Source organism: Olea europaea, chromosome 1 (genome assembly GCF_002742605.1).
Source record: "Olea europaea var. sylvestris chromosome 1, O_europaea_v1, whole genome shotgun sequence".
Classification (NCBI taxonomy): Eukaryota; Viridiplantae; Streptophyta; class Magnoliopsida; order Lamiales; family Oleaceae; genus Olea; species Olea europaea.
The window spans coordinates 5137520-5209608 of NC_036237.1; the positions used below are offsets into that span (position 1 = coordinate 5137520).

Below are 72089 nucleotides of genomic sequence, written 5' to 3' on the forward strand. Positions count from 1 at the left end.
GACATAATATAAATTCCCAGTGTAACTTTTTCTAGTCGGTAGGAGAATAACCTTATCATTCTGATAATTGCCTTTTTCCATCCAGATTTTCCAAAGAAATAATATCAAAGATACCCCTATGTTACCATTTCCTAAGAATTTCAATTTACTCATGTAATGTAGACAACCTTCATTCATCGTCTTCCACAGCGTAAGAGAGTAAGATCAAAATAAGTGTCTTATTAATCACAATAAGTTTCGCATAGTCAGTGATATATTATTAATTTAGCCTGGAATGTGTGCAAAATATATGTTCACGTTGCGTAAAAACTACTCTATCAGAGAAATTTCTCAACAATAGGGGAAAAAAATAGCAACCTTTGAGTCACAAAAATTGGCGTTTGAAAGAAACACGGGCAACTTAATTCTGATACATTGGAGAATTAATTCCCTATAATAAATCTCAGAAAATGAGAATGGCTATCAAGAAGATATTGCATCTCTTGAGTGAGACTTGGACTTCTTTCAATCAAGATTTACAGTGTAATCTTTTCTGCATGTGACGTACATCAATAGAAGCAATGTGTCGACGTCCTTCAAATACAAAATTAGAAGAACTAATTTAATCCCGTATTTAATTCGACTGCATTATTAGTGCTTGTACGATAAGAAACACTGTTTCCTGGGTAGAATATTATAATTGAGCATTTTTAAGTACTCTATGCGGCTTGCCTTTGACCATATATGTATGTATGTATATACGGTCATTATTCAAATACAAATTACAACTTAGAGAAGTAATTTAAGTATTAATTCCAAATACGAGTAAAGTATTGGTGTTTATAAAAATAAGAATCGATGTTTCCTGAGTACAGCATTATAATTGGATATTTTTTTAGTAATCATATATGCGACTCGCCTTTGACCATTTCACCAACCATTCGATCTCGTTTTCAAATTTTCGCTTAAATTGAAATGAATAATTCTTTCACAATCAACGAAATGTACTGATCCAAATGCAGGTAGAAAAACAAAGATTTACAAAAACACGCTACAGAAGGAGAGAGAGCACCGATAGAATGATATATGAGTGGAAGAGAAATAGAGAAAACGAGCCCTAATCAACAAAGGGGCTCGAGAGATCACCGGATGTCGAAGCCTCGACAACGCCATGGATCAATCACCCGCTGAATTTCACCTTTAATGCTTTCTTTTCCGATATCAGAAAGGGTGACCTGTGCCTAAGGTTGATGACCAGAATAGGCTAAGGTCAAAATGTGCAATTTTTTCATATTTTGTTCGAAGTTTAGAAGGGGAATAGGATCCTTTTAGAAACTTAGTGCGGGGTCGGTGATCTGAACCGGGGTGGGCGTTAGGGTGGCGGTGGCGGTGGCGGTGGCGGCGGCGGGGCCGTCGCGGGCTTCTCACTAGCAACTAAGCCCCGCCACCGGGCTTCTCACTATGGACTTGATGTGATGCAATAATTTGCGACTCAAAATTGAGGAGTCTGTTTCACTTGGATTTAACGTTTCAATGTATACAAGATATAGTCAATGTCAAATTCGAATAAAGGAAGAAGTATTTTGTTTCCACAATTAAGCATTAATCATTTAATTCGTTTTGAAAATATTGTACATGAAATATTAAATCGTATATAATTTTAACTAAATCTACATATCGCGTAACCTGTCTCAAGCCCAGGGGAGGCTGTAAATTTAATTTATCCGGCACATTAACAAAATTAATTTTTAAAGTTCATTGTTTAAAAATTTGCAACTTTATTACATATTGGAATAAAAATAACTATTTTAACTGGATTACAACAAAATTTAGAAAACGGATCGACAAAGAGCTCGCAAGTGAGCCAAGCCGATTTATTTGAAGCGAGCTGACTTGTGCTTGACTCACATCAAATGAACACAAGGAGCCTGCTTGTGTGATGGACCGAGTCATTCAAAACAAGCTAACTCAAGTCACCTCAAACAAGCATGAGGAGCTTCCTTGTGCAATAGATCGATTCGAACAACTCGATCCTTCAACAACCTTAACCATATCGATCTATTTGTAGTATTAATTATATGATTTTTATTTTTATTTTTTTTAAAGGAGGGAACTATTTGGATATAGAAATATTACTTTTCAAGTTGTCCGTGGCAAATAATAGTATCAGAATTTAGAAATTACCAATTTCCACTCATTGAACGAAAGAAAAAGTAATACGCTTAACGAAAGAATATATGTTGCGATACAACTTGTTAAGAATTTATGAATAGTTTGTCTTAAAATTAAATGTTACAGAAGTAGGTGGTAAGGCGTCGTCTGAACCATCTTTGAGTGACATGTCTTTCTCAACAGAAGTCAACAATCCCTTTTCCTTGATTTTCCATTGTCTACCCAAATCAAGAAACTATTTTAAGCATAAACCATCCCAAACCCGACCTGATCAAAACACAATATTCTGGTACAAAATTACAGAAGTAATAAAAAAATTTCAATGCCGAGTTATACCAATTTCACACTTACAAAATGGTTGTACCAATTAATTTCACCATTGTATTCCAACTTTCCAAATAGGTTGGGGACTTCTGTTGCTGCATATTCCTTTTTCAACATATTGCATTTGGATAAAGCTTAGTGTACATAAGGGTGTCCATACTCTCGCATGGGTATGGGGTCATTCCCCTATTTTTTTATTTTCTTTTTGAAAGATAATCAAATATTTTATTAATCAATGTATAATACACGGAAGGTGTATTATCAATTTAAAGCAGAAAGAAATAAAATAAAATTGGACAGCCCATCTATATGCCTAGTGGATGCAGCACTAAACCACGTATACAATGTGAAATAAAACATTTATCTAATTTGCTCTGTTGTCCGTATTTGATCATCAAAGTAGCGGTTGTTTCTTTCTCTCGACATACACCATACAATGCAACCTCGAATAAGGTCTCATGCAAGCTTGCAATCCTTGTCACGAAATTTTCTCCTCCATACCTTTAACACGTTTTTCATATGCCTTGGCATCACCCAATCCATGTGTTGTGATGCCAAAATATTGAATGCAACTCGTGGAGGCAGTTTACATTTCCTCATCAATTTCCAAGGGAATGAACTCTGCACATGACCCAATAAAGATCTGAAATAAGTGCCAACGGAGAAAACCTCATCCCGTGTCAATCATCAAATGACTAGCATTACTTAAAACACTTCACATACTAATCTAAGCTTTCAACTACAAGCATATACCAAATATATCTCCAAAGACAAAAAAAGTGGTGAAATGCACCACAAAAGACAACAAAAAAGAAGGCTATGGTGATAGCAAGGAAGGATGTCAGAAATCTTATAAAGTTTATTTAGAAATCTGGCCAATATTTCGAGTAGTAACGCAGAGTTGGACGAGTAACATTTCAAAAAGGATATCTAAAGCGTCCGTTAGTTTATTCATAAATCTGTTTAATCTAAACGGCAGTAAACCATAGTTTGCCAACACACGCTTGGTAAAAGGGTATCTACAGTGAGCATACTATAGTAAATTTTCTCTGTTTATTTGCGAAAAGTAAACACATATTGAAACAAGCATATTGGAATTTGTCAAAAACTTGGATGTGTTGCCAGCCTACTGTAGTTGGTTTCTATTCAGCCAGAAGGCAGGAAATACAATAAGCCCTTGTTTGAGCCCCATTCTTTTGTAAAAATTCATTTTTCAACATCATTTCAACCACACATTCTTCAATAAAATAATATTGCACGCAAATTCAAAACTTTTCCTTATTTTTTAACCACACATTTCCTATCAATACACTATTCAAAAATTCATTCTTACCAAAAAAATGGGGCTCAAATAAGGGCTAAATATTATTCCTCATGACAACTATGCTAGGAACCCAAGCAGAATACTTGACATTAAGGAAGTATATAAGCCAGAGGCCCAGAGCTCCAATTCTTCAACTTGACTTCCATTTTTCTTATTAGGCTATCAAACAGAGCATATAAGCCACTCCCGAATAGAAACCAAAAATTGAACTCTCTATTGTGCTTTCTTCTTTGGCATGCATCTTATCATATAGAAGGTAGGAGTTGCCACAACAGTAAGACTGCTCCATTTTGACCTAAAGGTCATGGGAACAAGTCAAGAGAGAGCCTTTCTATAGGAATGTACTTTGACCTCCTGCACTTCGTATGCCCTTTTTTATTCTAATTCTACGAAGACACTTCCATATGTACCATTTTGCATGAGGGTGGCAATTAGTTTCACTTGGTTTAATCCAAATTATTGTGAATAGATTATTGGAGAATATGATTGAACATTAATATTATAGATCATAAACATTGTAAAACATACTGAAAAACAAACATTAGTTAGAACGAGTAACACCAAGATTTACATATAACTCATCCATAGGGACAAGTTTGAATGCAAAAGGCTCAATCATTATCTTCCACCGTCATCTTCAGAATCCACCGTTTCTTTAACATCAATTGTGAAGTTGTACTCCTGGTCACACCCCAAAGAAGAATCACATATAAAATATAGTGTGCATGTCTTCTTTCCAGCTTCTGCAGGAGCAGTAAAATCAAGTTTGACTCTGGACCTCCTCTGCAGTGTAACCCTTTTGATGGCAAGTAACTGATTAGTTTTAGTATCACCAACCACAAGCCACCACCCTTCTTCTTTGGCTTTGGGATATCTAGGAGAATCCACAGGTCCAACCTCTGTCCTTCTTTCAAGATCTCGTTCCAGGGTTACATGCACACTAAATTCTTCTCCAACTCTCACATTATCACTATCCAGCACATCATAATTCAGGTCAATGTTTGGAAAACGGTTACAAAAAAGAGCAATATCCATCAACTGTGTGTCTGGCATTTGTAATAGCTCTCGCCTTTCATCATCCTCCATTTCCACCAAAACAAATACTGTCTCGATTCTCTTACCTGGATTCTCCCGACACTTCTTGGCCAACTCTTTTTTGAAATGAGGAAGCTGAAGAAGCATAGAATCACGGTCCCACATTCCCTGGGTTACCATCTGGCTTACTTCCATAGCAAGAAGGGCCAGGCTAAGCCATCCACTACTAGAACTAACATCAACCATGGCTTGCAGCAGCCGGCTAACAGAAATGAGCACCTCTTGCTGATCAAAAACCAGATTTCCACCAATTAGTTGCCTGGAGAAATGAGCTTGTCATAGAGCATTTGCCTTCACATGTGGATCAATGCACTTCGGATTCTCAAAGGAGAACCGCTGGTGATTGATTAACCTTTCTTATCAGCTCTTCTTCGCCAGGTCGAATAGGAAGAAGTTCATACTCTGAAGCCGAAGCCAAAATTTCCAGAAGACCTTTCAACTTTGTTTTAGATGTCAGAGATGAACTGAAACTTTCAATTGTTGTGCAGCTGATATAATAATAAGATGCTATCATGCCAAGGTTCAATGGTGAAAGCAAATAGTCATCTTCAATGGCAACACATTTACTCGCTTCCAGATCACTCAGTGTGATCTCCACAAGTTCTGAGAGATGATCAGAGAGATGTCTGTGACTAACACCCTGAAGATTATAGTAGTTCGGATTCTAAGTGAGCCTTCGATATAAAAATGTCCAGATAAGGTAGTCCACAGCCTCCTGCTTGCTCTGAATCCCTCCCACAACCACCTCTGCATTTATATTATCATGCAGATAATGATGCAGATGGCTTTCAACTGGAAATGCTTCATCCAAGAACTTCCTATAGTAATCCTTGCTTGGTGCACGGCAAAGGATGACACACTTTCCACAATTATCAACAAGAGGCCAAGTGGCATGACCCATCATTTGCAATAAATCAGTAACTGAGTAGTCAGTGTGAGCATTTTCGCTGCCATCATAGTATTGTGTTCCCATAACCACAACCAAATGTGCAGATAGGGGAACTCCCCAACACATTGAACTGCTCATAGCACACAATTGAATCCATCCAGTTTCAAACAGTGTCTTCACTATAGCTTGATCTGTGCTCGTTAGTCCCTCGTGCAAATAACCTACACCAAATTGAATTGTCTCATTCAACATAGGTTCCTTGATCCTGGAAACAAAAGGCTCCATCTCTTCAAAAGACTGTAATAAGAACATTGGTTTTTCTTCATTGTCCACACTCGAGTAGGACATGAGATCCACGGCAGTGAGGCGCGTATGCTACGTGGTAGGAACAAATACTATTGCAGGTTTCCCATTCTTAGCATGTTGAACAATTGCAGTATTTGTAGGCTTTGTCATGGCCTGCATCCTTTCTTCAAAATTAGCAATATCAACACCCAGAATATGAATTTTGAGAGGCACAGGCCTCACGGTAGGATGAAAATTAAAAAGACCATGTGAAGTGGCCCCAATCCAATCCCCCAAATCCTTGGCATTTGCAAGAGAAGTTGACAACGCCACAATACGAATTTTGTTCTCTTGCTGACTAGCATGTATCTCATCCTAGAGATTATGAACTCCAAGACAGGACCACCTTGACCCTCAATCAGATGGAGCTCATCAACAATGAAGAGACTGGCCTGCTGAACATGCTTTCGCTGTTTCTATCGACGAGATAAAGCATCGCACTTTTCGGGAGTGCTAATAATAATTTGACCTTTCTCAAGAAGTTTCAAATCTGTTGTCGTTTCTCCAGTTAACTCAACCACTCTCATCCCAAGACCCTCTCCAAACTTTCTCTTCCAATCTTTGTACCGTTCCTTTGCAAGAGCTTCAATAGGAGCAATATAGACAGCACGCATGACACTTTCAGGTCCTTTTTGATAGTTCCTTAGAATGGCAAATTCTGCACATATGGTCTTTGATAAGTGTATTTTCTACACTTATTCGGGGCTCTAAACTATATAATTTTATTGTTCTTTTGGCAAAATATAATCTAAATTTTATTGTATTAATTTTCTTAGGTAAAACTCGTGCTTGGATGAAGAAGGAAAGGAAAGAAGCAAAAATTGGCAAAAAGTGACAAAATCCATTTATTTGGCGGCCAATTACGGTGAATTGGGCGATTGTGGGCCATTTTAATTCTTGGGGGTAATTTTAAATGCTTCTCCAAACTTCAGGGACCAAAGCTGAAAATTTTCCTAGGTTTTGCTATTAAAAACCATGCAGATCAGTTTTAAAAGAGGAGAACCAGAACTGCCGGCAGAAAAGAAAAGAAAGAAAAGTGAAGAGAAAAAAAAACCTAGAGAGCCGAGGGAATTAAAAAAACTGCCGACAGGAGAGTCAGAGAAGCTGCGGCTGCTGGAGGAGATTGTGGGGGCTGATTTATATATATTTTACACACCAATTAGAGGGGAAAAAAGGTGAGATATATATACAAGAAGTCGCTGGCCAGAATTCACAAAAAAAAGGCTGCTTGGGAGTAAAAGAAAAGTGGCTGCTAGTCTAAAATATACATATACATACACTGCCAGGTGAGAAAGTGGAGAAGACGAGTGCCAACTTGGGAAATATTTATACACACTTTGGCGGCTGAACTTGGGGAAACTGGTTATATATATATATATACAGAATTTGGTAGAAAAAGTGGAAGAATTCTTGGGGTTTTGCTTTGGAATTCAAACTTAGCAGCTGGAAGATTGAAGGAAAATAAAAGTCAGAAACATTGTGGCTGGAAGTCAAAGAAAAGGCTACAGATTTGGGAGGAAAACAACCGGCCAAAGTGAAAGAAAAATACACTCGCGCGGAAGTCCAGAAAGAAATTGAGGAATTAATCATGTTTCGTCGAGTTTTGGTGATTTCCTTCCACTTTTCTTTGTTTAATTCCAACAGTATGCTAGGCTAATTTTTCTCCTGTATTGGATGGATGACAAAGTTGTTTAATTTTTAGTTCTAATTTGAGACACGTGTTTTTATTTTAAATATCGTGTTGTGATTCCATTAATATGCTTATTTATATTATTCTAATATTAGCGCACCATTAGGATAATAAATTGTTTATTCGTAGTGTTGGAAAACTCACGATAGGTAGAACACTATTATTGGGACACACGCGCAATAAATATTAGGAATAATATTTGTTCAAATAGTGCTCTCATCAGACGTCCAGTACTCTGCAAAAGGAAGACACAAATGTAAACAAAGAGAACATGCATTAGCATGTAAAGGACTATAGAAAGTATCTAAAATTGAATGAATGATGAAGTGGGAAACTCAAATAGATGATCACAATTGCTAGACACACACCTGAGTAATGAATACCATGTCAGATGTTAAAGACAGTCCTTCGAGCTTCAACTGTGAAATATAGGCTTGGAGTAAAACATTAATCTTGGCACTAGGCTTCTCGAGACTTTCTTTGATTGGTATTGGGACGAGGTCTAAAAGTTTTGCTAGCTCCATCTTCTCATATTGTCTCACAGTTACATATTTGAACTCTTTACTGATGGAGAACAGACGACATAGTTCAATATCACCCATCGTTGGCTTCAAATGCTCGTTGTACGTAGATATTGTTCCATGGGTTATATAATAGTAGCTGGCAATGCAACCCAAATCAGTAACTTGGAAATATCCACTTTTCCTGTCATACTTTATCAGATTATTCTTGTCCAATAAAGTAGCGGCTGAATGAATCTGTAAATGGAATTAACAAAGTAGTCACTTAATAATTTTTATGCAACCAGCATTAACATTATTAAATTAATTAAAAACAGAAGTTCACAAAAGCATTTCAAATTGAGAAGATTGAACAGAGCAATGACTGAGAAAGGCAACCATTGAGCTTCTGTTTTCTTCCTCTACTTTTTTTTCTTTTTTCTTTTTTTTTTTATTCTGGGGAAAGAAGGATACGTGGAACAGAAACCACATCATGGTGCTCAGGGGGGTGTTGTTCATGCGAAATGCATCAGCTACCACAAAGGGAAATACATTAAAGGCAAGTTGGAAAAAAGAGCTGCAACAAGGCAACAATGAACAGGGACAACGTAGAAGGAAATAGTGTGCATGATGCTTACTAGATCAGCTCTCCTTTCCTCCAAGGTCGGATCTCTGGTCACAACATCAGATGCCAAACCATAGAGAGCACGATTACATAGCATGCGGACACAAAGATAAGTATATGCGTTCAATAGAAAGCTGCTGATTCATCAAAGAAAGATAATACTGTAGTTCACTATGTCCAGTTATGATAATTCCTTCCCCATAGGTGTCATATTGAGGCCTTCCAGCACGACCAAGCATCTGCATAACATCTAGAGGGCTCAATTCAGTCCATGCTCCTTTCTCAGGATTGTAAATTTGGGTGCCTTTAATAATTACAACATGAGCTGGCAAATTGACACCCAAAGCTAGAGTTGCAGTAGAAACCAACACTTGTATGTGATTATCTGTAAACGGGTCCTCAACAATTCCACGATCAGTTCTAACCATCCCAGCATGATGTATTGCAAAACCATATGGCAATAGATCCTTAAGATCACTGCTCTTCACCAACTCCGTCGGGTTCTGAAGAACTTTGCGGCTGGCACTATCCTCTTTCAAGAATTTAGCAAGAGTGTCATTAGCAAGGGCAGCATCTCTAATTGCACGAGCTGTTTTGGCCGTCTCCTTTCTCGAGTGCACAAATATGAGCACCTGATGCTTTCCGGCAACACTGATCACCTTTTCATAGCATACGTCGTTCATCAGCTGAAATCTCAGTAGTGGCTTCTTAACTGTGATCCCAATATACCGCCAAGCCAGAGGAACAGGTCTGTAGTTATTGTCAAAATGGAAGAGCCCTTTATCTAATTTAACTCGTAAAAATACAACCACGTCTTCATAATTAGGAAGTGTAGCTGATAACCCAACCAGACGAATGTGATCTTTTGTAGTTTCAACTTGTCGAACGGTTCTTGCAACAATACTTTCCAGCACAGGACCTCTATTATCATGCAGAAGATGAATCTCGTCAACGATGAGAAGCTTCACAAGCTGGGTATAGGTGCGATCGCCCGATTTTCTGGTGATAATATCCCACTTCTCAGGGGTTGTCACTATAATCTGAGTTTCTTCAATTTGTTGACGAGTCAGTGATTGGTCTCCACTCAGCTCTTTAACCTGGACACCATATTTTTGTAGGCGATTAGAAAGATTACCCACCACTTCAGCGACCAGTGCCTTCATTGGTGCCACATAGACAATCTTATATTTACTATGGTCTATAGTCCCATCATCATTCATATTTAATGCAAGCTGTTGAAGTATGGTGAGCATGGCAACATTGGTCTTCCCTGACGCAGTAGGTGCACATAATAAGATATTTTCTGCACTGAATAGCGCAGTTTCATAAACTTTACTTTGGACCCTGTTCAACTCTCTCATCCCTTCAAAAGCTGCTTGTGCCCAGTCTGGCATTTCAGATATCTTTACAAGTTTTTCACCCGCAGCCAATGGCTTCGGCTTCAAAGCAGGTACATGAACTTCTTCGTAACCTTTCTTATGATTTCTATAAGATCCTACTGGCAGCTCACACTTTTTATTCGCCATTAACAAACCACCTTGGTGAAATGCAAGGCGGTCAAGATCAAGTATTTGCCCCGGCCCTTTCAACCAAGCACTATCAGAGTATCTATCAGCAAACCCCCTGCGTTCACGGACACCATCTTCACCAGTATCATCTCTCAGTCGTCGAGCCTCTTCCCTAATGCTTTTTTCTAAGTTCTTCTGCCTCTCTTTCGCAGTCGCCCCAGTAGCATGCAACTGCTCTAGAATCACAGCATGATCGGGCCTCAACCCCATCATTTCCTCTTCAATCTTCTTCCTCTCCTCTTGATCTTCTGCCCTAGCCAAGCGGGTACACCAGACAACCTTCAATCGGTTTCGCAACAAATACTTGATGAGACTAAACTTATCGAATTGAAGATGCACCAACAGCTTGGTCTCAACTTCGCGATCATCACCTTCAGCAAGAATTTTAAGAACCTCTTCTGCAAGCTTCTGACTCTGCTGTGGATCAATCTGCTGATCATAAGCCTGTGAAATCTTCCTTTGGAGCCAATAAGCATCAATATCCTGAACATTTAAGGTCATTCCCTCTTTAGCTTCCTGTCCCTCATCATCATTAATCCCACTGCCCATCTGCCTAGCACTAGCACTAGCTGCTTCCATGAAGTCATCCTCCTCCTTCTCATCCTCCGGTACCATATCCAGATCTCTCTCTTCTTCCTACTCTTCATTCTCCTCAAATTCAACAGCAACGCCAACATCATCAAGGGCATCATCACCATTAATAGCAGCATCACCTCCATCACCGTCATCTTGATAATCAGTAATGAGCCTACCAATGGACACTAATTGATCAAATATATTGTTTTGGATGGGGTTCAATAGCTTTTCAATTTCCTTCTTCTTGTCAGAAGTCTTGATGCTCTCATTTTTTAGAACAGCTAAAATCTCATCAGCAGCCCCACTGACAATATTTAGAGGCTGGCCACCCAGCTGCTGCTGAATAACACTGAGCATGGCCTCGTACGCAGCCCTGGTCTCTTTAGTCTTAGGCTGATAAACCCCTTCCTCCGTAGAAGTGAGAACGCTTTCCTCTTGAAGGCGTCTCCTTTTGCTCTTAGGGGCAGCAGCTTCAAAAACTGGTTCACGGTCCTTCTTCTTTTTGGACTTCTTGAGTTTCTCCTCTAATTCAGGAGGTTTATCCCTGTAAGCCCGATCACCAAAGGATTTAGGGTCTATTTTCCCCCAAAGAGACTCTGGCTCCCCGGTGGGCTCGTGGGTGTCCCGGGGGCGGGAATCGGTAGTCAAAACGAGGCTTGAGTTTGCCCGATATTCATATTGTTTGAATCGAGCATGGGCCTCTGCACCACCACCAGACTTCTGATTGCCACCACCCGGATGAGACATCTTCAATCAGAAGTTAGCAAATACCCTGAATCACGACAAGCAAAATAGCCACAATAATCAGTCTAAAGCTAAGAACTCCAGTCCTGAAATCAGTCCTGTAATCCTAACAGTCTAATGCAAGAGAAGCAGGAACAATAAATTTATAAATTTGGCTAGATTGTGAATATGGGGGATGATGAACGAAAAATATAAAGAAAAATAAAACAGCAATGGGTAGCCCTAGATTGGTAGTGCGATTCTAGATTGGATATTTTATCTAACTTAAACGTTTCAATTAGTTTATCCTTCTATCATATTCATAAAGATTTATCACTAAATGAAAAAGTTTTTATTCATATCCAGGCGTACTTAGTGTACTTATACACAAACTAATATCAATAGAACTTCAAAATTACAAAAGATAGAAGAAAAAGCACCAGAAAAACACAAGATAACAGAAAATATTTTCGTGACATTCAGATTAATCGGAAGAAGAAAAAAATATCCTAACAAGTAATAACATTGACCGCACAGAAATTATAGTTCAGTTCCAAAATTTAAAGGGTCAGTGCTTTTAAAATAAAATAAAATAAAAAATCTCCATTAAAAAAGTTAAAGAAAAAAGGTATGGCGTGAAGAACCGAAGAAAAACAAAAAGCTGAAAATCCCAACAAAAAATATATACTTTTATATACTAACGCACGAATACTATGTTTAACTGATTTGAGTACCACTAATGAAAGAAACATAAAGTGTTTTACACATATAGACGGGAGTTACCTAATCTCTATTCTGTTTGCAATTTGGGTTGGCACTCAATCAAAGTTAAGAATTATAGTAGACACTTCTCTAGGGTTCTTAAAATAGAATCGCTAATAAGAACAAGTAGACTATTGAACCTAAATACAACACAAAAAGGAAAATTATGCCAATTAAAAACTTACAGATTCACATGTACTGTGGAATTTGAAGATAAGTATGGCGGCCAAGAAATTCCCTCTCTCTGCAAACCGACTTAAGGAAAAGGAAAACAGAGTCTCCAGTGTTCCAATGTCGTGCAATGTTGGAAGGGCTCTCAAGAATGTGGAATTAGGCCTCTTGCCTCTGTCTTCTAATGGGGCAGAGCCCAAGTTACTGGGCCATGTTTTGGACTAAACTCTTGTTAGAACTGGGCCGCCAGAAATTTTTAGATGGGTTGGATCCCATGTTGCTGGGTGGCATACGAAAATTGGATATCCACGTAAATTTTTTCCCAATAAATTATTTGAAAATTAAAATTTGAGATTAAAAAGTTAAAAAAATTTATGAATTCACGTATAAAATTATTTTATTTGAAAAATGTATATTTAAAAATGAGCTTCAGAGGCTGTTTCGGAGTGATTTTGAGAAATGATTTTTTGACCGTTAGAAGAAAAGCGGGGTCCACTTGTGAGAGAAGAAGTCAAATATGACGGCTGAAATAGTGAAATAACGGTCAAAAAATCAATTTTTTGGGTGAAAAAATCAGGCCCAAACAGGCCGTCAGAGAATAAAAATGAAAGTGATAGGACATTTTCTTAGGTTATTACCATTTCTTCATCGAAAAACGTTGAAAATGACAAATTTAAATCTAACTAGTTAATTTCGGTAAGAAAAAAATGAGACTAAATTAGTTTAATACCAAAAGATTCTCCATTGATTTTTGCGGTCCAAGGGATCTCTTGCAAATTTATTACAAAATTGGGACTGCCATGTACTTGGTCTATGAGTCAGCTTGGACAACGAAAATCTCTCATACATTTATTGAGATAACACAACTTATGTTACACCCCAGTGGATATTAGGATATGTTTGATTACATTTATTTTTCATGAAAAAATATCAATTTTTCACCCGAATTACTATTTTGAAGTGTTCGATTGCTATTTTTTCATTGAAAATATTTTTCAACTTCTGAAAATACACCTAATTTTCCTTATTTTTATGCAAATTATTTTCTTTGAAGAAGTAAGTTTTTGTTTTTCTCAAACCAAGGAAAATATTTTCAAATAATATTTTTCATAACAATCAAAACACACTCTATAGTTAAGGAATTGGGCTATATATCCAAAAGTTAAGAATTAAACAATCTTAATTCTTTTTTTTTTTTTAATATTCAAGTCCCAACCTATAATTCTTACAGCACTGTGGTCCCCAATTACAGAATACGTTTAAAATGCCATCAAATATGCATGTGTGTCCTGCATGCGAGTTTCCGGAAGGACAAAAATGGACGTAGACATATTAATTCTCATAAAAAAATAAAAAGAAATACAAAAGGTAAAACAACCCGCCTGGCATCACCACCAGATCAACCATTTGCGCCAAGATTACTGTGGAATCTCAATTGAATAAGTCACGAAATCCTCCTAACAAAGCAAACAACTAATCATCCATTGACACAATCGTAGGAATGGGAGAGGCTTAAAAAGTATGTTAAATAAAATACGATGAGATATTAATGTACTCTATTAATAAATATAATCTTATAATTCATTTGGACAAAGTTTTGCACCATATACAAACAGCATTATATATTAGAATATAAGTGATACAATTGAAATTATGGGCAAAGTTTTGGCCCCATACACAACACAATACTATGAAAAAAATTATGGATTCCATAGAATGTAATAATATGGGATTGTAAATGATTTTTTAAAAATCTCTTCTAAACAAACCCCTAGTTGGCCCCATATGCATTATAACCCCGCAACGCAACCCAACCCAACACCCCTATCTCAATTAGCACCTTCATTTGGCAAAGCTTAAATTATAATTTAAGTCAAACATATTTTTTATTTAAATATTTCGTAAGAACATAATTTCTACTTATTATTCACATATTTCGTAAGACTCACAACTTGCAAACACTTAAGAGCAACATCACACACACACACAAAAATCCCTCCAAAATTATAGTAAAAGAAGCACTTGCAACTTTGGAAAAGTTCTTGTTCGCGACGTATGAATATTTAGACTGCTCAACATCCTTCGATACAAGTCATGAGGATTCCCGTATCTCTTCACACGAAACATGCCATCGTCAATATACTTTTTTGGCTATTTCCTACGTTAGATTTGGAAGTGGCTCAATCCAAGGGGATTGGTGCTGGATTCTTGGTTTTGTTGTTCATGAAACTTGTCTTCATTGCCAGGTAGGGAAAAGTGGCTCGAGGTAAAGGAGGAGGTGGATCAAGACTTGGCATGGCTGGGAAAAGATCTGGGAGTGGTTGCCGATATGGGTGGTAATTTTGGAAAGGGTGGAGGTGGGAAAGGGAGAGGTGGCTCGGGTTATGGCTTGGGAAGCACTTTTGAGTATGAAGTTCATTGGCTCACGGATTAGCTAAACTATGAACCAACGCAGCCAGTGAAACTTGTTTCCTTTACACAATACAATCTTGAGCAATTCTAATTTCTGAAATATATTAAGAATGAAAAGTTAAGAACAAGTCAAATGTACAACAAACTATGGCTGTATAGCTGCCGCTGGGAAAAAAATATGGCAATCTACCATGAAAATTTGTAATTTATAAGATATTTGGTATGTTCGACTCTAACGTGATTAAGGAATAGATGCATATGAGATGTTGGTCCTTGATCTGTCTGCTCAAGCATGGTAAATGTATTCTTATTTGCCAAATCGGCTTGCTGTGGTCATTGCATACGTTTAAAAAACAAATCAAATATACACAATTAAACATCGATGCATCCCAATCATTTGGTAGAAGTCATTCTCTTATCTCAGAAACACGATTTCACAGGTTATTCCATGCACAAATCAGTATGGCGGTAACAGGCTACTGGAAAGAGTCCCTCAAAGACAAAAGGCAACTTCCTCAGCAAAATTGGAAGGAGCAATTACAAAAAATAAGGAACCAGAAGGAGTGATGACTTCTATACATGTATGTTACATGACAAGACTCATTTTTGCGAAGGTTTTCGTGATAGCTAACTAGTGCAAAGCTGTTAACAAGCAAAGTGAAATTCAGACTTATAACATATGTAACAGTAAAATGAAAAACAATAATTTTATCCATAGTAGCACTGTAGCATGATAGAAAGAATAGCAAAATTTGAAGAATTCTCAAAATTTCGTTCACAATCCTAAGATTTAACAAATAAGCTTAGCCACCAAATTCCAACCAATGGAATGATTTCTTACATTTGGTCAATAGAACTATATGGCCTATCTGCGCAATCTTATTTCAAAAATATTTCATGCCATCTTGATGCTTGTTTGTTGAAACTTATTCTTGCCCTCCATTGTATGAATTTTTTAATCATAATAAGAAATATAGACCAAGTCCCAACAGTTGCCCAAATACAAAATGAAAGTGTTAAAAGATTAGATAAGAATAGTGAAAACCATTCCATCACCTCTCAGAAACTGAAGCAACTTTCCGAGATATCATGGACTCGGCTACATGAATGGCTCTTTGGGGCCCTGTGATTGTAACTTTCCTACAAAAGGAAACAAAGGTTTCAAGACAAAAAATATTTGGTATCAAGTTCTGCTAAAAGATAAATTCTCATACCTATCTGATGTCCCAGCCATGAAATCACCCCTATCAGATATTTTTATCCTAGCCCCACTAAGCTGCAAGGAAAGAAGCACAAGGTTGGAATCAAGCCAATAAAAAATGTTTCTCAACCACCTCATGTAAAAGCTTAAAAGCTTAATACGTTAATGAATATCATATTTATTTATTTAAATTTAGCATTTTGCACGGCCCTCACACGGAGCATAAATTCATCTTTTTATGAAAGGTTGGACATGTGCACAAGTTTCATAAAAGGTGCCACGACTTGAATATATCGTGTTGAAGCACCTCTCAAAAAGCTTGAGCCATTAGAGAGCGACATCTTTATTTAGTTAAATTTAGTCTTCCACAAGAAATGAAACCTGCCGACAAACCTGACTGATCTCCATGAGAGTCCTTCCACCACGGCCCACAACTAGTCCTATACGCTCGTCTGCAACACCAATAGTCACAGAACAATTTCTGTCTTCCTACAATACCATGTACCTTCAGTTAAACATATGCATATTCATATAAAAACTGTAAATTATTAATACAATTTTATATACCAATCCTTGAGCACTTCACAATGGAATATTATTACCTAACAAATTAAAAATTATATTAACTACTACGACTAAAAGATGGAATGAGAACCAAAAAGACTAGTCTCAAAACCCTGTTATAGGAAATTTGGAGCAGTGGAGAAAGGAGACGTGTTTAGAGCCACATTTTTCCTACCTCTTAGTAAATGACAAGAATATTTTGTAATTAAGTCCAGAGACCATATATACCAACAAGGCATTTATTTAAAGAATAAAATTCCAAACCAACATTTTGGCTGCAACACAACTAGAAAATAGTTTAGTCAAAATGTGTGAAGATCATAATAGACCTTGTTCTGAGCCAGATTGTTCTGATACTTCCCTCCAACTCCATTTAGTCCATAGTTTATCCCATTGTATGCCACTGCTGGAAATGGTCAATGAATACATTACCGTAAAGAAGCAACTGAAATCGAAAACGAAGCATACACTTTCCAGAACAATTACTTATAAACACCTTTGAAATTGCAAAAACTATGAAGAATAAACATCAATGAAATAACTCCAGCATAACATGCAAAACTTCTGCAAAAATTTATATGCTAAAAAATCTAACATGAGCATAAATAAATGAATTCACCAATCTCTGCAATTATCTATAATTTAAGATCATCTCATATTCCAGTTTTATGAATGAGAATAGTCCCTCCTTCAGTAAAAGGCTTTTTATCTCCAAGTATTTGAAGTCAGAAAGTATATGAGAAGGAGGGTAACAACTATGTGAAACCTTAAAAGAATGAACAGCCAGCAATTATTTATTGACAAAGCAGAAGGCATGTAAATAAAGTAAGCATGATTGCTCCAACAATAGGGTGTGGGAGCTGATAGGAATAATTATTGACTAGCAATTAATACCTGTGTAAGCGAATGGAGCACTGGCAGACTGTTGATAATATGGGTCTTCTACCAATTTCAGTAGGATAAGCTCGATTGCCCGCATTTGCCCTCCTAAAGTACCAGTCACTGTTACTAATCTATCATGCAACCCAGGGCGAAAATCATCCTGCGGTGATATCTTTATGCCAGCTTGAGAGTCCTCGATCAATGACCTGTTCCAACAATTAAATGCAAGTTAGAACTTAGAAAAATAATCATGAGGAAATAAGTTATCACACTGTGTTAGTCTAATTAAGAGAAATACAATCCAGTTTATTCCAAAATTTGGACTTACTAGATGAATTACAGAGCAGGAAATAATGTGATCATCCATCATTTTTTTGTTTTATCTTGTTGAAAAAGATCAATAGAAGAAGCTAATTTTGTTATGCAATTATAGTTACGTATAGAAATGCCAGCGTGATGCACCCTTAAAGAATTAAAATTCAAATGATCCATTGGATTTGCTATTATATAAATTCAGAGAAGTTTCACCTCCAAACATAATAGAAAAGGGGGGAGGGGGAGGGGGAGAGGGAGAGGGAGAATTATAACAACTTTGAGACAAAACAAAGAAAGTTGAAGTTGAAAACACTTCTCCAAAGGACACCAATTTTACAAAAATTGAGGCCATCCTATTTAGAATCCATATGCACATAAACATAAAAAAAAAACTCTCTGAACTGGTCCATCGCTATTGAGGCTCATTCAGTGTATGAATGAATACCAATTGATTCCAAAACCATAAACTAATAACAGAGTAAGGGGAAAGTACCCATTTGTTTCCAATATTACATGCAAGGCGTAACAGGCATTAAGTGTGCCCGGTTTATAAAAGACAGAAGAATAAACACGTGCATTGACTATCACAAAGCAAAAGTCAAGTAGATTTTTTTAAGAAAAACATTCGCGTGTTAACAAGAGGCAGCCCCATCTACTGTATTAAAGCTCAAGAGACTGATTTACTTGATGAAATCCCCATCATGGAATTCGAGAAAATATCGCGGCCAGCAACTGCTAGAAGAAAAGGCAGCACTTCTAAATAGAAATCACTGAAGTACAAGATGCTTCCGGAAGAAGTAGTAATAAATTGCATCTTTAAACAGTTATAAATTACTATTACACGTTGAGAACTTAAAATCAAGACAGAAAAAGTAAAAGAAAAAGGAAGATAATAAATCAAATACATCCCTCCTCTAGGTGAATAATATGATTAGAACTTTACAGCGTCCATCAACATGCGCCTGTATCTCAAAAGCACGCACGTATAGACACACACACATAGGCTATGCACATTCGTGAAAATGCACAGATGTAGAAAAATAAGGCCAGCTACGCAAGATTTTTGTGACAACCTGAGCCTGCAGGTTGCCTCCCATGCATATAATGAAGGCTACAGCCTAGAAAGTCACTGCCAAAATTTGCCTCCATAAAATATAAAAATGACCGTTACTAACATATCAAGCAATAATTTACAGCTTTCTGATTAGAAATGATTTTAAAATGCTTCAAAGAGGGTTAAGATGCTTTGCTATAACATATAAATTGAAATAATCAATTATTTTGCTGTAGCAGACAGAAGAATTGAAAATGACTTTGCTTTTCTTTTCTTTTTTCTTATTCTCAATAGAAACTGAAGATATCATAGAGAAAAAGAGTGCGTGATCACGGGAAAAGCAACGCACAAAAGTTTGAACAAGAATTTTATAATACAAATTAAATCAAGGAAAAAGGTATTCCACTTTAATGCAAATTTGTCCAAGCAATCAATAAAAAGCCCTCCAGGACTTTAGACACAGTGAAGCAATAAGGATTGCTTGGTACAATAACAAATGGACATGCTTGACACATTCTTAAAATTCCTCGCAGTTCATTTCTTCCAAGTGAACAAAATAACTGCTCACCTCCACTAGACCTTACCCTCCCTATCACATCCAATAATATTCTCTAAATCTCTAAAGCATATGTATTAAGCAAAAATTGACTGCAATTACTACTCAAAAGCAAAACATTGACTATTAAATATTTTTACCCTCTTATCATCTAATATATATATATATATATATATATAAGGAAATCAAAGCAACCATTCAGCGAATAATTACAATAAGTAGGACTCTTACTTTATGATCAATCCACCCTTTCCAATTATTCCACCGCAAGAGCTGTTCGGCACTATCAGCCTAATTTTGGATTGTGGCTCAACATCAATGCCATCTTCCACATAAAACTAGCCCAAAATGAAATTACATCTCTCTTAAATATTAGTTTTAAAACCTTATTAAGAAATATGGTACATATCATTTAACTTACCTCATCCAGCAATTTAGTAAGAATGAGATCAACTGCCTTCAGTGTGCCACCAACTGTTCCGGACACCATGACAATCCTATCAGATGTTCCTGGAAAATACTCAAAATTGCGTGACAACTGGATTCGTGCTCCAGATTGTGACTGGAAATCATTAACAGTGGAGCCACCTTTTCCAATAATAGAGCCAGCTTCAGCATTTGATAAAAGGAATCTAAGATGAGTTGTCCTCTCCTCGTTTCCTGTGCAATAAATGACAAAATAAAGATATAAGAACGTGTGAGATGTTGCAAAACAAAAACAAAAGATCGGAGAAACAATCAAGAATTTTGCATGCCTGCATGCATTAAAAATAAAATAAAATAAAAAAGAGCTAATGAATATTATATGTTCTTTGTTCTCGATATGCAGCAGAAGTGTGCATCTTATTGCATACATGCTTCAAGTGAGATCATTATAATTATAATGAAGACTTTGAGTTGAATGAAATGGTGATACCACATTACATATCAAATAATATATCATAAGTATCTGCATAAAACATGATGCCATCCATTTATGCCACGCCTTAGCGACAAATTATTAAGCACCCATGCAATAGCCTTTATATATTTATGAAAATGAGAAAACCTGGTGTTTCATCCTGTTTTCAGCTGAAAGCCAACACTAGATGAAACGATGGGCTTCTCTTAAAGAAACATTCTATCATTCATTTAAGCAGCATTTTATCAAGTCAATAAAAGGGCCGACAGATTCCGTTATTAAGCCGCAAATTTAGACACGTCGTGCAAAGTAAAAAGGCACTTCCAACTCAAGTGCTAGTTTAATTTTTTGCGGAAAATATCTTCTCAAGAAAAATCCGCACAAAATCTAATAATGTATAAACTAATTTGCTAGGGTTTCAATCACAAACAATTATAAAAAGAAAACGACATCATTGTGCAAGTTATCACTTTTATTTCTACGCTAAGCTAAAAAGGAACTAATATAAACGCAATTCTCACGTTAAACCGTAATTCTTCAAGAAACTGGATCTAAAACCACAGATCTTCGCACACACTGAAGCACATACATTTATACATACATAAATTTATATATAGATACCTGGAGGAGGCGAAGATTGGTAGTGCTGAACCTCCGATGACGACCCGTTATGTAGAGATTCGGTCGCTTCCATTGCCATGCTTGTATATGTATATAATTGCGTATATGTATATATATAGAATAGTCAGAGCATTTGAAATCTATAGAGAGAAATTGGCAGTTGACAATGTGCGAGTTACTTGTTTCAATGGTCAAGTTCATGTCTTTAAAGTCTAAAATATATGTTTTGGTCATTAAAGTTAGGTACATATCTTCGATTATTCATCGAATTTTAAAATATCGAATTTTGAATATTGAACTTTGTAAAATATCGTACATTACTTACTAGTATGACTGTTAAATTTTGAAAAATATCAAATTACAGCAAGTAATGTACAATATTTTTCAAAGTACAATAGTCAAAATTCGACATTTTGAATTTCAGTGGCCAATCAAAAACATGAACTTAAGTTCAATGACCATTAGAACAATTAACTCAAAATTCGCTATGATGTGATATAATTTATATTTTTTAGTTAAAAGTTGATAAAATTTTAAATTATAGTCAATAATAATTTAATGACTTATTTCCAGTGTTCTAAAAGGCAACGTCAATCTGCGCCTAAGCGTGATGTTTTTTTCTGATTTTTTCATTAATTGTCTTTGTTAACATATATATGCAAGTCTTTCAAACAAAAAATTTATTCTTGAACCTAAAGTTATAGATATTCTAATATTATGTCTAACATATTTTTCAAATTCTATTTTAAAATATATTTTCCATGAACCTGATAACTTATTATAATACATATTTTGGTATACTTCTTGATTTTCATTACTATAAAATTGAACATAGTAATAGTTTCTAAATTCACAAGTATATTCTTTAATTTTACACATATCACATATTGTTAAATTTATTAATTTTATTCTAGTATTGTCTTTTTCTCTTATTGATTCCTCTTCAGCATTTTTTATCCAATTTTCTCCTAAGAATTCATCAGAAATATATTCCACTAGTTTTTCCATACCTTGTCTATCTGATTTGATTATTTCTGTTTGTACATTTCTTTTTATTAATGTTTTTGTATCTTTACTTATTCCTTCCCACCAATTCCTAACATCTCTTTCAAATGATGCTATTAAGAAATCTATTTTTCATTTAGTACTTTCCCATGTGTCATCTTTATTATATAAAAAGAATAATATTATTGAATCTGCCCAAGTTAATAAAGTTTTTTTAGTATCTACTTTACAATTTAAGGCCCTGTTTGAGCCCCATTTTTATCTCATTAAAATGAAAAATATGACCGTTATCCATCACATCAAGCAAACATTTTTGAATTTCTATATCTTGTGTGGGGCCCATAACGGCTCTATTTTTCATTCTCATTCTACAAATAATGTGGCTTAAACGGGCTATAAGTCTAGTTTTGTTTCTCCATGATTAATTGGTTTATCATAATTATCATTTAATTCAAACCTATCTTTATATTTATTTCCTTTAAGTGGTTGTCTATCTCTTACTTTATCATAAAATGATCTATATGGTTTATTATATATGGGTGCATAACTTTTATCTGTATCATGTAATTCTTGTTTAGAGGTTCCTACTGGATTAGGTCCTCCTCCAATATTCATTAAAACTTGATATTCACTTATATCTGTTAAGCTTAATTGATCAAAATTTTCTATTAATAAATCTAACTCTTCATTCATTTTTATCTTCTTTTCTTCTATTTTTAATTTTCCTAATGATTTTTCTTTAGATTCTTCTTCTTCTTCTAATATTTTTGGTAATATATTCTTTCTAAATTCATCATCCATGCTTCCTGTTTCCACTACTATATTTTCTTTTTCTATATGTTTCTTTCTTATCCGAGTCATTTTTTTCTATAAGTTTTTTTTATCTATTTTCTTATTTTTATTCTTATTATTTTCTTTTAATTCTCTAATTTCAATTTTTAATATATTTATATCGTTTCTTGTTTCTTTTACTTCATTTCTTAAATATTGTATATCATTTATTAACATTTTTATCAATGATTTTAATTCTTTCATGTATTCACTTATTGACATTTTAACTTTTTCTTATTTCTAACTCATAAGTTAATTTAAATCTTTTATCTTCTTTTTTATCTATTGTTTTTCTAAATCTTCTCTCAGCTGTTTCTGGATCTACTAATTCTTTCTTTACTATAGTAAAATATTTGCTCTTAAATTTTAGTCTTTCACATTTTAATTTTATTAATTGTCTATTTTTTGATATTCTCATTCCTTCTGGTATTAACATTATATTTCTTATTTCTTCTTGTATTTCATCCATTTTTAAAAGTAATTTGTTCGATTTTTTATGTGTATTATCAATTGTACTCATATTTTTCTTTATAATATAAATTATTTTCTTCATCTTCATATATATTAATAATTTTCTCATATGTATATATATCCTTTATCGTTTCAATTATTAATTTTTCTAATATTTGTTCTTTTATTTCTTTAGGAAGTTCTTTAATTATTATCAAAGTCATTATTTTTAATTTATTATGAATAGGTTTTAAAAATATATAACTACCTTTTTCTTTTTCTAAACACCAATAATTATTTATTTTCTTTATTTTAGTTTCTATGATCTCTATGGCTCTGATACCAATAAATAGGGGTGCTACTTAGAGCGAACATAAATCAAATAAATCAAATAAAAATATTAATCAAATAAAATTATCAAGTTTCATAGCAAGTCTAAATTTTTAAGGACTAAAATAGAAGATTTTTATATTATGGTACCTTGTTATGCAATATTCAAATGGAGGGCATTTTTGGTACGAAATTTGTCTAAGGGTCATTTTGGAAAACTAACCATTTTGAAAAGGTTATTTTCATGTATTTCCCGTCTATTTTCCCCCAAAGAGACTCAGGCTCCCCGGTGGGCTCATGGGTGTCACGGGGGCGAGAATCAGTAGTCAAAACAAGGCTCGAGTTTGCCTGGTACTCATACTATTTGAATCGGGCACGGGCCTCTGCACCACCACCCAAATAAGACATAGTCTTCAATCGAAAGTTAACCAAAACACCCTGAATCACGAGGAGCAGGAAATCACTATTATAATCAGTCGAAAAGCTAAAAACTCCAGTCCAAAAATCCTTATAGTGCGTTGCAAGAGAAAACTGGAAGAATCAATTTATTATTTACCTAAATTGTGGACGGGGGGCTATGAATGAAGGATTAATATATTGGATAGCCCTAGATAGGCTGGGCAATTCTAGAATGGATACTATGGGTGTGTTTAGGGATGTAAACGAGCCGAGTCGAGCCGGCTCGCGAGCCGAAATTTTGGGCTCGGGCTCGGGCTCGGCTCGAGAGAATGTGTGGTTGAAAATGAGTTTGAGAAAAAATGAATTTTTGAATAATGGGACTCAAAGAATATATATAACTTCTGGCAAGTGAATCAAAAAAACATAATTGGACTACCCTACATTGGTTGTGCGATTTCTGAATGGATTTTATCTAGCTTCTGCAACGTATTTCTATCAGTTAGCCCCCGTTTGGCCCCCATTAAATTACATTACATTATATTATATTTTTCTCTCTCCTATTTTCAACCATACAATTTTTCATAAAATAATATTACACGTAAATCAAAAAAATTTCTCTCTTTTTTAACCACTCATTTTTCAAAAAAATACTATTCCACCTATTTTCAGCACCAAGTAATGGGAATCAAACAGGAGCTTAATTCTTCTATTATATCCATCCAGATTTATCACAGAAAATAGTTGCTAATCATATCCATGTGTATTTAATGTACTCTGTACACACTAATATCAACAGAACTTTAAAAATACAAAACAAAGAAGAAAAACCACTTGAAGATAACAAAAAATAAAGAATTTTCCGGAAATTCAGATTAATCAGAAGAAGATAAAAATTACTTCCTAAAAGCATATACCACTACAAAAATTATGTTTCAGTTCCGAACTTCAAATGGTCGTTGGTTTAAAAAAAAAAATCCATCCAAAAAAAAAAGAAAAAAAAAAGAGTAAAGGAGAAATAATTCAACTGAATACAAAATTAGGATGTAGACAACTAATGAGTTGTTTATCTCTAATGACTCAAAATTGATTAATAAATTGTGTTCGATTAATGGCTATCTCCAATGAATATAAAATTAGGGTCTCCACTAATTATTATATATAAAATTAAATATTAAGTTTGGTTCTGGTTCTTATTTTTGAACTAGAGCTGAACCAAAACCAAAATCAAATGGTTCTCGATTCAAAGAACCAAAATCATTAATTTTTTTGATAGAATCGAATTGAACCACTTGGTTTGGTTTGGTTTGGTCTATTCTGAATATTTTGTCCGCCCCTAATCATGTGTGTATGTAATTCATTACATACATGTAACACAACCGAAAATTTAAATTTACTTAGGGATGGCAATAGGGCTCACCGGTTCGAGCTGCCCGTAACTCGGCTTGGGGCTCGATAGACCCGACCCTATGCTCGGGTCGAGCCCCATTTTGGGGACACGGGCTTTGCCCGAGTCGGTCTGTGAGCTCGTGAGCTTTTTCTTAAAAAAAAATTAATTAATTTTGAGGCAGCAGCAGTTTAGGAGGAATATATAATAATAAAAAAATAGTGGAGAAAAGGAGTCTGCCCAGTTCGGCCCGGAAAAAGTCGAGCCTATTTTTTTTGGACGAGCGGTCGAGCCCGCAAAAAAGCTCGACCATTTTAACCGGGCCGAGCCCGAGCCGAAACTTTAGACTCGTGAGCCGGCTCGGCCTGACTCGTTTACATCCCTAAATTTACTTTTTGTCTCTTGTATCTTTTATCGAAAATACAATTTACATTTCATTTGCATCTCTTCATTCGAGGGGTTTTTAATCACTTTGGAGATTTAAATCATTATTTATATTTATTTTACACCATGGTCGGATACGCTCTAATGTAAAAATAAAAAATATCAAATTTTTAATAAATTCTTACGAAAGTTAATAAAATGTGTGATTGATATATATATATATATATATATGAGGATCTTATAAAATATCTAATTCAGAATTAATTCTAAAAATGAGTTCAAACAGACTTGTCTTTCATTGACACTAGCAATCAAAGAGGTTCTTCTCTAAATCTTCTACTATATAAAAAGGGAAATGAAGAGACACTGTTCATATGAACAGTATTTAGTTCAATTTTCTCTCGCTGTAATTATGAATTTTTTCTTCCTACCCGTCCAAGGACACTTCACGTGTGAGGTAATGATTACCTAAAATTTGTCATCTGTATTTTATCAATTTGTGTCACCCTTTTTCATTTTTCCCTTTTGAGGAGGAAAATGACGTCGTTTTTCTTTCAATTGTGCAAAATTGACGACGTATCAATATAGTTAGTGTTTTCCTTTGTCCTTGATTTTGATTATGTCTCAGCCCATCCCCTCCGTCTTGGAATTGCCTGAAAGTGCATATTTTGTTCGATCTTTTACATTTGAGCCAAGGATTTTATTTTTGAAGTTGTTGTTTTGTCTTTCTTGGTGAGTTGAACCTTTAGTTTTCAAATCTCTTTTATCATTCAACTTGTGGAAGTTTACATATTTTTTTTTTCTGTATTTTGCCTGAGGATATGGGTTTCGAACGTGCATGCTTGTATTTGTGTTCTAAAATTTTGCTCTGAGTTCGTTTTTGTACTTGCTATGTTTCAGCGATTTGTATTATCGTAAAATAATGAGTAAGCAATGTTGGACACCTACATCTACACAACTCCAAATTCTTGAATCTATATTTAATTGAGGGAATACAGCTCTAAGCAAATCAAAGATCAAACAAATAGTCTCTGAATTATCATTACATGGCCAAATTTGTGATATACATGTTTATAATTGGTTTAAGAGTACGTGTGTCGTTCAAAAAGGCTGAATTATCCATACAAGCACACAATTCTCAACCTGTAATTCAGTCTTAGGTACAAATGGACAAATTGCGTAAAAGAGTTATAGGTATGATTTCTTGTCGATTTCGTATTTTTTTCTTTTTTTAACATAAATATTTGGTATTCTTGAAGTATCTACAAATTATACACAGCTATAGAAAGAAGAACTAGGTGTCGTCTTGAGTTCACAACAGGTTTGCTTAAATTTTGTAATATTTTTTTATTGTTTATATACGTTTATTTTTTTGGTCACGTTGTTTTGCATTTTTTTTAGGATTTCGTTTATTGAAATTGTGTGTGAATTCAATTTTGACAAATATGTTATCTTTCATCAATCTGATATTATTTTTATATTTTTGGGTTCTATTGATTAGTGTGTTGAATTACAGAATGATTTTCTTGTTGATGGAAGTTTTGGTATGGAAAATGAATTTGAAAATGCCAATATGCAATCTCGATGTATATCAGATATTCCTATTACTTTACATCGTTCTAAAAGAATTGATATAAGAAATATTTCGGTTGAATCTTATATTTTTCAATTTTATACAATTTGTAAATATTGTGGTGCAAAAAAGTTCACAAAGAAAATAGGAATTTTTGTTGTTGTGATGAAAAAGTTAGATTACAATTAAATTGTGTTTTCCTTGAATTGCAATAGTTATTTACTTCTTTTTCATGTAAGGCAACTGCTTTTATAAAAGTTGCTCATTGTTATAACAATCATTCCGCGCTCACATCATTTGGTATTAAGTATAATACAAATTTGTGTAAGAGTAATAAAGATATATATACATTCAGAGTTTAGGGACATGTCTACTATTTTTTAAATCCACTTGTACCAATTGATAGGAATCCCACATATTTACAATTATACATCTATGACACTGATAATGAAATTTCTAATGGATTAAAAAATTTAGACAAGTTATGTGAATCGACTTTGAGAAAGTCAATAGATATCTTAAAGATAGATCCATATTGTTGTTTTTTTGGATCGTTGAGTAAAGTTTCTGATTTTGACTCATGTCTTATTATACTTAGATGTGATCTAAGGCTTGATCAAAGACTATATAATACGTCATCATGTAAACAAGTGACTGTAGTATGGGTTGATGAGGACCCATCTGTAAATGTTATGACTCATGATATATTAATTTATGAACATTAAGATATTGCACATAAAGTACATTACTATTATAGCTGTTATGATCCACTTCAATATCCATTAATATTTATTTATGGAGAACCTGAATGGCTTGAAGGTGTCCAAAAGGTCAATTTGAATGCTTCTTCGATAGTCCATGAATATTTAATACAAGTTAGTAATATTGATTCAGTCAAACAACTTTTGAAAATGGAAGATTATGGTAAGCTTTATCGTCAATAAAGTTGTTTTATCTTTTTAGAGTACATAGTTGTATTACAATTTCCAAATTATTTGTTGTTTTTTTTTTTATTTTGAAGAAAGGAAGGAAACAAATGACTATATCGTGTCGTGAATATTATTGCTACAAACTTCAAATCAGACCTTTAGATATGTCTGTGCTACTTCATACAAGCTAGGAGTGGGAAGGGTCTGGTTTGGTCTGATTCCAAAGAAAACTAAACTGAATACCAATGAAAATTTTAGAAACGAAATCATTGGTTCCATAGCTAACTGTGGAACCGAACCAATCAGTTCCGATTCGGTCCGATTCTTTATATTGAAAATGTCAAAATAAAATGTTCACTAATAAAAACTCTAAAAATGCTACCAACATGACACTTTTAACAAAATATAGAAGAACCAAACATATTATTCAAAGATTTATTTAGGTATAGATTTACAAAGTGAAAACAAAATAAAAATAATGTAATCAAAGTGAAAAAAAATCACATCTTATAAATGAAATTATATATTGTAAATAAATTCATTTAGGTATAGATTTGCCCAATATTCTAAATTGACTTGAAAATCAATTAATCAAAGAATTATAAGAAGAGACAAGGAAATAATCAAAGAGAAGAAGGAAAGTGCTGGACTCTAAAATTAAGAAGGAACCCCGATTATTTTTTATAAAAGTGTTGGAGATTGAGTCATATATTTTATCAAAAAAAAAAAAGAAAAAAAATCCAATGAGAACCGTCTGGTTCCCGCGGTTCTCATATTAGAACCGGGAACCAGACTGGAACTGTTCGGTTCTTAAAAATTTGTCCCGAAATCAAATTGTTTTTTAGAAGATCCAGAATCGAACTGACTGGTTCTAAACGGTTCTGGTCCGATTTCACCGATTTTGGGAAAAAGTGCCAACTCCTAATACAGGCATACTTTTACAATAATATATAATAGATATGTATGTTAAAATTGAAATGGTAAGATTGGATTATTTTCGTAATAATCAAAGGGCTATAAGAGTTGGACTTTATCAAAGAATTATAGATAGTATAAAAAAATGGTGAGAATATAAGCTATAAAATTGGTAAGTCATTTGTGTTACCTGCAAGATTTATTGGGGTCCTAGAAATTTAACTACAAGATATATGGATGGCATGTATTTAGTTAAGAGATATGAAAAATCTTATGTATTTTTAACAATGACGTGTAAATTTGGGATGGATCGACAATGAAATTTTTTCATACTAATCTATAAATCCTTTATCAAGATGTATTTCACACAAGTAATGTGATTCACTTTATTCAACATGGACGACGTAACTTACATGCTTCAATACAGGGGTGGACATACAACATCTCCAATAGGTTCTATGGATTGTTATCTCTGTGACAATAAATAGAGTGCGGTCGAGGTCGATTTTTTTCAAATTTAAAATAAAAATAAAATAAAAACATTTTACGCATGCTCATATGCAGAATTGCCCCGCTTTGGAGAAATAGTCATGGCTTTAGAGTTGACCGTTCTTTCTCCTCCAAAGAACATTTATGTGCAAGCTACCAGCCCAGGTCAGATCTTGTAATCCCCGTACGTAACCTACAAAACCCTCCAACAATATCTAATCACTCACCTAAAGGAAATCTGAAATTTTATAAAATATATTTTTGATACAAATTCTTTAAAATTCATTTTTTTGAAAATCTGAAATTTATAAAGTCCACTTTTGATACAAATTCTTTAAAGTTCACTTTTCTTCGAATTCGTTTTCAATTAAAACTTCTTGTAATAAAATAATTTTGCACGTGATTTCATAATTATTTCCTATTTGTTAACCATATTTTCTTCAACAAAAAATAATCAAATTTCATAAAATCTATTCTAAAATACTATGTTCTTTTATTTTACAAATGTTCGACTTATTTTGAGTTATATGGTGGATCAATATAGACCTATATGTATCTCATCATCGCTAAATCAAGAAAGTCAAATCTAATTGAGACGAGTAACATGTTTAAGTAATCCAAAACATGTTTTTTTTTTTTCATGCTCATTAATAATATTGAATTTTTTTTAGTGCTATCCCTAAATTGAAAATAGGACCAAAAATAACATCTTCTGTCTATTTTTTTTATCTTTTTCATAAAAACAAAAATTCTGAAAAATAAACCACTCTGTTAAGATCCACACCTTCTTCACTACACTACAGAGGCTTTATGATCTCCCATGGCATAGAATTTCTCGTCATCGCTGCTATAGATTTCACAAATTCGTTCAAATTTTTACATACTTCCCAAAATGTATACGGCACATTCACGTGACTAAGTTTGAGCATATGCCTATGAGACATAAAGATCAATTCCAATATAAATAAATAAATAAATAAAATTAAAATGTCAAGTGAAGTATCACTCTCTTTGTAAACTCAAAATCGTTATTTAATCGACGTGACTATATTAATCATGCATATCTCCAACAATAACTAATAATAGTAATAAAAGTGACTAACACTAAAGATGCATATATGGGCTCGATGGGGTCAACCTAAGTCTAATCCAAATTAGTGATGGGATTAGAAAAAGGTGTGACATTTTTTTGCTATGCATGCATGTGACCATCTAAAAAATAAGAAAATATTTCCTTTTTGAGTATCAATCAAGAAAAGCAAAACCACTCCACTAACATAACATAGATTTGGACAAGAAATGTGTGGACACGTTCACAACGTAAATGTTATTGTCCGTGTCACACGCTAGTGATCTAACTAAAGATTTTTGTTGTTTTGAAAGTTATGAGAAAAATAGGAATAAAGAGCTATAAGCTCAGGTTATGCAAGAAAAAATCGAGAAGAACGTCTTAGAGAGTGTTTGGTGGGGATTAAAATTATATTTTTTAGTAAATTGTGATAGAAATTTTTGAAATATGTGGTTGAAAAGTTGTGGAACCCATAAAAGATGTGATTAATATTGATTGTTTGACTTTGACTTAAACTAAAATCAGATTTTAATTCAATAGCTTGAAATGTCCAATTCGTCCTTCCACTTTTGGTGTGGAAGGTGAAACATGTTGATAGTGGAGGGTAAAATTGATAACTTGGAGGAAATAAATATTCACCCCACTTGCCCTAATAAAATGTTCAAATAATAGGTAATTAATATTATATTGATACAATTGTCAACAAATCCATTAGAAAATAATAGAATTGTCCAAAAAATCAGATAGATTCTATAATTAATATCGTATTGATACAATTATCAACAAATCTATTAGAAAATGATTTGTCCAAAAAAAACTGATAGATTTGTATTTGATCGATATAAATATATATCGGGGAGTTAACCCTTGTGATAAAATCCTTCTCTATTGATCACTTTTAGTTTAGTAGATTATATATAATATATAGATAAATGAAATGTGATTGTAACACAAAAAAATAGGGGGACCAAAATTTCTTATTCTTGATATTCGATGATGAAGCGTGCTAGGTAATAAAATTTTAAAAAATATATGTGGAAAAAGTCTTACCCTACCAATTAATAAAATGCATTTTAATAAATCTCTTCAAACACGAGATCTTGGCACATCTGTTATAACAATTTGAACTTGCAACTGACCGAACATGAAAAGGAGAGCGATTCGAGAAAAATTTCGGATCCAATCAGTCCATTATGTGCAAAATTATATAGTAAAATTTTTTAGGCCACAAGTAGGGCTGTCAATTGATTAGATTTTAATCAAAATTCGATGACATTAATGGGAGATGGATTTAAGATCTCAATCCGATAATCCGATTAAGATCTGTATTCAATAATTTGTTAACCAAATAAAGCAAATATGGATATAGGTCAATCTGATCCGATTTATTATAACAATATAATATATTTTATATATTATAGCATAATTTATGACACATTTTTTTTTCATTTTGGAAATTGTATTATACTTTACACATAATTTTCAAATAATATTATACAATAGTAAAATATTGTTAATTGAAAATATTTGAAGAGATTTAGAGTGTGTTTGATTGACATGGAAAATATTACCTAGAAAAGAAAATATTTTCCATCTTTTGTGGAAAATAAAAACCACCTCTACCCAAGAAAAATATTTTCCTTAAAAACAAGGAAAATTAGGCATATTTTTAAAAGTTGGAAAATGTTTTCCATGGAAAAAAATAGCAATCAAACACTCCAAGTAAAAATTTGGATGAAAAACTGATATTTTTCATGGAAAATAAATGTAAACAAACACACCCTTAATGTTTTTTATTAATTAAAATAAGATAAAAATAATAATTAATTTATTTTATAAATTAAACAACCAAATGAGCCAACAATTGAAATTGCTTTCATTATTTCAAACTTTTCTCACTTCCCACATCAGGTACTCACTACAATATTATAAAATTTATAATCTATAAATAGATGGGCCAAGAAATTGGGTAAAAATTTATATGGGCCTTTTAATTCTAGGGTTTAGAAGTTGACTAATATAAATTTTTTATCTTGCTAATTTTTTCAATTTTGGATTGAATTATTAGATCGGATATCCAATAATAAAACAAATCGGATATCCATTTAATAATCAAATATCTATTGAATTATCGAATCAATCAAATAATTATTCTTAATAGATCGAATTGGATTTGGACAGATCTAATTCATATCCAATCCATTTAGAGCTCTACCCATGAATTAAAAAGTTGGTCACAAAATTATGGTCTAATAGATAATTTGCATCAAGTCTAACTCAATACCACCAACATCGCTATCTTGATATATATACGTTGATATTTCCGTCTATATTATTATATTAGTAAAATTGAGAATTTTTTAAAAAGCTTTGCTAAGCCTATATATAGAAACATCCCTCCAGGTTTTTAAGTACAAGTCATAAGCATTCCATGCCTTTGTTCGAATCTCATTCTTTCGGAAAAAAATGCATTTTTAAATGGTATTTTAACATCATTTCAATAACACATTTTTCAATAAAATAATATTACATGCAAATTCAAAATTTTTTCTTATTTTTTATCACACAGTTTCTATCAATACACAATTCAAAAATACATTTTTTTTCTCCAAAATGGGAATCAAACAAGGGCTATATCTCTATTCATGCATAGGAAATATCTTATTATCCCCTTGTTTGATTCTCATTTTTTGAAAAAATACATTCTTAAACACTATTTTAACATCATTTCAACCACACATTCTTCAATAAAATAATATTACACGTAAATCTAAAACATTTCCTTATTTTTTAACTACACATTTTCCATCAATACACTATTCAAAATTCATTTTTATCAAAAGAATGAGGCTCAAACAACGACTATATACATGCCTAAAAATTTTGTAAATGGTTCAATCCAAGGTCATGGGCGTTGCATTCTTGGTTATATTGTTCATAGCTCAACGTAAAGTAGGAGGAGACGGATTGAGCATCGATTTGGGTTCAGGTTATGGCTTGGGATCCAGCTCCAGGAATGGCTATGGGAGTGGAGGGGAATGGCTATGGGAGTGGAGGTGGAGCGGGAAGTGGCGATAGAGAATCTAAATCTGAATACAGTTCTGGATATGGTTCTAGTAGAGGGATAGACGAGGGTGAGTGTACAACAAATGTGCCCTTATTTGCCATGGAAAGATACAAGACTACCTGTCAACATTAAATAGTTCAAAAAACTAATCGAATAAACACAACTTCCTAAGCAAAAATTAGGATCAATTACCATAAACAAGGAGTAATGACTTCTATACATGTAAAGTGACACCGACTCATTTTCTAAAGGTTTTCATGACAGTTAACTAGTGCAAAGCTATTAACAAGCCAAGTGAAATACAGGCATATAACAAATATAATTGTAAAAAGGAAAACTACAATTTTATCCATCATAGCATAATTGAAAGAATTGCAATGTTCAAAGTGCTCTGAAAATTTCAGTATAATCCTAGGATTTAACAAATAAGCTTAGCACACCAGATTCTAACAATTGGTATGATTTCTTATATTTGGTCTATCCTCAATCTATCTTCATAAGATTTCATGTCATCTTGATGCAATGCCTCTCTTTGGTCAACCAAATTCCAACCCTCCATTTGCCAAAATAGAGAATTATTCCATCACCTCTCAGAAACTGAAGCAACTTTTCTAGATATCATGGACTCAGCTATATGGATTGCTCTTTGGGGCCCTGTGATTGTAACTTTTCTGCAAGAGGACAAAAAGTTCTCAAGACAAGAATAGCTAGGTGTTGCTAAAAAAATGAAAATCATTGATTTTCTCATACCTATCAGATGTCCCGACCATGAAATCACCCCTATCAGATATCTTTATCCTAGCTCCACTAAGCTGCAAGTAAAGAAGCACAAAGATGGCGACCAAGCCAATAGAGAAATTTCTGAAATACCTCATGTAAAACTTACACATTTATTTATTTAAATTTAGATTTTAGCACATCCCTTCTCACATGCAGCCAAGATTCATTTTTCGTTAAAGGTTTGACATGTGCACAATTTACATGAAAGGGTGGTAGCGGTAGCTGTTGAAATGTTGTTCAAATATCCATAAAAGCGTGTGGAACTTAAAAGTGGACATTGAAGGGCAAAACTTGGCCTACACAACCACATAGGCCATATTGGTGTTGGTCGCATGGCCATTTATAGAGTATTTATGACCTGCATTAGCCATTAAGGGCCGTTTTGTTTAAATTTTTTGTGGCTCTTAGAGATTGTCCTACAACTTTTTGAGTGTTCTTTGGCACCAATTCGTGGAGTATTGTTAAGACCTATAAATAGATGATTGATGATCAATACAATACACTCGAAAAAATTCAATTGTGATCATAATTTCATTCCACAAAAATAAAAGCTCCTTTCTTTATATAATATTCATCTTCTTTGTGTTCTTAAGTTTTGGTGGATTTCGCTAGTGTTTAAGTGTTAAATCCTTTACAACGCATGATAAATCCAACAAAACATTTGCCAATAATCCCTTTAAGCACCAAAATTCAATCCGAGAGGGGACAAATATCATTTGAGGACAAGGATCACGTATTTGAGCCTTCATTCAATCTTTGTTCGTAGTTCCATTTGTTTCTACATTTATCATTTGTTTATTCTCTATTTTCCTGCGTGTAAGTAATATTTCCAACAGTAGCATGACTTAAATATATCGTGTTGAAGCACCCTATCTAAAATCTTAAGTGGTTGGAGAAGGACACATTTTTTTAGTTAAATTTACTCTTCAACAAGAAATTAAAAGCTGCACAGTACCTGGCTGATCTCCATGAGACTCCTTCCACCGCGGCCAACAACTAGTCCTATATGCTCATCCGCAACACCAATAGTCACGGAACTATTTCTATCTTCCTACAATACCATGTAAATTCAGTTAAACAAACACATATAAATATATAACATCAGTAAATTATTATTACATTTTTATATAGAAATCCTAGGGCACTTTTTCCTATGCAATATTATTGCCCTCTAAAAGAAAAATTAGATAAACAATATAAGATGGAATGAGAACTAAGAGGCTAGTCGCAAGACCTTGTTACAGTAAAAATTGGAGCATTGGTAGGAAGACGGATCTTAGTGAATGACAAAGATACTTTTTAATTAATTTCAGACACTAGATACATTAACGGTTTTTGTAAACAAACTATAAAAAAACAACTAAATGCATGACTAAGATAGCTTTTGGTCAAAAAGTTAAAATTCCAAACCAACATTTGACGGCAACACAACTAGAACCTTTTTAATTAATTTCAGACACCAGATAAATTAACGGTTTTTTTAGACAAATGATGAAAATACAACTAAATACATGAATAAATAGCTTTTGTTCAAAAAGTTAAAATTCCCTATTAACATTTGACGGCAACACAACTAGAAACTTTTGAATAAATTTCAGATACCAGATATGTTAACTGTTTTTTTAGACAAATGATGAAAATACAACTAAATGCACAAACAAGATAGCTTTTGTTCAAAAAGTTAGAAGACAGCAACACAACCAGAAAATAGCTTAGTCAAAATATATGGAGATCATAATAGACCTTGTTCTCAACTCTGTTGTCTTGATACTTCCCTCCAACTCCATTTGGTTTATAGCTCATCCCGTTATATGCCACTGCTGCAAAATGGTCAGTGAATCACTTTCTTAACCATATAGAAGCAACTTAAACTGAAAATGTAACAAAAACTTTCCCTAACTTTTTCTATAAACATCTTTGAATTTGCAAAAACTATGAAGCATAAACATCAATAAAATAACTCCAACACAATATAACATAACATGCAAAATATCTGGAACTAATAAAATATAAAATAATAAAAAATTCTGATGTGCGCGTAAATTAATGAATTCACCAATCTCTGCAATGATCTAAAATTTAAGATCATCTCATTTTCCCATTTTATGAATGAGAATAATCGCTTCTTCAACAGTAAAAGGCATTTTATCATCAAGCATTTGGAATCAGAAAATATATGAGAAGGATTTTTCTTATTGCAGTGCTCCATTTTCATCAACTTTATTGAGAGCTACAACTATGCGTGACTCTAACAGAATGCATAATTAGCAATTATTTATTGACAAAGCAGAAGCATGTAAGTATAGCGTGCATAAGAAGAACATGCCATTGCTCCAACAATAGCGCATGACAGCTGATAGGATTGATTATCAACAAGAAATTAATACCTGCGTACGGGAATGGAGCACTTGCAGACTGTTGATAATGTGGGTCTTCTACCAATTTCAGTAGGATCAGCTCGATGGCACGGATTTGACCTCCTAAAGTACCAGTCACTGTTACTATTCTGTCATGCAACCCAAAGTGAATATCAGCGAGCGGAGATATCTTTAAGCCAGCTTGAGAGTCCTCAATCAATGACCTGTTCCAACAATTAAATGCAAGTTAGAACAATAATCATGAGGAGAAAAAACTATCACACTGTGTTAGTCTCATTAAGAGAACCATAATCCAGTTTATTTCAGAATCTGGACTTAATAGAATATAGGGCAGGAAACAACCTGACCATCCATCTTTTCTTTCTTATCAATGAAAAAAAAAAAATTAATAGCAGAAGCAAATTTTGTTATGCACTAGTTGTGTTTAGAATAAGCCTGTGAGATACACCCTTTATTATCTGAAAATCAAATTATGCATTGGGTTTGCTATTATACGAAAAAAAGAGGAGCAGTAACATTTGTACAAGCTCAGTAGAAGTCAAATATTGAAAATAAAATGAAGCCAAAAAATATTATTTCACCTCCAAACAAAATAATAATAATAATAATAATAAAGGAAGGGAGAGAGAAAATTATAATAAAATTGAAAGAAACCAAAGAAAGTTGAAGCAACACTACTCAAAAGAGACGCCAATTTTGCCAACCATTCAACATAAGAACCATATGCATTTCAACATGAAAACATAAAGCTTAAATACCACACCAGTAGACATGTCAAACTTAAGGAAGGACGAATTTCCAGCGCCCTCTCCTCTAAACCCTAACCCTAAAGACTCAAGAAAGAGGTTGACAGGGAACATTACTAATGAAGCTTATTCAGTGTATGAATGAATACTAATTTGAATGTCCTATAACATCAATAAACTGATAACAGAGTAAGGGACAAGTATCCATTTGTTTCCAATATTACATTTTGGGGGTAACAGGCATTAAGTGTGCCTGGGTCACAAAGACTGAGAGAGAGGAATATATACATGCATTGATAATCACACAAGCAACAAGTGACATAGATTTTTTATGGAAAAACTTTCTTCAGGATGTGCTAACAAGAGGCAGCCTCATCTTCTGTGTTAAAAGCTCAAGAGACTAAATTACTTGATGAAAGCTCCAGCATGGCCTTTGTGAAAAGCTTATAGCCACCAACTGTTGGAAGCCAAGGCAGCACTTCTAAATAGACAAAATAGAAGTACAAGATGCTTCCTGAAGAAGTGGTAGCAAATTTCACCTTGAAACAACAATAATTTTCTACTAAACACGTTAAAACCAAGACGGGAAAAGGAAAAGGAATATTAAAAGAAAGGTAATAAATTGATCGATATCATGATTACAACTTTACAGAATCCATCAACTTGCGCCTGTATTTCAAAAGCGCACACATATAGACATGCAGAGAGGATATGTACATTCGTGCTGTGCACATGCACAGAAGTAGAAAAACAGGCCTGTTATGCAAGAATTCTGTGACAAGCTGACAACCTGAGCCTGCAGGTTGCCCTCTAATGCATATAATGAAGGCTACAGCCTAGAAAGTCACTGCCCGAATTTGCCTCCATATTATTTAACTAAAATGCCCCTTACTGACAATAGCAAGAAACAATTTACAGAAATCTTTTTCAAAGTGAAAATCAGTGTTCAAGTGTGTAAAAAGCACACCACCAATTAAGCTGATTTAACAAAAATCCTGTTGAAAATATATATAATATGAAGGAACTTACCTTTAAAAATAGACATTTCTATTAAAAGGTGAAAACGCTTTAATCCATTTAACAGGCCAAAAAAAGAATCTTTTTTTGGTAATACGGATATTTTTACAAGATATCCAAAGGTACACAGTACACTAAACGAATTAAAACTTTCAGAAGTTACTTGGTCAAGAATTAATTTCCAAATAGTTCATAAGAAAAAAGGAACAGAAGAAAGTGATATAGTCAATTTGACATTTAATAACTAGCAGTGACAAAGCATGCGATGTGAAAACCTATATAGTCTAATTTTGTGTATTCATGAATCGTTAAGAAAGTCAATATCATAGAATCATAGAATTTGTTTTTCGCTCTTAAGAATTGAACTTTCAGAACTTAAATAACTCCTTGCTACCATTATAGGCCATTTGTTTGATCTTCTTATATGCTATATCCTCCTATTAACTTTAAAGGAACCTAAAATAATCATTGAAACGAAAAAAGAAAATTTTGATTAGAGCAATGAAATTTAGCCCCAGTTTGTTTCCCGTTCTTTCCCCATTAAAATGAAAAATATGACCATTATCCATCACATCAAGCCACCAAATTTGAATTTTTATTTTTTGTATGAAGTTCATAACGGCTATATTTTTCATTCGCATTTTTACAAAAATGGGAAACAAACGCCCCCTTAGACTTATTAAATATCAGCTAGTTCATTTATATAGATGACACTCAGAAAATATGTGAAGAATAAAGACAATGAGATGATAGCAGGTGTTTCTCTAACGGGAAAATTGTTACATAGCTAGTAAGTTTGCAGGATAAACAGGATACAATTTGTTATCCCTCGCCAAGCTTAAATTAAGAATCCTTAAAATAAGAAGTTAAGAACACCATAATTAACTGCAAAGTTAAGCTATCATCTAAATTATTCACTATAGCATACAAAAGCAAATACAACGTTTTAAAATGCATGTGGTTATTTGTTATCCAAATTTCCAAACAAAATTCATATCAGGTTATAAAACTTAAGCAATGAATCCAAGTAGTAGCTTGGAACTGCTTAAATTATAAACTAAGCAGCGGATCCCAAAATATGCTTGGACAAAATGTGGGTAATAAGTTGTGAGCCCTTAGAATGTGTGGATAAAAAGTGTGTTTCACCAACTTAGATTACAATTTCAACTTGGTCAAACGTGCAATAAGAATCTCACATCACGCGTTATGTACAATCACAAACATAAATGCATTAAGTCATGATATTTGTACTCTATTGCTACTTATAGAGTTCAACATTTTTGAAAGACAAAGTCAGCATAGCCGGAGTCAAGAACGACCTTCAATTGAGACTCAAAAGCACATAGCTAATGCAAGTAATTCCATTAATATCACTTAATCTAAGTCAAAGTCAACAATTAATTTTAACCAAATATTTTATGAGATCAACAACTTTTTAACTACACATTTCATCAACTTTTATCAAAATTCGCTAAAAATCTGATTTTAATCCCACCAAACATGGGCTTAATTTCGTATGAATGTTTACATGGCTTGACATCCATTAATAAAAATCTTCTTTATTAGCAACAATGAAAATAACGTCTTGCCTCGCTTCTTTTTAAATGAAGTAACGATTTTCTGATAACATTATTTAAGAATAAATACAATAAGTAAGATTCTTACTTTATGATGGCTCCACCCTTCCCAATTATTCCACCACAAGAGCCGCTGGGCACTATCAATCTAATTTTGGATTGTGGGTCAACCTTAGTGCCATCTTCCACATAAGACTAGCCAAAAATGAAATTAAATCTCTAAACTGTTGTGTTCAAAACCGCATCAGGATTTATGGTACAAATCATTTAACTTACCTCATTAAGCAATTTAGTAAGAATGAGATCAATTGCCTTCAGCGTGTCATCAATAGTTCCGGACACCATGGCTACCCTATCAGCTGTTCCTGGAAAATAATCAAGATTGCGCGACAACTGAATTCGTGCTCCAGATTGTGACTGGAGATCATTGATAGTGGAGCCACCTTTTCCAATAACAGATCCAGCTTCAGCATTTGATAAAAGGAACCTCATATGAGTTGTCCTCTCGTTGCCTGTGCAATAAATGACAAAATAAAGATATAGCAACATGTAATATGTTGCAAAACAAAAAATAAAAATTCAGAATAACAATCAAGAATGACTCATGCATTAAAAGAACGGAGCTTGAATGAGAATTATATATTCTTAGATCTCAATATGCAACATGAGCACGCATTTATTGCGTACATGCTTCACGAGAGATCACTAGTACCATAATTAAGCCTGTGAGTTGCGCGAAATGATGGCACACTACTTGTCCAACTATACATCATATATCTGCACAAGACATAATGCTATCCACTTATGTCACACCTGAGTGACAAATCTTCAAGTACCCATTATAGAAGCATTCACATTTTTGTCAAAATGAGAAAACCCGGAGTCTAGTGACTCTAGTCCTGTTTTCAGGAGAAAACCAACAGTGGGTGAAACCATAGGCTTCTCCTAAAGTAACGTTCTATCATTCATTTAAGCTTCTAGACAATAAATGGGCTAACATATTACTTTTCTAATCCGCAAATTTAGAAAAACGCACTTCCACCTCAAGTGCTAATATAAGTTTTCACGAAAATTAACTTCTCAAAATCAAAGAAAGTTCCCACAAAATTTAACAATGTCTATTGCTAAATTGCTAGGGTTTTAATCACAAACAATTATGAGGAAAAAAAAATCATTGAGCAACCTTAACCTGACTAACACTGTAATTTCCACACTATTTTAAGCTGTAAAGGAACAAATGTAAATGTAAATGCAATTTTCACATTAAACCGTAATTCTTCAAGCCAAACGGATTTAAAACCACAGATCTCCTTGCACACGGAAACACGCGCACATATAGATATAAATAAAAAGAGAGACCTGGGGGAGGCGTAGATTTGCGAGGCGAAGATTGGTTGTGCTGAACCTCCGACGACGACCCATTGTGTAGAGATTGGGTCCCTTCCATTGCCATGCTTGTGTGTGTATATAATTGTGTATATCTATGTATGTATATTGGGAGAGTCAGAGCATTACAAATCTTGAGAGAAATTGAAAGTTGAAAATGCTACCATGTTATGTATATTTTATTATTTTATATTATCTGTATTATAGATTAACGGTGAAGAAAGTGAGATTTAGGTGTCGAAAGAGCCTCATAAAATGGGAATAGATCGAGGGGTTAGAAATCGGCTCTCAGGTTGCTGTTATGGTACTTACTCTGTTTGGGGACCAATGCGAGAGTGACAGGTTGGGGACAGGGTATATAAATAGCGGCTGAGGTGCCTTGACTTGAATTGCGCCCTTAATTCGAATTGATTGCAATTCAGATCAAGAGACGAGGTTAGTCCACCTCAACCCTTGTTTATATATCTTGCCCCTGGCACTATCACTCTAGCAGATCAGTTAGCCCCCCTCTAACCATCATTTTTTTGAGAATACATATTTTGTAAAATTACCCTACTCGCATGGCCTCGCACATGGGGCAGGCATAAAAATAACCTTTAGAAAATGGTCATTTTTTCAAAATAACCTCTAGTCAATTTACATATCAAAAATATCCTCCATTTGAATATTACATAATAAGACACTTTAATATAAAAATACTCTATTTTAGTCCTTAAAATTAAATATTGACTGAAATTTGATAGTTTTTATTTTATTTATTTGATTAATATTTTAAATTTGATTTATTTGATTTTTTATTCGCTCTAAGTAGCACCCCCTTTATTGGTATCAGAGTCATAGAGATCATGAAAATTAAAATAAGAAAAATAGATCATTATTGACGTTTAGAAGAAGAAAGAGGTGGTTATATATTTTTAAAACATATTCATAATAAATTAAAAATAATGATACTAACAATAACTAAAGAACTGCATAAAGAAATAAAGGAACAAATATTAGAAAAATTAATAATAGAAAAAATAAAAGATATATATACATATGAAAAAAATTATTAATATATATGAAGATGAAGAAAATAATTTATATTATAAAGAAAAGTATGAGTACAAATAATAATACACATTTAAAATTAAATAAATTACTTATAAAAATGAAAAAATATAAGATGAAATACGAAGTATAATGATAATACCAGAAGGAATGAGAATATCAAATAATAGACAATTAATAAAATTAAGATGTGAAAAATTAAGACTTGAGAGCAGATATTTTATTTTAGTAAAAGAAGAATTAGTAGATCCAGATACAGCTGAAAGAAGATTTTAAAAAATAATAGATAAAAGATGTAAATTAATCTATGAGTTAGAAATAAGAAAAAAATTAAGATGTCAATAAGTGAATATATGGATGAATTAAAGTCATTAATAAAAATGTTAATAAATAATGTACAATATTTAAGAAATGAAGTAAAAGAAACAAGAAACGATATAGATATATTAAAATTTGAAATTAGAGAATTAAAAGAAAATAATAAAAATAAAGATAAAAAAAAGATAAAAAAACTTATAGAAAAAGAAATGACTCGAATAGGAAAGAAACATATATAAAAAGAGAATATAGTAATAGAAACAGGAAGTATAGATGATGAATTTAGAAAAAATATATTATCAAAAATATTAGAAGAGGAAAAAGAATCTAGAGAAAAATCATTAGGAAAATAAAAAGTAGAAGAAAAATAAGATAAAAATGAATGAAGAATTAGATTTGTTAATAGAAAATTTTGATCAATTAAATTTAACTGATATAAGTGAATACCAAGTTTTAATGAATACTGGAGGAGGACATAATTCAGCAGGAACCTCTAAACAGGAATTACATGATACAGATGAAAGTTATGCACCTATATATAATAAACTATATAGACAATTCTATGATAAAGTAAGAGATAGACAACCCACCTAAAGGAAATAAATATAAAGATATGTTTGAATTAAATGATAATTATGATAAACCAATTAATCATTGAGGAACAAAACTAGATTTAGATTGTAAAATAGATACTAAAAAAGCCTTATTAACTTGGACAGATTTAATAATATTATTCTTTTCATATAATAAAGATGACACATAGGAAGATACTGAAAGAAAAATAGATTTCTTAATAACATCATTTGAAGGAGATGGTAGAAATTGATGAGAAGAAATAAGCAATGATACAAAAACATTAATAAAAAGAAATGTACAAACAGAAATAATCAAGTCAGATAGACAAGGTATAAAAAATTAGTAGAATATATTTCAGATAAATTTTTAGGAGAAAATTAGAGAAGAAATGTTGAAGGGAAATCAATAAGAGAAAAAAATAATGCTGGAATAAAATTAATAAATTTAACAATATGTGATATGTGTAAAATTAAAGAATATACTTGTGAATTTAAAAATTACTATTATGTTCAATTTTATAGTAATGAAAATCAAAAAGTATACCAAGACATGTACTATACTAAGTTACCAGGTTCATGGGAAATATATTTTAAAATAGAATTTGAAAAATATATTAAAGATAATATTGGAATACCTAGAATCTTATGTTCAAGAATAAATTTTTTATTTGAAAGACTTGCATATATATGTCAACAAAGACAATTAATGAAAAAATCAAGAAAATTAACTAAAATATATTGTGAAAATATGGAAACCCTTGTGCAATGGAGATGTAATCCCGAAAGAAGAATTAATAAAATAAAATATAAAAATAAAAAGTTTAAAGAGTTTAGGAATTTTAATAAAAAATATATAAAACCTAAAAGAAGATATTAAAAAAGAAAAAATAATTCATATAATCAACAGAAGTATAAAAAGAAAAATAAAAGCGAATGTAAATGTTGAGATTGTGGAGAAATGGGGCATATAATCCTTAGTTGTGATAAAAAGAAAGTTAGAATATTACAAAAATAATACCTAGAAATAAAAGATGAATTAAGTGAAATATCAGATATTGAAGAATACTATAATCAAGAAGTGTATATAAGTGAAACAGATGATGAATCAACATCTGAATAGAGAAATTGAAGAAATAGAAAGTAATAACATAAATATACAAGAATATGAAGAAATAGAATGATATGGACTAAGAGTCACTTTTGATAATAATGAGTTTAGAAAATTGTAAAAATTATCTTTAGACTTAAAAATAGAAAAATGGGAAGTCTTTGATGAAATTTGAAAAAAAAAAGAATAGCAATAAATGAATATCACAAAATAGAAAAAATCATAAATGTAAGGACAATTTATGGGCAAAATAAATTAAATCTTTTAACAAAAAATACAGTTGAAAAATTATTAGCAAAGATTAGTAAAAAACAAAGTGAAAAAATCCAATATGTTTATTTAGTAGGAATACAAATAATGTTTAAATCACTATTTAGAAAAGTGATAGATTCACCCTTAACTATAACTTTACATGATGAAAGAATAATAAATTTAAAAGATAGTCATTTAGGAACGATAGAAAGAAATTTAACATGTCAAAAAATTATGTTTATATGTTATCCAAAATATTGTGTATCATTAAAAGATAGAAATTTTAATAAAATTTTAGGACTACATTTTAAACTTCATAGAGATGATATGATGCAACCAGTTGATCAAATTATAACTATAGAATATAGAGCTCTATATACATTTACTAATTCTAATTATGAAAATATTTATTCCAATAAACCATATATTGAACTTCATAAAGAATGTAAAGATATTAGTAAAATAATATAACTAAATAAACAAATAAGTTTAATTCCAGAAGAATATGAATTTAGTATAACAAAAAATAAACCTGAAATAAAAGAATTGAATGAAGGAGAATGTTCAAATAATATTATATTTAAGGATGAAAAATTAATTAAAAGATCAAGAAGTTTTAAAATACCTAATAAAATCCAGTTAGAAGAAATCAACAAAATAAAAGAAGTAAAACTATATAGGAATACTGGAAATATGAAAATAGAAGGAGAATATTATAATGGAAGAAAAAATATAAATGAACCAAATATATTAATAGATACAGGAGCTAGTCAATATTATGTAGTTTCAATTAGAAATAAAGGTCTAATTACTTATAAAATTGAGTCATATAAGTATGTAAATTTTGATGGACTAGTACATATTACAGATTTAGAAGTTAAGGTACCAATAAAAATAGGAGGACTAGATCTTTTAGTACCATATTACATAAATAAGAGTATGAATATAAATCACTACATACTTTTAGGAATGAGTTTTCTAAATAGATTAGAATATTATAGTATAAAAAGAGAAGGATTATATATTGTTCATAGTGGACACTACATTATGTAAAAAGAATTAGATGAATAATCAGATGAGTTTTACATTAGCTGTGTATATATAAATTACTATTGTAGAAACAAATATAATAACTTGTGTTTTAATAGATACAGGAAGTGATATAACAATATTTAAAAGTTTTTAAATAAAATCATGGAATAATAATAGTAATATAAAAATAACTGGAGTTACAGGAAGTACTCAAATAATTAATAGTGCTGATAAAGTTAATATAATTATTGGCAGTAAATAAGTAACAATAAATAAAATTTATAAATATTATAAATTAGAATGTGATATATTATTAGGAAATGACTTCATACAACAATTTCAATAATATAAACAAAATAATTATATGATAATGTTACAAACAACTTGTGAACACTTATTAAAAATTCCTAGAGAATTTAAATTTTATAGAGTTCGGCCAGCCCAACGTGCTGATAAATGAGGAAAAAACCAATTATATATAATGAAATAAAAAAATAAAAGAATATTATATAAAAATGTTCTAAAAATAAAAATGGAAATGAATATAGAAAAAATCATTGAACAGAAAATGTTTATGAAGAAAATCCATTATTATTTTGGAAACCACATCACCCAAAAGCCAGAATAGAATTAACAAAAAATGTTATAATAAGAGTTAGACCAGTGATGTATACTATAGAAGATACACGAGAATTTAAAAATCGAATAAAAGAATTGTTAGAACAAAAACTTATCAGATCTAGTAATAGACCTCATAGTAGTCCAGCCTTTATGGTTATGAAACATTCTGAACGAGTTAGAGGAAATGTTAGGATGGTCATAAATTATAAAGAATTAAATAAATATACTAAATTCGATGGTTACTTTCTATCAAATAAAGAAATGTTAATAAATCTTGCAAGAGGAAAACAATATTATTCTAAGATTGTAAATCAGGATTTTAACAAATAAAAATGGAAGAAGATAGTATACAATACACTACATTTAGCACATCTCGAGGAAAATATGAATGATTAGTTATGTTATTTGGTCTAAAAAATGCACCACAAATATATCAAAGAAAAGTGGATAATATATTTAAAAAGTTTAATGAATTTCTAATTGTTTATATAGATGATATATTAATATGTTCTAATAATAAAGAAGAACATAGAAATCATTTAATCCAATTTATTAGAGAATGTAAAAAAGAAGGAATTGTACTATCTAGAAATAAATATATAATAGAAAAATAAGAGATAGACTTTCTTAGATTATCAATAGATAAAAGAGGGATAAAATTACAGACTTATATATCCAAAAAAATAGAAAGTTTTTCAGATAAATTAGAATCCAAAAAACAAATACAAAAAAATTTAGGATGTTTAAACTACGCAGAAGGATTTATTGAAAATCTTTCTAAGAAAAGACATAAAATTCAAGTTTTACTTAGAAAAACAAATACTAAAGGATGGAATAAAGAACAAACAGAAATAGTTAAATCATTAAAAGAAAAATGCAAAAATTTACCAAAATTAAGATTATCAGATAAAAAAGATAATTTGATAGTTAATATTGATGCCTCAGATAAATATTGGGCATCAATATTAAAAACAGATCAAAATGAAATTTGTAGATATTCAAGTGGAACTTTTAACCAAGCATAAATAAATTATACTACTCATCAAAAAGAATTACTAGCAATTATTAGAATAATAAAAAATTTCTCATTATTTTTATTATCCAAGAAATTTATTGTTGAAACTGACAATTTTCAAGTTGCAGGATTAGTCAAGAATAAACTATCATCAGAATCTCAATACAGAAGGCTCCATAGATGGCAAACTTATTTAACATTTTATAATTTTGATATAATCCATATTAAAGGATTAATAATTTTCTTGCAGATTTTCTCAGTAGAAACATAGAATTTGCTGATGAATAAAGTCAATGTCATGAAATTATACCAATCTATCATACATTTACAAAAAAAGACAGATTTTCTTAAAAAAGAATCCGAAGATATAAACTCTGGAACAACCCATATCTCAGAGATGTTCAATTCAAATATAAAAATATTATTGAATATCACTACTGAGCATCATAAATATGCCATAGAACTCAAAAATCAAGTTGATATTATTGCAGCACAACTAAAAGATATACTGTCTGAGACAGATATACCAAAGAGCTCATAAATGAATTTTTCAAATCAATACCAAACAGGGATAACTGGAAGCAGCAGTGGACCCAAACGTGACAACATACCAACTAATAACAAAGGAGATTCCATTTTAACCAAAAAAGTTATGATAGATGGAGATAAAAGAGATACCAAAACAATCAGCATCATAGACCAAGAAGATAAAATCCTTTTAGATCCAAAAGAAGAAAAATATGTCGAAATAGTCAAAATTGCTTATGAAATAAAAATGAGTGATTCATATTTCATTTCTCCAAAAAATAATGTTTATCCCGAAATAACAGCCATGGAAGGAGGAGACCCTTCATTTATAAAAATTATGGCAGGCTATGGATTCATGGATTTGATATATCCAGGAAAAGATTTGATTGAAATTTCGAAATTCGATGACATATTCATTAAAGAAGTATTCATATTTGCCAAGGGAAGGAAAATATATTTGAAATTCTATTCAATAAGTACAGAATATGATGGAGTTGTTTATTATCCATTTAAACACATAATTTCAATTGGATATGTTGCAGCCAATTTTCAAATTGATGTTACAGAAAATAATAGAAAAGTTTCGATAGTGACAAAATCATGAATCAAACATAGAAGAACACTTGGAATTAAAGCCATTTACAATATTGCTAAAAATTTGTTTAATAAAAAATTCTTATACTTGTGCCAATATGAAAATTGGATGTTGATATCCAATGGAGGATATGGAAAATCATAAATTTTAAAAGACTATATTACAATATTCGATATACATCAATTTTCAGGATGTTCTACCACTATAAAAGATTCCTGCCAGTTAAGGAAGTACCCTAACTGCACGTGAAGAAATGAAGGAAGAGGACAATAATAGAACACCTTTGACAAAAATGTATGGAAAACAACAATACAGCTGCATGTGAGGACATTGAAAAAAAAGAGAGCAATAATAGAAAAAGATGCTCTTTAGATAAAAAGTTAAAGCAGCACGTGAAGATGTAGGCCCAATGAGGAAAATAATAGAGAGGCAAGTGTGCCTTTACTGATGTACTCAATGATGTAATAGAGTCTTATAAACTTGTATAAATAGAGACATTGCCATAGAGAAAGATCATCTTATCTTGAAATCTCGAGTTGTAAGCAATAGCTACTCAAGAAACCATTCCCAGATTGAAAAATCAATTTTTTTCTGAAAATCCCTTTGTACCAAATAGAAGTCTTGTATAAATTCTGATAGAAATAAAACTACAATATTTTGATATGAATATGAGCTTCTAAATCTTTATTCCCATAAATTCTTGAAATATCTGATAAAAAGTTTCCTTCTTATTTTAGCAAAAAGAATGTTTTTCTTTAACAGAAGTCTAAAATTTTATTCTTTAGAAGTTGATACAGTGAGAGCAAGTAGCTGAAATAGTAACAATTCCGTGAAGGCAGGAGGCCGTTGAAGGAAGCAGTTTACAGATTCAGAGTTCGAAGGTCACTCGGTTCTAAGAATAAAAATTCAGATCAAACCTAAGGTAAAACTATTAAACTTTTACTAAAATTAGAATGAATCTTTTTAAGATCTTAAAGAATCATAAGGATTAATTAATGATTATGAATAAATGTCAGGATATACAATTGAAGGATTAAATAATCTATTAGAAAAAATAAAGAATATTATCTCTCAATTAGAAAATATAAATTTACCATTTGAAGAATATAACATTTTAATTAGAAAATATGAAATATATGTTGCATATTATTCTTATTTATTAGATTATAGAATGGATTCATATTCAAAGTAGAAGATGAAATATTTAAAAGATTATGATATATGTTGCAATATAGAAAGAATTATTTTATTAAGAGTAATGTAGATCTTTCAATAAAAATGAATAGTGATAGGCCAAATAGAAAAATATTCCCCTTACTAAAAAAATACCCCACAAATATCCATCCACCCCTTCGTCAATCGAAATTGTACAAAAAGAATAATTCTCCTATGTATGTGTGTAGCTTGTGGGGGGTTCTGTAAACCCTCACTCAGTAGTGCAGTACAATCCTTTCATTAAATATATATTTGTGTGTGTGTGTGTGACTGAAAAGTGAAAAAAAAAAAAATTACGTGTAAAATTATTTTATGAACATCAAATTTTTTGAGAATCTATATTTCATAAAATTATTTTTAAGAAAAATGTATTTGACTAAAAAGTGGAAAAAATTAAATTTATGTTTAAAATTATTTTATTGAATAAATACATTATTGAAAAATGAATTTGGAGAAATAAAAATTATAACTAATGGTACTCAAACAATAACTTATTTTAATAGTTGAGAACATATCCAAAAAATTCTCTATTTATGTTGAGAATTTCTATAGAGGGAGAATTTTGTTCTAAACTCCATTCTTTTTTAAATATATATATTTTTTTCATTTTTTATTTAACATGTTTTTCATGTTAATGGCCAGTTAATTTAGCTATAATTTGAACAATTTGAAACATTGATGAAATGTATAACTAGTGAAATGTAGTTATTATACAGTTGAAATAGAAAGTGCATTTGGTTCTCCAAAATTTTAAAGTCAAACAGGGTCTATATTTCAAAAAGTTAAAGAGTAAAATCCTCTTTGTCCTTTGAGCTTATTTTTAAGATTGATTCTCTAAAATAAAGATTAATTTTTATTTAGAAAATATGACGAAGATACTCTAAGATAGACTGATATTTTTTAATATTTAAAATTGGTCAATAAATTATTCTATAAAAGATAAAAGGTTAAGTATAAAGTGGTTAAATTAAGCCCCCATTTGGTATGGTTAAAAAAAGATTGTTAATAAAATTTGATAAAAGTTGTTCAACTATGTGATTAAAAAGTTAATAAAAGTTGAATGAAAATGGGTATCAAACAGGGGTTGAATCATTAGTCAATAAAAAAATTTGACACTATATTTTGTTAAATTGATTTTTTTTGAAAAAAAGTGCAGCTCTCCATATTTTTGAAAGGTTTGAAACCTTTGTTGCAAAAATTCCTTAAACTACTAAGGGTTAAAATTGGTATTTTAATTATGAGAAATTGGATAAGCTAAAAATATAATCTTAAAAGCTATATTTTTTTCTACTTCTCAATTATACTGCCACGTGGTGCAAATTGTTCTATAATTAGTTTTCAAAATTCATCAATCACTTAAAATAACTTTTGATTTTTCGAGAATAAGAAGTCGGACTCCAAAATCAATCACAAACAGGAAGTAAAACTATTACAAAATGGAGTATCACTCCTTGAAAATCCCATGAATAAAATGGCCTCCAATTGTAAAATTTATTTTTTAAGTAACATTAAATTCCAAGATATTTTTCTAAATTCAGTTACAAAGTCTATACACCTTAAAACCCAATGTTGACTTCAAAACTCTAGTGATTAACAATTACCACCAAGTCATGAAATCGAAAAAAAAAAAGAAAAAAGGTCAAGAATATTGATACTTCAACGATTAAGTTAAATCTTTGTAAAAAGTGGTGTAGGAGTTGGTTGTGAGAGAGACAAGCAAGCATAATTTTACTAGAGTTTAAAGAATTACACGCGTTCCTCTGGGAACAAGGATTTTGGGGTGCAACCTTAACCTAATATGTCACATTTTCACTAGCTCGCGTGACTCTTTACTGAATTAAAATAAGTTTTCCTCAAGTTTTTATCTCCTCTTGCAACTAGGCTCCCTCATAGAAACTCATCCTATGATATCTTCCTCGATCTCAAGGATACATGTGATGATTTTAAGAAATTGACAATGTAATTTCCTTACTTATATTTTTTATATTTAAAACGTGCTAAAGACCATATTCGAGCACCATGCTGACCTTTGCTTGTAAGCTACCCAATTGTTTCATAACTATCAAAGTGTTCACCTAGGTCGAATGTATATTTGCCGATATGCAAGGATTGTGCGAAGACCGCACGGATGATAGAGATATCGAAAGGGACAATTGTGTCTTCATGTCAAACGTGCCAAAGAATATGTTATCCTATCACATGTCTTGATGTTGGAAGCCTATGTAACCTTTGTTGTCACGCTGATGATTACAAATAGGTCTCACAAGATCTAGTGTGTAACACCCTAATAATTGGTTGACACAAAGTTCATTGGTCCTAATATTTGTTCGGTAGTGACAATGTAGATAATCTAACTCAAACTGACACCATTAAATTATTTGAGTGCAACATTGTTCCGAGTCTACACTATTTAGAAGTGTGATATTGATAAAAGTTGGCAGATTTTAAAATGAGCCCTGTTTGGGCTCAAGATAATTTGTGGAGAAAAAATGTATTTTTAAATAATAATTTTTTTAGAACATTTATCATTTATTTACTATTCCAAAATACATTTTTACATGTAAATGACTCCCAAACACCCTTTAAGGAAAAATTTTAGATTTGCGTGTAATATTATTTTATTAAAGAATATATGGTTGAAAATGAGTTTTTAAAAAAATAAATTTTTGGAATAAGGAGACTCAAACAAGGGCTTAATTTAATGGGGTCAAATTGGGGCAAAATATGCAAGTTAAAAGTAAAGTTAAACAAGCATTTTAGGCTTTGTTTGATTCCCATTTTTTTGAAAATGCATATTTTCCTCTTCTTTTCAATCACACATACTTCACGAAAATAATATTACATGTAAGTCAAAAACTTTTCTTCTTTTTTAATCACATATTTCCCACCAATTTACTATTCTAAAATTCATTTTTCTTATAAAAATGGGGCTCAAACACCTTCTTAACTTTTTTTTTCTTCGAATGCAATGAAATTTGCAATTTGGGGTTTGAAATTGATATATTTCATTGATTTCTTCATTGCTCTCTACTTTATTTTTTCTTTTTCTTGAAATAGGCGCCTCACTTTCAAATTAGCGCGGAAGAACGAAATTTCAAAAGTATCCCCATTCAATATCCACCGTTTCATTTCTCTTTAATCAACGACTGATATCCCACGATCCGCGTTGCGTAAAATTAATCAATCACACTTCAACCTCACAGCCCTATATAAATCTGCTCCCGTCTCGCATTACCCTCATCCCCAAAATTTCCTCAATCAGTTGGCACTCTTTTTCCCTCTGAAAATCAAAATACATGGCTCCAAAGGCAGCAGAGAAGAAGCCTGCAGAGAAGAAACCCGCTGCCGAGAAGGCTCCCGCGGAGAAAAAACCGAAAGCCGGAAAGAAATTGCCAAAAGAAGGTGGCGCAGCGGCGGGAGACAAGAAGAAGAAGCGGGTAAAGAAGAGTGTTGAGACCTACAAGATCTACATCTTCAAGGTGTTGAAACAGGTCCACCCCGACATTGGAATTTCCAGCAAGGCCATGGGTATCATGAACAGCTTCATCAATGATATCTTCGAGAAATTGGCTCAGGAGGCATCCAAGCTCGCCAGGTACAATAAGAAGCCCACCATCACTTCTCGGGAGATTCAGACGGCTGTGAGATTGGTTCTGCCCGGAGAATTGGCTAAGCATGCAGTTTCTGAAGGTACAAAGGCTGTCACCAAGTTCACCAGCTCCTAGAGTAGATTTTCTTTGTATTAATAATGTTATAGTCAGCATAATTTATTCTGTATTTGTGGTGTTTGGAAGGAATGAATGTTGATTGGGTTTTTGTCTTTGAATTGGATACATAGATTGTAGCAGTTCTACAATGAATGAAATATAAGATCCAATCTATAAGAATGATTCGATTAAGAACAAAGAATTACATTTGCTTGCTTGAACGTCTTCCCGATATAAGAATTCAAGTAATAAATCAATTAAGTTCAATACTCGAATCAAAATCAAATGTGTAAGATGTAGACCAAGAATTATGCACTGGCTTAAGATATTTTAGTAAGGGCAATTTACAAAAATATCCTTAATATTAGAGGTTTTTTGAAAAATTATATGAAATGTTTTTTGGAATTAAAAAATATTATCTAAAGTTAACAAGCGACACAATATTAATTTTTTTTAATAAAAATTGTCACTTTTCTTTAAAAAAAAGAGAGAAAAAGTGACATAATGTCACTTTTAAAATTATAGTGTCATATTTTTATTAAAAATGACATATAGTCTCACTTTTATTAAAAAGTGATGTTTTTTATTAAAAAAATGTAATAAAAATTTCAAGATAATTGAAAAAGTGATAAATACTAAAAAATGTGACAAAAATTCAAAAAGGAGTAGAAATTAAAATAAAAAAGTGACACAAATTTAAAAAAAGTTACAAAGATTCAAAAAAAAAAAGGTGATAGAAAATAAAAAAAAATGAGGAAATTTCACGTAATGTCCATTTTCAGTGAGTCATTTGCAAAAATGTCTATAATTTTGTCAATGTTCATTTTCCAATTATGTAGACGAAAATACTCTTGTTAGAAAATATTATTTTCACACAAGAATTCAAAATTTCCATATCATTTTTCATGTCAATCAATGTAAAAATATCAATCAGCATTAAATGCCTGGGTCGAGTTGGATCGGGTTATGGGTAAAAAATGAAAAACTTGATAGAACCCAACCCAAATACTAAAAAAAAATAAAAAAAAAATAAAATGAAGGCGGGGGAATGAAAAAATAAAAGAAGCCCTAAACTAAATCCTCTCAACTTTCACTCTCAGTCTCTCAATCTTCACTCCGACCCAATCCGCCAACAACGAGTCTATCCATTTCTTTCTTATTTTCTCAGTTGTCGTTTGCCCACCACACTTCAGAGTCCAGTGCTATAGAGTAAGTCGTTATTTTTTTCACTTTCCCAAGTCTCTCCTCTTCCTAAATTCTAACATTTAGCTAGTTTAATATAAATTGATGTCAAGGTCACTGAGTGTCTCGATTCTATTGGGCGAGCAAATACTAACTATTGATACAATTTGAGATAAAAAATGGTACATATGAGATACTGTCGAAAATGTTGAAGAGGTAAAGTGTTTAAAGAAATCAAGAAAATAATTGTACTTTTTATTGTCCCTATTATTGTATCTTTTGCTTTGAGATATAATCTATATGTCAACTAAATTTGGTGTTTCTAGATGATAAATAACACTAGTAAAAAGTGAAGAATATTCCATTTGAGGCATATTTCGTATCTAAGTTAGGCAATAAACATGATGAAATGACACAAGTTGTGTTGCTATTATACACTCTTAGATGGTTTGAATGCTCATCAACAACTAAATGGCTTCATTTTCGCATCAAATTTGTTATGCATCTTATTAAGGGTTGTATTTGTATATTGATGGTTTCTTATGGAGGAAGATTGTGATAGGTTGATAGCAGATAGAAAACTTTATCAAATCTTATAACATGTATACTTGATTTTGCGTATGGTCTGTTGTAGTTGGCTCTAAATTTATTTAATACAAGGCTATGTTGTTGTTATTTATTATGCTAAAGAATATTGTATTTTCGGTTTATTTGCATATCTAAATTAGGCAATTAACTTAATGAAATTGTAGAAGATTGTGTGTATACTTTTGAACTGTTTGAATGGTGATCAACTACAAAATGGTTACATGATAGCTTCAGATCAGAAGCCATGTTTGTTTTAATTTCAACAATTAAACAACTTAGTTTAGATATGGTATTTTATCAAACCATTGTATTGTAAAAATCATTTTTCTTTCACTGCATTTTAACAAGAATGTTATATTTGATTTCATTTGTACGTTCTCATACTATTTGTTAAAATATTTTTTTCATTTGTTTTGATTTGTAGATGAGTATGACACACCGATATAAAATTTCGGAGGAAGAACGTGATTCGGCCCATGTGTCGCAAGTGAGCAACACAAAATATATATTAGTTGTCCTCAACAAATTGGATCCACAGCAAAAGCGTCCGTTGAAGGACAGTTGTATAGGACATGTTGCAAGGTTACCGGAGTTGAAACTATTTGCTCAATTAATTCATTAAATGGTAAACAGATCGGTGGTATGCCGAAAGCGGTTTGAGGCTTGGTTCAAGGTGAACCAAAGGTTTGCACGATTTGGACTGCCGGAGTTCGCACTAATTTCTGGCTTGAAGTGCAGTCCAGTGCCTAAAGGTGCCGAAGTTGACAAAATCTTAGAAAAAACCCGTCTACAAGATAAAATATTTTCTAATATGGACCGGATAACATGTAGCGACCTGGAGAAAGTTTTTTTGAAATGTGCCAACTGTAATGATCGTTACAAGCTTGGGTTGGCACTAATTATTGAAGGGGTATTTAATTCAAGAGATCGAAATGTAGGAATAAATTCGACAACTCTTTCCATCGTTGACGACTTGAATTTTTTCAATGTCTATCCATGGGGTACAGTATGTTTTCAACTTCTCATCAAATCACTACTACCTGGATGCGGAAGAAAGGCGGATATGGTAAAAGTGAATGATTGTGATAGGATGACTTACACATTGTACGGATTCCCTCTTGTTGTCCATGTATACATCTATTTTGGTTCATTTCAGTTCTTCTCATCGCTCATTGTTATTTATCTCCAAATATGGTTATTACTGTTACAAATGTCATGCAGATTTGGGCGTACACGGCAATTTCGGAGCTAGGAGCTCGATTCTCAAGTAAGACTTGTGACGATGTCCCGAGGATGTTGCGGTGGTCTGGCACGAAACAACCTCATTCCCGAACATATTCAGATTTTTTTGAGAAGACAAATGTAGGCGATTTACATACTTAATTGTCTTACTCTTCGCAATATATATTTTTTCATTTCGCCTATTTTTCTTCTCCTGTAGGTGCACTTGTAGGCAATGCTGCGAGCAGCTGCTGCAAAAGAATTGCAGCCGTACTTCGTCGATCTAGTTCCGTTGGAAGACGCAGCCGACCCCGTTCTAGATGGTCTTGTTGCTCAATCAATAGAAATACAAGCTTGTCCAGTTGAAGATGATGTCATACGGAACGATGACAACAACCATCGACCAAATAAATCCCAGAGAGGCAACAAAGGTGGACCTCGTCATCGAGGTTTGCATCTCGTTGAAGGCAGAGAAGAAGAGCATGGAGATCCGATCGTTGAAAGACCTATGTCTTTAGATGAGATAAGAGTTATCTTGAATGAATAACGGGAGGCATTTGAGAGCAAGATGGAGGATTTGAGGGAAGAAATGAACACAAGATTCGCTAGTCTCCAAAATGATTTGGGGGGTCATGTGTGTGGTTTGAGAAATCATGTCACTGATGAGATGAATGTTCTTCGACGAAGGTTTGATGAAGTTGCTATAGAAATTGGACAACACAATGTTGGTGCTGAGTATGGTGGATTTGGTCATGACGATCGCAGTGGTGACGAGGCTCGACATGATGTTTTCACTCCCAATATTTCTGCGGACAGACAGGATGTCGGAGAGGCAACCGAACCAGTTGTTTGCAATATCCCTGATGTGTCCATAACATCAGGAGGTGGGATTGGAGTACTTGGGTCAGTATATGTTACTTGTGATATTGTGAAAGAGGCACCAGCCGTTGTACCTACAGTTGGTGTGACCATTGATGATCAACTGGTTCATGATAGCGTCGTTTGTAGACCTTCGATGGCAGCTGATCCACCTACACGTAGACCTCGATCGTTGAGGATGAAGAAGGCTAGTGCAAACACAAAGACGCCATACACCCGATCTGATCGCAAGAGGGGTAAGAGGGATGCGTAGAATTCAGAGGTTCGCCTATTTTGATTTATATGGTGGTTTTTCAATATGTATTTTGGTTTAGACAGTGGCTTGCATATTTTTGTTTATATGGTGGTATGTAATATTTTATGTTATGGAAAATGTATTTTGGTTTAGACAATGGTTTGCATATTTTTGTTTATATGGTGGTATGTAATATTTTGTGGATGTAAACCGGTGGTTTATAAGTTAGTGACATGTTTCGAATATTGCATGTTGAAAATAGTTTATAACTTTATTATCTCATATAGTGGAGAAGGAGATGTCAATGTTCTAATGAAATGTGGAGAAATCCTATACTTTAGTTGAAATATCGTTCTATACAAATGTACTGTCAAGTATCCAGATTAGCAGACATTTAATGTCGAGAACTACACGTTAAATATCAAGAAATGAGTGAAATGTCAAGAAATATATTGTTTCAATATAAATGTTAACGTCTCTTATTTTTTTCCCAATAATATGTGAACATATGTGTCATTCTGTGTGATCATGTATGTGGAAATAAAACAAACTTCGTGCTACTTAGCAGTTATTAAGGAAAAATTGATTAACTCGGTTAGCTTTAATAAATTAAAGAAATTTATCGAACATTTTTTTTCAATATAAAATTTGAATTGTACAAAACGTTAATTTATTTTTTTGTGAATATAAAATTTTAATGGAACAAAATGAATTAAAAAGAAATTTATAATTTATCAAAAAGTTTCAAATTGCAACACAAGAAAGTTTAAAAAAATCACTGATATATATATATATATATATATATATATATATATAATGTGTGAAAAATATTCAATTATGACAACACAACAAGCAAATATATTCACTATATACAGAATCTATCAACAACATTCAATTATCGTAACACAACAAAATGGTTTTGACATTTACTCACATGCAAAATTTTAGCTACTTTTTCTCGTTCACTCATTATCCTTACATTCACTCCCCCATCTACACATTTAGCTGCAATTATTTGTCACATTCACTTACTTTTCACACGTTTTAATTAATTTTAGCTCATTCTTCCCATTCACTCCCCCATCTACACATTTAGCTACAATTATTTGTCACATTCACTCACTCTCCTTCACCCACTCTTTACACATTTTAATTCCAGTTTCATTCTCACATTCATTTTGCCGAAAATATTTCCCACATTCACTCAAAAAAGACGCTCATTTGATCGGAAAAGGTAAGTAATTCAAAATTTGTATTTAATATTCGTGCTACTTAGCAGTTAGTTGAATATCTTGAAAGAAAATATACTTTTAAACTACAATTTACTCGAAAAACCTCGTCTCCGTGTCACGGAGAGAGCTTCCTCCGTGTCATGGAGCAACTGTTCCGTGATACTCTCATAGTGTCACGGAGACACAGAAATGCAACCACCATTTTTATTTTTATTTTTGTAATATGTTTTACGTCATATGTAAACAAAAATATTACATTTGGTTTAAAATATTAATTTTGATTTTAATTTTGTTTAGTATACAAGACGTGAAAAAAATTATATTTGTTTGGAAATATTAATTTTTAAATAATTGTACAATTAACAGTACTTTGTTTTACTATAATAGATGTGTACAATCAAATGATAATATTAATTCTTGAAAAAATAATTACAGTTGTTTAAAAATATTAATTCTTGTATAATTGATGCAGATGTCTTTAGAATACGTTCTCTCTCCAAAACAATGGTTTTCTGCTACCATCCTTCAGTATCCAAATCGTCAATACGTTCAAAATTTTGTAAATTTCATAGATGCAAATCAACAATGTTATTTGATGTGTAGTAATTTTAATGGATTTATATATGGAGCTATTTTCAAAGGAGACGAAGAACAATTTACAAGCAAGTAGGTACACGAATTTATAATGAGACTTATGCATTGTGGCAAAAATAATGAACTTTGGGTACGGTTAGATGACCATCTTGCTAGGTTTGGCTTGCAAGAATTTTACCTCATTACTGGACTACCTTGCCATGAACCATTCATAGAAATTGATTATAATAACGATCGTCTTAGAAATCAATACTTCAATGGCACAAAAAAAATTAGCAATAGAATGCTTTTTGAAACTTTCCACATGTGTGAAGATACATAAGATAAATTTAAGCTGGGATTAGTTATGTTGGTTGAGTGTGTGTTGAAACCGACTTCATGACAAGTTGATTATAGAACTCTGGGCATGGTTGAACATCTGGATGAGTTCCTTACGTATCCGTGGGGCCGAATAACATATTTCGTTTTATTAAATTCATTGAAAGAGTCACAATTGGAAAGAATACTAAGGATGTAATAGAATGGACAAACAGAATGTAAGTATGCATTACAAGGCTATCCACTCGCATTTCAGGTATTATATTCCTATTCTAATTACTTACGTATTATGTATAATTTCTTTGTACAAAGAATAAAATTTATACATCACATTTCTCTTTCTTTACGTTGCAGTATTGGATATATGAAGCGTTTCCATAAATTGAACAAAAGTTTGGTCGTCGTAAACACAGAACGGTGCAGATTCCACGAATCTATAATTGGAGGCCTAATACTATACTGAAGGAATCGGTTGTTAAGCAATTTTTGGATACTCAAGATGTATGAATTTTTTTTTTTCAATGTAGAATGACATTCACATTTTATTATTAACAAGTTCAATTAAACAAATGGATTCTGATAATTTGTTATAATTACAGATCGAAGTCATTGCAGTGCTGTAGCCTACAGAGGAAGAATTACAAACACCCTGGTACACAAATCTTTCACTGCCGGCTGACGATGAACATAATATATTAGATGCCATTATCACTGGAAAAGTAGATAATGTAGTACCACGAATACCGGATAACATCTGTGTGCAAGAAACGACCAGTCGTGGTACATCGAGAACTTCAACTGGAGTTAGGCCTAGTTCTGCTTCTAGTGCTTCCAGATATGTAACTGAAGACCAAATGGAAGAAATTTTGGGTATGTACAAGCAACATACGATATCAGATGTGTCCAATCTATGTGGCAACTTGAAGGCAGAATTTGTTGAAGAATCGAGAACCCTGAATTAAGATTTCCTTGAAAGTCAAAAGCAACTGTTCAAACAACATAACAAATCGATGCAAGATTACATGTTATGTGGTATGCAGTCATACATGGATAATTCTCTATCAAATATGTTTAGCTTTCATATGGCCTATGAATCAAGAAGCCCATTATCAGGCGATTCTTCGAAAACAAGAAGAATTATTCCAGTAGCAACAGGAGCACATACAGTCTTATATTGATACAAGTTTATGTTCTGTCAGATCTTACATTGACGAAAAGAATGAGAATATGCTAAACAGATTATCTAACTGGGAATCCAACATGGAAGCCATTATATGTTCCATGCAGCAGGATGTTTCTCTCCATGCAAGTCCAAATCCTACTGTTCAATCGCATGAGACATCAATGTCTCAACTAGCAGAAAGTGTTGACATGCGGAGAAGAGAAAGGGAAAAAAAGATGAAATACACACAGGCTTCGTCATCCACAGGCCGTCCCTTAGAAGACTACGACATGAACAAGTACAAAAACATTAGGAATTGGATATCGAGAAATCAATCTGGGTAACAAATGTAACTCATTCTGAATAGTCCGAATGCTAAACATTATTATATCTACGTCAAAAATTATTTGTTGAATTATTTGATAGTAATTTAAATTATGTTATACAGTGCATATTTGGATGATGGCCGTGGCAATGTCTATGGAAGAGACATGCTAAAAAGTTTAATGGATCCGACGAAGGATCTGAATATTACGGTGAGTGAAGGTTTGCAATTACAATAAATTTGATTTCGTAGTTAATATGTATAATATATGTTACATATATTTATTGCATTAGCATATTAAGCTGGAGCTGAAGTTATTGAGCCAGTATATGAATGAAGATTGTACTCTCGTCAATAAAAAATATGCAATTTTGGATTTTCAATTTGAAGAGGAGTGTTGTCAGCAAATGAGGTGGCACATGGAATATAACCAGAGAGGTGAATCGGATGGAACTCGCCTACAAGGCTACGTCAACGATACATTGCCTGTAACTGGTCGTTCGTGGATGGGATGCAAGTATTTATTAATTCCAAGTTCATATCCAGGCAATGAATGTTATCTGTTTCTGGTCAATATTCCTGAATGGAAATTCTACATATACGACTACAGCAATAATGTTCACACACTTGATGCAATCAAGGTTCACGTAGAAGTAACATGCATAGTCGTTCAAACATTATTGCAGTGTCTACCCCTGTCCACCAGACGAGATATAAAGAAACGTATAAATGATCTAATGAAGATGGAGATTATACCTTATCTATCGTGTGCGAACAATGGGTGAGCATTTCAACTTTTGTTATTTACTACCATAGTTAATCTATTGTATATACTAATTTTGACTAACGAAAAATCCTTTATTGTACAGGCCAAATTGCATAATGTTTGTACTCAAGTATATAGAATGCTTCGTTCTCGGGCATCCAATAGAATCAGTTTCAGCAGAGAGGATGTCAATATACAGAAGAAAGATTGCGGTCGATTTTTTTGAATAACGAATACTTTCTTTATCCCCGATAGTGAAACAGTTGTCGTGGCTTAACTGTACTTTGCTTGTGTGACTGTTGATGATCAGCTGGTTCATGATACCGTCATTTGCAATATGTATTTTGCTTTATGTGGAAGTACATAACATGAATTTTGGTTTTATGTGGTGGTGCGTAAAATCTATTTTGGTTTACACAGTGGTTTGCATATTTCGATTTATATGGTGGTATGTAATATGTTCTCGAACTGTCATTCTAGAAAAATGAAATATCAAGCGTCGAGATTCACAGTAATGTCGAGAACGACATATCAAACGTCCGGAAATCGAAGAAATGTAGAGAAATATCATATTTTGGTCCAAGTGTCGTTCTAGACATTCGTAATGTCAAGTGTCGAGATTAACAGCTATTTAATGTCGATAACGACGTTACAAATGTCGAGAACGACATCAAATGTCAACATAAATATGATCCAACCAAATTTAACTAAGAGTGAAGGCAACCAAATGGTGTATTAACTGCAAAAACTGTAGCAAGCAGGTTTATAATTACTATAACAGTTAAAGTTGGTATGCCAAGCACAAGTACGTTCTCAACCATATTGGTTGGTGAGATATCTTATCGTACATTCAACGGAAAAGTGTTTCTCCAATATAAAATGTTGGACTTTACTTAAATATGTACATACGAGAATTTAACAAATTCATAGCACTAGTTAGTTTTTCCATTGATTATGTCTTCATCAATTCAACATACTCCTGTTCTTGATGTTACTATCACTTTCGACCCCCTCGGGTCGTCCGCAGACAACCCGATCATCATAGACTCTGACTCGGATGATGAAAGCAATATCATTGTTCCATATGTTCGTCAACCTTCGAACCGCCATCGTAGGGTTTGCCTTCAACCAATCCCTTTTTCGAATCTAATCGACAAAATTGAACCAATTCAAGTTCATCGTGAGATCGTCCCAGTACCGGTCCAACCAGAAGGACATCATGTGTTGTTGGATGAAAATGTTGGAGCAGTTCCCGTCGAAAATGAAGATGTGATCATCATAAGCTCCGACGAGGAGTATGACATTGATATGTCCTCTTTGTCCGTCGTGGAGGATATGTAGAAGATACAGTCATCGTAAGTGAAATGTTTACGTCCATATAGTAGTACTATAAAATCCATATAGGTGATGGATATTTTTTGGGGTGATCACCATTTTGTATAATAGTTGTCTACGATATGTATTGGAGTTATGGCTTCCTTTTGTTGTGATTACCATTTTGTCTGCTCCAATGACTTAGGATAACGAGTCATTCATAGGTTGCTTTTGTATCCATTACCACATTGTGTCTACAATGATTAAGAAAATCCCAGTGATGAAATAGATATGTGCTTGTTCACTTATATGATGAACAAAATGATATCGTAGTGAAATGCTCATAAGAATATATGTAAGCACCATTTCCCTTGTTAGTAGTTATACCCAAAACCTGGTCTCTTTTGTTTGTATCCATTATGACATTCAAAAATGAAGTGTTGTCTGTATTTAGTGAATGTCCATACGAATTTTCCTGTTTGTGCGCTATAAAATTTTGAACGACTAGAATAATATAAGAGAAAAATCACAAAAAATGGGATGAATCCGTATAAAGGATTCAAAATGTATTACAAAATTAATTTTATAACAAGCAATTGCAAATAATGATATCAAGAGAGAACGAAGAAAGAAACAGAAAGAAGTAGAAGTCAAAAACATATTCAACAACATTTAAAACAAGAGGTAGAAAGAAAACATTGATAACTCATGTTATTAGGGCATTTGACGATCGAAATACACAATGTCATTCAAGTATACATGTCACTTAAAGATGTCGAATTCTGACATGTTTGCCTGTTATGTCCAGAACCCCCACATCGGTCGCATTTTCGTCTCAACGTCAACCTTTCAGTTCTTGACCGTTGACGTTGGGTAGGAGGTCGACCTGGTGCTCTACGTATATTCGGGGGCAAAATTTCGACGGAACGAATAGACTGAGAAGCAACCCAATCTGACTCTCGGCCAACGGGGTGAAGAACTTCGTTGTACGCAGCTCACCAATATTCTGTGGTGTAGTAAGGGGAGCACAAATCATACAATGATTTTTCTTTTGCGCAAGCAGCTCAGGATGCATGTGAACATGAGATTTGTCGCATCTGAAACTCTCGACATGACCATGTGTTACCTATAAGGTCGACAATACAAAGTTCGGTAGCTATACCTACCTCAAAAACGAGTTCATCCAAATTTCGTACTGGTAAAGTTGCACTGACGTCGAATGATTTTCTCAATTCATCATCAATTTTTGGTGTCACAATCGTACTACATTTCGTGGATGCACTTTTTCTCTCGTAGAACCATCGTTGCATCAATGACGTAATATTTTCGATCAACGAGGTTATAGGGAAGCTTCTTTGTCGCCTTAGGACTGAATTCAATGACTCCGCAATGTTATTCGTCATAACGTTGTACCAATTACCAACAAAATGTGCCCGTGACCAGGTGGATATACCGACACGTTCCAAGTAAGATACCATTGACGGTCGAATGGTTCTTATCTGTGTCATGAACTGATCAAATTCCGATACGCGGTATGCTAGCGCTGCCCGCTTGAATAAGAAGATGACATTGCTACTGCTATACCTAGCAATAAGATTTTTCTCGATATGTCAGATGCAGGCACCGTGGTGAGAAAGTGGGAACAACCTCGTAATTGCCCGCTTAATACTCTTCTTCCTGTCCGACACAAACACTAGCTGGTTTGAATCATCAACGACATCTTTCAACTTTGCAAAGAACCAATACCACGATGCATTTGTTTCCCCATTGACAACACTCCACGCAAGAGGATATATTTGTAGGTTAGCATCTTGCGCTGCAGCTACTAGTAGTGTTCCCTTATATTGACCCTTCAAATGACTTCCATCAACACAAATTACTGGCCTCATGTATTCTCGGAAACCACGTACACTAGGCCCGAACGCTAAGAAGAAGTACAAGAATCTATTATTCGAGTCGAGTTCAATGTGTGCAATAGTTCCTGAATTTTTCTCGGTTAACATGTGACAATATGATGGCAATTTCTGGAAACTTTCTTTGGGTGTACCAAGAAGAAATCGAAGTCCCTTCTCTTTAGCCCTCCACGCTTTGTTGTAGGTAATCCATACACCAAACTCACGTTCCATATCCCCAATAATACCCGCAGGAACGTATGATTGGTTTGTATCGTCCAACCTTCGCATTATGTGATGCCCAATTACTGCATTCGTTACGTGAATTTGTGCATTTCGTCAAACGTCTAGAGAACATGTGTGCTCAGGTATGTACTCTCGAATCGTAAATATTTCTGAAGTTTTTATCTTAGAAGCTCGTATTAGCCAATGGTATGTAGTATCGACACAACACACGGTAAGAGATCTAGGATTTGACTTTTTAACCTTGAAATGAAACTTCTCTTTCAAAGCCTTAAGTTGAAGCCTTGTATGTAACTGTTGTTTGCTAAAAAATAGCTGATTCTCCACAATGTCCTCTTCATCAATCGACTCAATTGCATTTCGAATAAACAAATTGCCTTCACCTAAACTTTCATCCATATTATCAATCGTTTGTGGCTCTTGTAGTTCGCACATACCGACTTCATCGTATTCACACAATGCATCTTCTATTTGTGACAAAGGCTCAACTCCGACATGCAGTTCGTGCTCTCTAGCATTATATTCATTTGCAATTACACACAACGCTGCTTCTGTATGAACAGACATAAACCATTGCAAATCCTCATCGTCGGCTACATCAGCAAGGGGTATATTCATGTTCGGAACTGTAAATTTCAATTGAATTCGGAACTTCATTCTATCAACATTCAGCTTCTCGAATAATTTATGTACAAGCTCTTCATATGTAATATCATGTCAAACAACAATTGATGTTGTTCGGTTCCCTAACCACTTCCACCCGTCGTCTATGTTGACGGATCTACCATCATACGAGACAACAAATCTCTTAACATCTCCCATATTTGCATGTCATAAACAACAATACTGTCAACCACTATCGAAAATCAAAAATGAAAATGCTACCAACATGCAATATGTGAATCGCTATACAAGAAATTTTCCCAACTTACTCAAATTTTTAATGTTATTGTCAACATTTGACAATGTCGAGAATGATAGTATAAATATCATTCTCGACATTTATAAATGTCGTGAACGATATTTATACTATCATTATCGACGTTTATAAAATGTCGAGAATGAAATGATGGGATTTCATGCATTTATCATCTTCTTCAACTTTAACCACCATTTTTGCAAGAATTTATTTCACCATAAATGATATTCTAAATACAGAAGTATATTATCTAACTAAGTTATTTAAGATGAATGGTACAAAAAATATATACTCAGGATAATTTCGTCTATTGAAGGGAAAAAATACCTTATCAAAAAATTGAGATTGGAACATATATAACAACAAGTACTAAATAAAACTTATCAAAAAAATGAGAGTTCGAAGAAATAGAGTTCAAAGAAATATACCTTGTATCGACAAATGATGAAAGCCTAATCAGTTTCAAATTTATACCACAGTAAATTTCTTAAAATGATTTCTTTGAAATTGGAATCATATACTTCTTCGTATATGTTAATGAAATTTTTGCTTCTTCTTCATTTGTTCTAGAATAATTGATTAAAATATAATTAAAAATGTAAGCAAGTGGACTCACCTAGGTAATAGCAACATTATTGTGGCTTCTCGTGGAAGTTATTTGCTCTTCCTAAAAATTGTGCTGAAGTGAGATAAAATTGATTAATCTTTTCATGAGAGTAAAGTAGACATTTTGATCTAAAAATTGGACATTTTTGCAAGGATTATTAAAAAAGTACACTTTTCAACTCCAACCCTTATAATTGGACATTCTTGAAAATGCCTCTAAAAAAATTACACACTTTGCCACATTTTTCTTGAGCAAATGCTTTGCATGCATCAATCTAATTGATTCAAAGTTTTCTTTTTTATATGTATTAATATAAAATAAGGCTTGAATTTGTATGTTCAAATTGTCAAAAAATCACACACATATCCATCTAGTTAATTGCTTCAATGATATGATGTGATTTTTTTTTTTTTTTAGAAAAGTGACGTTTTGTCACTTTTTCACATTCTCCTTAAACGAACACATTGCACACATCAATTGACTTTTGAAGATGTAGAAGAAATTCTGTTCTTCTTTAGAAGATGGTGCTTCATCAATTTTCCTTTTCCGTTTAAACCTACTTTTTCCAACCATTGCATCAATGGGAGTTAGGTGTTAGAGTCGACATTGGAGTGAAGAAGTCAAAATAGGAGTTTTTGATTTCGAATTGCAACATATTAGAATTTGTACTGATTTTGATTTGGGGTTTTGGGTTGATGTTTAAGATATCCATGAATAGGAAAGCAGAAGATGAAAAAATGACAAAAAATGATGGACACAGAGATGAACGCAGTGAAAACGGACCGGGAATAAATGACAAAAATGGATGGAGATGGAAATGAAATTGGTGGAAAACAAAGCTTGGAAACAAAGAGTTTTGAAAGACGGGGAAGAGTTGTAGAATAACACTAGCTAGGGCTTCAGGTTTAGGTTTTGGAACGTATTAATTATCGTTGTAATATGTTTTAATTTGTTTTAAGGTATAAATCTAATTTGTCCATTTTTAACAGTACCCGGCCTAATTTCCTCTTTTAGTTAAAGGTTTGGCATCTAAATTAAATAGGGAAATTTACAAAAATGTCACAAAAAATGAAAGTTCCAAAAAATTTGTCATTTTCGCTTTTTGTGAGAAAAATGTCACATTTTTGGGATGCAAAGTCCAAATTATCCTTAACGACACATTTCTAGTAGCATTAATACTTGATTTGAAGGAAAAGCATTGATTTGATGTGATTATTTAATTTCTATATAGAAAATATGGAGAAATATATTTTTTATTGATTCATATGAATTTTTGTTAATGAAAAATCATCAAAGAAATTTGAAAACGTAACATAAACAAGAAACCTTACCTGTTCTCCATATTCTTCATTTTCATTGATCGAGAAGACATTTGTGTTGCATTCTTCATCCATTTTGAAAGGTTAGCAATTACAAATTATTTATATTTTACTTTTATAACTTTTTATTTGTACATGTTAAATACAACATGGACATATTTCTTTGAAATTTTTGAAAGTATTATGCATTCATTTATTTGGTTTTGGAATCCTTCACAAAATGTCATTATCACCATTAAAGTTTTGAGTAATTTCTTCTATTACCACCATTAAGGTCTCTTTAATGACAAGGCCCAGATGCCATTTACATTTTGTCATTTGGTAGTTGAATAATAATGACCACACTTAATGTGATGTGTTGAAGAAGCCCAAAAAACTCACTGTCGTCTGCTTTCCGACATTCTCGACAGTTGAACTGTCGAATTCAACATTTACAAACCATCGGGTTAGACATTTGAGATGTCGAACCCAACATTTACAAACTGTTGGGTTATACAATTTTACTTTTAATTCGGACACTTCAAAACGATGAAAATCCTTGATTTGACCTTTTGCTATTGTACTGATTTGCGTATTATGCAATGCGATTTTCATGCTATTATTGGTTTTGAATTCTTACCATTGCGATCCCAACATTTCAGGTATGAGTAATCATTTGAGATTTATCGTGTTGCATGAGGAAAATTTTGTTCATATAGATGACGAATGAAAGTAGAGAGGGGACAAAACTACTTCCGTTCTAGTGCCAACAAGTATTACCTTAGCCGAACTTTTTTTAAGGTTGAAGGAGAAACTTTGTATTATTGATCATCGCGCTCAAATTGAATTGAAGTTCAAAGTCTCTAACTTGAATATACCTCCGACCAAAATACGCGACAATGAAGACTTAAATTGGTACATATCAGCACATAAGGAAACTGCTATCTGTGTTACTACTTTGGAATCCGATCTCCCAAGTGTTGACATGGGAAGGGATGCAAATTTTCAAGATCTTTCATTTGCCGCAGTGGATGTTCTGCAAAACGTGGAACTTGATTTGGTGAATCGAATGCATAGTGTCTCCAACAATAATACACCTGAAACACATGAGTATGATAACGGGACTGCACCATTAGATGAGAACTTGGATAACCCATCACCCAATTTAAAGGATGCTAATTCTGTTGACGTCGACGACGAGCAATCTTCGTCACTTCCAATGGTTCGGATGGATATGAATTAATGAGATCTGTGAATACATCCGATCTTGTCGAAAATGAAATATTCGTCAACAAGAAAGAGTTGTACTCGACAATTTGTGCACTTGCTTTGAAAGACAAGTTCCAATTTCGAATGAGCAGGTCAAACATGAAGATGTTAACCATTGTGCGACGAGTTCTGTAATTGCCGAGCACACATTTTAGGAAAATTGGATAATTCGAACCAATCGTATGATCCGAGCACTATTGCACGTGACATGGAACATGAGCTCGGTGTCCAAATAAGTTACATCAAGGCACGTAGAGGGAAGGTGACTGACTTACACATGCTGCATAGGACACCAAAAGACAGTTTTCAGAAACTATCTTCATACTGTCACGTCCTAGGTGAGAATAACCTAGGGACGGTAACCCACATCAAACTTGATTCGCGCAATAGGTTCCATTACTTCTTCTTACCTTTTGGTGCAAGCATTCGTGGTTACATGCAATAATTGAGGTCCGTTGTTTGTGTTGACAGTAGTCACTTGAAAGGTCCATACAAGGGTACACTTTTACTGGCAACTGCCCAAGTTACCAACAATTATCCCTTAGCGTGGGAGATCGTGGCTTCCGAAACAAATAGATCTTAGATGTGGTTTATGTCTAACTTGAAAGATCTTATAGGCGACCCAGATGAACTTGTATTTGTTTCGGACAGGAAAAGAAGTATCGAAAGAGCTATTACTCACTTATTTCCTTTGACTTATCATGATTGTTGTATGCGGCATGTGGAAAAGAACCTAATCCAACGGCACTTTAACGCAAGTTCAATATTCCTATTCAAACAAGCTGCTACAACTTATCGGGTCGAAGAGTTTGAACGACTAATGGGACATATTCGTAAGGTCAGCGAAAGATGTTACGGGTATTTGGAGCAACCTAATTTTTCATTTTGTTCACGAGCACTGTTCGTGGACGATCGGCACAACATCATGACAAACAACAACGCAGAATCATTGAATTAATGTTGAGACATGCCCATTCGTTGCCAATCACGTGCTTGATCGAGTACATTCATAAAACAATGCAAAAGTGATTTTACGAACGTCGAACCAATGCAACCTCATGTAGTAGTATATTGTCTTCGAGGATGGATAACGAGTTACAGACAATATTTGAAGCCGGTATTAGGCTTCGAGCCCATGAGTTGACAGACAACTTGACCTAGATTGGAATGTCCAACGATACGGAGATAGTGGACTTCTCCAACAACAAGTGCACCTGTAGTGAGTTTCAACTAAATCGTATGCCATGTACTCTTGCAACTCGTGCTGCTACCCTAAGTGGTAAGTCATTAAATGATCTATGCTCTCCGTTCTATACATCGAAATACTAGATGGGTGCCTATATGGAAGTAATTTCTCCCATTACGCAAGAAGTGGACTAGGTTGTTCCAAATGAAATTTTAGGTACTCCTATTTTGCCATTGGTTGTACGTTGTCCTCTAGGTAGAGCACCCACGCGACGTAAGCGAGATAGATACGAGTCCACTACCGGACTGAGAAGTTGTACTCGATGTGGGGAGATGGTCATAACTAGACCACATGTTCGAACCCCACTATATCACAAGCCACTTGAACAAGCGTGATGTGTAAAAGTGGTTGTGAAATGTAATCTCCGAAAACGTAATTTAAATAAGCATTGTACATTCCCAACTTATTTTCTGAATCTGTTGTTATTATCATATGCCAATACAAATTTGGTCATTATGTTTCACAAGCAAATTACCGATCATTATAGTTCCATTACCACAAACGGGATGAATACGTTTTTCTTTCTATAAAATTAGCCGATCATAAAAGTTCCATTAGCTTCGACTGACAGTTTGTCGAAATGGAAAATTGATTTTCATGAGATCACAGTGAACAAGCAAAACACCAACATCACGTCCCGACAGTTTACATGTCGTTCCCGACAGATGGTCTATATAATTCTCAACAATCGGGAACAATAGCGGCTTCCAAACCTACACTACTACAGTTGCATATTATGGACATGCTATTTCTGCACGTACGCAGAGGACGTGACCAAAATATTCATACCATAAAATACTATACATAATTTCCTACAAAAGAGCC

The 72089-nt window shown here is 32.9% G+C and overlaps 4 protein-coding genes across 10 annotated transcripts; 1 reads left to right on the forward strand and 3 right to left on the reverse strand.

Moving 5' to 3' along the window:
* Positions 1-4414: 4414 nt before the first annotated feature.
* LOC111403506 (DExH-box ATP-dependent RNA helicase DExH12-like) lies at positions 4415-11859 on the reverse strand. Its single transcript, XM_023032043.1, is given in 7 exon segments — positions 4415-5248; positions 5250-6433; positions 6436-6817; positions 7103-7136; positions 8176-8576; positions 8957-9065; positions 9067-11859. Coding segments are annotated over 7 exon segments (5709 nt in total). The 5' UTR covers positions 11835-11859; the 3' UTR covers positions 4415-4417.
* Positions 11860-13980: 2121 nt separating this feature from the next.
* Positions 13981-21428, reverse strand: LOC111379387 (protein BTR1-like). Of its 6 annotated transcripts, none has more exons than XM_023002903.1 (9): positions 21250-21427; positions 20149-20387; positions 19959-20065; positions 17815-18008; positions 17250-17326; positions 16750-16845; positions 16370-16431; positions 16212-16295; positions 13981-14200 (listed from the first exon to the last, which is right to left on the reverse strand). In XM_023002903.1, exons 1-9 carry the CDS (start codon positions 21326-21328, stop codon positions 14188-14190), a joined length of 951 nt encoding a protein of 316 aa, XP_022858671.1. In that variant the 5' UTR covers positions 21329-21427; the 3' UTR covers positions 13981-14187. The 6 variants fall into 6 exon arrangements, with proteins under 6 accessions (XP_022858671.1, XP_022858740.1, XP_022858543.1 ...); XM_023002972.1 differs by lacking the exon at positions 13981-14200 and adding an exon at positions 14573-15249; XM_023002775.1 differs by lacking the exon at positions 13981-14200 and adding an exon at positions 15311-15797 and having other exon boundaries at positions 21250-21428.
* A 12928-nt stretch (positions 21429-34356) lies between these two features.
* Positions 34357-42291, reverse strand: LOC111379719 (protein BTR1-like). Of its 2 annotated transcripts, none has more exons than XM_023003246.1 (8): positions 41932-42291; positions 40849-41084; positions 40661-40767; positions 37242-37435; positions 36598-36671; positions 35810-35905; positions 34825-34886; positions 34357-34745 (listed from the first exon to the last, which is right to left on the reverse strand). In XM_023003246.1, the coding sequence occupies exons 1-8, from the start codon at positions 42023-42025 to the stop codon at positions 34658-34660; spliced, it is 951 nt and encodes a 316-aa protein (XP_022859014.1). In that variant the 5' UTR covers positions 42026-42291; the 3' UTR covers positions 34357-34657. The 2 variants fall into 2 exon arrangements, with proteins under 2 accessions (XP_022859014.1, XP_022858959.1); XM_023003191.1 differs by having other exon boundaries at positions 36598-36674; positions 41932-42289.
* An 11204-nt stretch (positions 42292-53495) lies between these two features.
* On the forward strand, positions 53496-54127 carry LOC111379871 (histone H2B-like). The gene has a single exon (XM_023003338.1). It carries the CDS (start codon positions 53564-53566, stop codon positions 53990-53992), a length of 429 nt encoding a protein of 142 aa, XP_022859106.1. The 5' UTR covers positions 53496-53563; the 3' UTR covers positions 53993-54127.
* The last annotated feature ends 17962 nt before the right edge of the window (positions 54128-72089 follow it).

Excerpts from the sequence above, each read along its gene's own strand:
- LOC111379387 (XM_023002775.1), bottom strand. The coding sequence starts at position 21,328 with ATGGCAATGGAAGCGACCGAATCTCTACATAACGGGTCGTCATCGGAG. Across the intron at positions 18,009-19,958 it reads AAGGGTGGATTGATCATAAA|GTCATTGATCGAGGACTCTC; the intron begins GTAAGAGTCCTA and ends TTGTTGGAACAG. Across the intron at positions 16,432-16,749 it reads CTCTCATGGAGATCAGTCAG|CTTAGTGGGGCTAGGATAAA; the intron begins GTTTGTCGGCAG and ends CTTTCCTTGCAG.
- LOC111379719 (XM_023003191.1), bottom strand. The coding sequence starts at position 42,025 with ATGGCAATGGAAGGGACCCAATCTCTACACAATGGGTCGTCGTCGGAG. Across the intron at positions 34,887-35,809 it reads GTCTCATGGAGATCAGCCAG|CTTAGTGGAGCTAGGATAAA; the intron begins GTACTGTGCAGC and ends CTTTACTTGCAG. Across the intron at positions 34,746-34,824 it reads ATGGTCGGGACATCTGATAG|AAAAGTTACAATCACAGGGC; the intron begins GTATGAGAAAAT and ends GTCCTCTTGCAG.
- LOC111379871 (XM_023003338.1), top strand. The coding sequence starts at position 53,564 with ATGGCTCCAAAGGCAGCAGAGAAGAAGCCTGCAGAGAAGAAACCCGCT.